This window comes from Sturnus vulgaris, chromosome W, assembly GCF_052056855.1.
Source record: "Sturnus vulgaris isolate bStuVul1 chromosome W, bStuVul1.hap1, whole genome shotgun sequence".
Classification (NCBI taxonomy): domain Eukaryota; kingdom Metazoa; phylum Chordata; class Aves; order Passeriformes; family Sturnidae; genus Sturnus; species Sturnus vulgaris.
Genome location: NC_142282.1, coordinates 67,318,996 through 67,391,084, shown reverse-complemented (window position 1 = coordinate 67,391,084; position 72,089 = coordinate 67,318,996).

Genomic DNA, 72,089 nt, shown 5'->3' with positions numbered 1-72,089 from the left:
GGGGGAGGGGGGGTGGGCCCCTTCCCCGTTTCCATGGTGGTGGGGGCGGGAGGGGGGACCCCAGGTGGGGGGACCACGGTGGGAGGGACCCTGGTGATCAGCACCAGGAAGAGGAAACCAAACCCTCAGCTGCTCCTGTCATATATTCTGGTAGGAGAAATGGAACTAGAAGCTATCAGCCCTTCTCCTACCAAAACAAAAAAGAGATTTTCAAAACTCAAAGGGAGTTAGGCCAAGGCAGTGAGATCTTTAATGGAATGATGAAAACTACCTTAACAACAAATTAATTCTTTTCAGCCTACCTCCAAGATATCTTCCGGAGTCTCCTAATCCCCTGTCACAATCCACTGTTAATACAAGCAAGATTTGTGATGGTTCGTTTTGATCTCAAAGGTGCAAAAGGCAACAACAGGGGACAAGTCAGTTTGCTCAAAATAGAAACGCACTTTTATTGAGTGCCAATAACTCAGTTTTGCAATAGAGGGAGAGTTAAAGGAAATAAAGTAAAGAGAGAGAGAGAGAAGGGGGGGAATAGGGAATAGCTACCAACAGATGAGACGGATGCCCTCGTGGTCTGGTCCAATAGATTCCGGTGCCCTCGTGGTCCCAGCCAATAGACACGTCTTCTGTGGGGAGATCTCAAAGGCTTCTCCAGAGGGTCGCTTTCTTATAGTCCTTTTCCAAAGCGAGTGGGTGTAGCCATGAGGTGGGGAGATTTACGGGCCATTGTGAGGTGCTTGAGACAGAACATACAGCTGTAGGCATAGTACCTGTTTGAAGGCATTGCACCATAGCAGCACAGCAACCACAGCGCACCAGAAAACAGTCACTTGGCCAGCATCCACCTCGGCCAGGCCAGAACTCCTGTCCAGAAGTGGGTGGGGGTCCTTGGGATAGCCTCTATCCTCACGACGGTTATGAAGTATATGAGGGAGACTCCGGACCAACTCTTACACCCCCTCAGAGCTCAGTCTGTGGGAAAGCACTTGGAAGAGATCTCTGAAGGGACGCCTAAAGGAGCTTAAGCAAAGCACCCAGGGTGAAACAGATGCAGATGGAAATTACATCACCTATGAACATCTATGTGGTGAGGGAGAGTGGGCTAACCCCGAGGACCAAGCTTGGGTGTTATCAAAATTCATTCTAGATAAAATCTGTGGAGCTGCAGAAAAGGTTTTTAACCAGTTACCAACAGTTCAAGCTAAGGGTAGTTATGATAATATTACACAGTATGCCTCAGAAAATTTTTTGCAGTTTCTTGACTGCCCTCATGCACAAGTGGAGAGGCAAGTAGATGACCCAGTGGTAGAGGCAGAATTAATTAGGGACATGGCTCAGAGGGATGCCAACAAAGCCTGCCGCAGGGTGACCTAGGACTGCCTATCGATCCTCTGCCTACACTAGCACAGATGAGAGTCATGAGACTTGACGATAAATCACACAGGACTGGACAGTGAGTATTTTGTTACTGGGGACACTGCTCACCCACCCATGGAGATTGACGTGGCTCCCATGACCATCAAGGGAGACATAACTCACCTCATTCTCTTGGCGCGCTGCCCTCAGCCACCCTTCTATTGGGCCAAGGGGCAAATCACTGCCCAGGCCATTCGCGTTCCAGCGGAGGTCCCAGTAGATGAAAAAGAACCTGGCATCTACTGGGCAGAAGTGGTTTGCAAGGACAAACCCATTATGGGATGCAACCTAACCCATGGAACAGACCATCTCCACATGGAAGGGTTGCTTGACATGGGGGCAGATGTGACGATCATACCTGAGAGGGTGTGGCCGTCACACTGGGACTTGCAACTCATGACTGGAAAAATCCAAGGTGTAGGAGGGGTCAGATTGGCAAAGATCTCAAAAAGTATCCTACAAATTGAGAGGCCAGGTGGGAAATTGGCCAGTTTTCGTCCATTTGTCACTGACTACAAGTGCCCCCTGTGGGGGAGAGACATCATGTCCCAGTGGGGGTCAAATTAGTTATCCCTGAGACTCCCCAGGATTTTTAGAGGCGGCCACTGTGGAGCCCCCTACCCACAAATTAATATGGCTGGATGACACTCCAGTTTGGGTAAATCACTGGCCATTAAGTAAGGAAAAGCTTGAGGCGTTCAAGGAGCTCATGGAGGAGCAATTGGCCAAAGGCCGCATAGAAGAGACAACCAGCCCTTGGAATTCCCCGGTCTTTGTAAGAAAGAAACCAGGGAAGGATAAGTAGCAGCTCCTCCATGACCTACAGGAAATAAACAAAGTGATTGAGGACATGGGGTCACTTGAACCCGGGATGCCTTCCCCAACGATGCTTCCCTGAGATTAGCAATTGGCTGTCCTGGACATCAAGGACTGTTTCTTCCACATTCCCCTACACCCAGAAGATGCCCCACAGTTTGCCTTCTCGGTTCCTACCATCAATCGAGAAGCCCCAATGAAGCCCTATCACTGGAAAGTATTGCTGCAAGGCATGAAATGTAGTCCTTCCATCTGCCAGTGGTACGAAGCCTCATTTCTGTCCCCGATGCGTGCCCAAAAAAGGGAGGTCATCATCCTCCACTACATGGATGGCATGCTTGTGTGTGCCACTGATGACTGTATACTCCAACACACACTTGACCTAATGCTTAATGTTTTAACTTCTGCTGGATTCCAACTGCAGGAAGAAAAAGTCCAAAGGATGTCACCTTGGAAGAACCTGGGCTTGCAGATTACTGTGCGAACCGTTGTTCCACAGAAATTGGAAATCGATAGTGATCCCAAAAACCTAGTGGATCTTCATTCCTTGTGCGGTTCTTTGAACTGGGTCAGGTCCTGGTTAGGCCTCACCAATGAGGACATAAACTCCCTCCTCAATTTATTCAAAGGGAAGAGAGACCTGGTTTCTCCCAGGGAACTGACCCCAGAGGCAAAAGCACAGAAGGCTTTGGCCAAGAGACAGGCTCATCATTATCAGCCTGAGCTGCCTTTCAAATTCATTGTCCTGGGAAAGCTGCCACACTTGAATGGTTTGATATTCCAATGGATCAAAGGGCAGAAAGATTCACTCTTAATCATAGAGTGGGTTTTTCTCTCCCACCAACATTCCAAGACCATCACCAAGCCACAAGAGCTAATGGCTCAGCTGATCCGGAAAGCCAGGATATGACTGCGTGATCTGGCTGGTTGTGACTTTGTGTGTATTCACCTCCTGGTAAACTTTCTGAAGAGGGAAAGAAGTCTCCTGAATAGTTGACCAAAGAGATGTTTGAGCACCTGCTCCAGAGCAATGCCAACCTCCAATTATCTCTGGACAGCTACAGTGGACAAATATCAGACCACACCCAGTCACACAAGCTGTTTAATGAGGAATTCCACCTCATTCCTCATGAGAAAAGGAGCCGTAGGCCACTCAAAGCTCTCACGGTGTTCACTGATGCATCCAGGGCATCCCACAAGTCGATGATGACTTGGAGAGATCCCCAGACTCAGCATTGGGAAGCTGATGTTGAGTTTGTGGAGGCGTCGCTCCAGGTTGCCAAACTGTCAGCAGTTGTGAGAGCCTTTGAGAAGTTCTGGGAGCCAATTAATTTGGTAACCGATTTAGCCTACTCTGGACAAAAGGTGTTGTATTGCACTAAATAGTTTGGTTTGTGATTGTTCTATTGCACTAAATGGTTTGTTCTGTACTCTCCCAAGCTATGGTGATGGTTTCATCCTCCCCTCACCCCTCCCCATCGTTTATATCCCATTACTTAGGGTCCTGTTCCTCTCCTCCCCTTCCCCAGAGTTTAAAAACCCCCATCATCTTCTGTTCGCTTCTCTTTTATCCCTTGGAAGTGTTCTTCCATAATATGGGTCTGTGATCCCGGGAAAAAGGAGCCTCCTTGTCTTTTGCCTTTGTCCTTGTCTGTATTTTTCATCTCTCACGGTCCAGAGCTAGCCGAGATGACTCGGAGAGAAGCCAAAACGGACAAAAAGGGTATGTTTAAAAATTGCAACAGTTTAAGCAGTGACTTGTAAGGCATACGTGTGGTCAGGAAAGGCCATTGGTAAGTCATGGGAGATGTCCCACATGCAGCTTGTGCCTCTGTAGTATGCTTGCAAGCCAGATTGGTATCTGATCAGTTGTATTTGGTTGCCATCAGAGAATCCTGTTAAGCTGTTATACCGAGCCGAAAGGGCACAGTCTGTGATTGCTGGCAGAAGGACATTTTGCCATTTGTTATGCTGTAGAGGACTCAGTTTGCTAGCACTTTGGGGCTAGCAGTTGTAAGGGCAAATCCTGGTATATGATTGTTATGCTGTGTGAATGTGTCCTGACTGTGGGAGTGGTTGAGAGACAGCTTGTTGAGACGTGCTATTAGCACAAAGTGAGTGGGAGTTTGCACCCATGGTTCCGTTCTTGGGTGACTGAAATGGCAGGGGAAAAACAAAGCTAGTGAGGCACATGAAACCCTTAATAAAAGCCCCCTTCCCGCTGTGACTTTGGTGTGTGTGTTTTTGGTTACCGAGGATGATATTCACTGTAACTCTCTTTTTGAGGTAACACTGCCTTTTGACTGGTGCCAAAAGTTATAAGGGCAGCACATGCTAAGTGAAAGAGTTTATTAGCTTCTGAGAACTGAGGTGTGAATGTTTTTGAAGTAGATTGAGGACAGACAAAGGACAGGATCAGTTTGGCAAGGAGGAGTAGAAGCCCTTAACAAGAGTTTAGTTGTGATTTTAAGTACGAAGGCTGTGTTTGTAGATTGTTAGAATCAGAATAAGGGTAACTTTGGTCTGAAGATTCAATCTAGCCAGATGAATAGAAGGAATTTCTTTACCTCACTGGTTTGGGCTCGACTGGTGGGAGTTTGTGAATTTAGTAAACTGGTAGATAGACAAGGGAAATGAGAGAATATATTTTAAAAGTTTATATCAGACGTCTGCTGGGGGACTTGTGGCTTTGGATTGGGAACAACAGGTTGTGGAAAATTTAAAAAGTCAAGAAGGAGTGAATGGAATAGCTTGTACTTCTGGGAATTTTCCTGCAGTTTTTTGGTGTGTCTAGGGGTTGGCATTATGCCTGGGTGCTATTGCAGTGTAAAATTTGTGCAGGATATTACTAGTGTTCTTCTGCTAACTGGCACAGTGAATTTGCCCAGTGTAAACAACAGCTTCTTGATCGAGATGATTTAAAGCCAAAAATTCTAAATCTGGTATGTGGAAAGTCATATTTAGTACCCGAGCTGTGGGCTGTGCGAGAAAAAGGCAACAAGGCTAAGTTAAAATGATGTTGTAGTACATACTCCATAAATCAACGCTGCACACACCCTGATAAGGTGTATCCAGCTGACCCACTGGAGCAAGAGTTGGGGGATTTGTTTGAACCACCCCCTAGAAGGCAAGGGGGGTTGAGGGGAGAAGCAAATTTGGGATGGTTATTAACCTCAACTCCCACTTTACCTTCTACTTTTGAAAAAAAGCCAACTCCGGTTACTCCAGCTCCTGCTCCTATTCCATCTCCTCAGATTTCTATCCAAACTTCAGTCTGTGTTCCATCCCCCACTCCAATTAAAGCAATTTCTATTTCAACTCCAGTGTCCGGAATGAAGAAAAGGTGATGCTCAAAGAAGAGATCAAAAAGGCGAGGCAGTGGTTACTTATGTTAAAGAAGACTGACATGGACTGGAGGATCTTACCCTAGGAGACCCTCTGGTTATAATGAAACTAGGGAACAAAGAACAAGAAATGAAGTTTTTAATAGACACAGGGGCAGCATATTGGGTGTTAAATAAAGCCTTAATACCAATAACAGATGATTATGTCATGGTAAAGGGGGCAACTGGCCAATCTGAAAGAGCCTATTTTTGTAGACCATTGAAATATAAACTTGGGAAACAATGGGGAATTCACAGATTTTTATATATGCCCAGTGTTCCATCAGCACATTTGGGTAGGGAACTATTGGAACTATTAGAAGTAAAAATAATATTTAAAAATGGGGAAATTAGTTTGTAGGTAAAGGATCAGAAATATGTGAAATTGTTAAGCTTAATGCTAATTACAAAAATAATTGAAGTTGAAAATGTAGAAAAAAATATTAAGAAAATAACAAATCAGGTGTTCCCTGGGGTGTGGGCCTCTAATATACCAAGGAGAGCAAAGTATGCTCTACTAGTACAAATCCAGCTTAAAGAAGGAAAACAATCAGTAAGGGTCAAACAATATCCCTTGAAAAGGGGAGACGGAGAAGGAATTAGCCCAATCATTGAGAACTTTTTGCAAATAGGACTATTAAAAGAGTGTCAATATGATTTTAATACTCCTATTTTGCCCATTAAAAAGTCTGATGGATCATGCAGTTTAGTTTAAGATTTAAGAGCTGATAATAAGATAAATGAAGATTTATACCCAGTGGTTGCCAACCCCTACACCTTGTTAACTCGTTTAACATCTGAACTAACCTGGTTTACTGTTTTAGATTTAAAGGATGCTTTCTTTTGCCTTCCTCTCCATGAAGCCAGCCAGAAAATGTTTGCATTTGAATGGGAGAATCCCCAAACTGGATGTAAAACTCAGCTCACATGGTGTGTACTACCCCAAGGGTTCAAGAACTCCCCTATCATATTTGGAGAACAGCTGGCAAAAGATCTAGAATCCTGGGAAGCTCCATCAGGAGGACAGCTGTTACAGTATGTAGACGACCTCCTAATAGCTACCAAAACTCAAGAGGCATGTGTGGAGTGGACGGTAAGCCTCCTAAATTTTTTGGGTATACAGGGGTATTGAGTATCCCAGAAGAAAGCCCAGATGGTGAGGCAAACAGTTATCTACTTGGGCTATGAGATTAGTGCTGGACAAAGAACCTTGGGACGGGATTGCAAGGAAGCAATATGCCAGACCCCAAAACCCCAGACAGTAAAGGAACTGAGAACCTTCTTGGGCATGACAGGGTGGTGCAGATTATGGATTTACAATTATGGGCTGTTAGTCAAACCCCTATATGCCTTGATTATGGAAGGAAATAGAGACCTCCAATGGACAAAAGAAGCAACACGAGCCTTTGAACAACTAAAGAAGGCCCTCATGTCAGCTCCAGCCCTGGGACTTCCAGACGTGAGTAAACCACTCTTTCTGTTTTCTCACGAAAAGCAGGGGATTGCTCTGGGAATACAAGCACAAGACCTGGGCCCGTACCGGAGGGCAGTCGCCTACCTCTCCAAACAGCTGGACACAGCAGACAAAGGGTGGCCAGGGTGCCTCAGAGCTGTTGCAGCAGCAGCAGTGAACATCCAAGAAGCACACAAATTCACCCTAGGCCAGAAGATGACCGTGCTAGTATCCCACACAGTGCCTGCAGACCTGGAGGCGAAAGGGGGACATTGGCTTTCCCCACAAAGATTTCCAAGGTACCAGGCCATACTGGTAGAAGAAGATGATGTTGAAATTGTGGTAACTAACATTGTGAACCCAGCTTATTTCCTCAGCGGGAGTATGGGAGAACCAGTGATCCATGACTGCCTGGAGACCACTGAAGCCACTACTCCACTTGCCCGCATCTGAAGGACACTCCTCTTGAGGACGCTGAGACCTGGTTCACTGATGGAAGCAGCTACATCATCAGTGGAAAAAGACATGTTGGGTATGTGGTTACCACAAGCAGAGAGGTAATAGAGTCTGGACCATTGCCAACAAACACCTCTGCACAAAAAGCTGAAATAGTTGCCTTAACTCGGGCCTTAGAGCTGGCAAAGGAAAAGAAATCAACATTTATACAGACTCAAGGTATGCATTTGGAGTGGTTCATGCACATGGAACTATTTGGAAAGAAAGAGGACTGCTGAACTTAAAAGGGAAAAATATTAAACACTCACAAGAAATACTAAAATTATTAGATTCAGTTCAGTTACCTGAAAAGGTAGCTATTATGCACATCAAGCCACACCAAAAAGTGAACTCAAAATTGGAGGAAGGAAATGAGCTGGTGGACAGAGAGGCAAAAGACGCAGCCAAAGGTGAGGTACCCAATGAAACAGTTGAGGCAGTCTTAATTCCAGATGGGTAAATTTCTATTGAAGGTAAGCCAAGGTAGAGTAAAAAGGAGAAAAGACTTATTGAAAAAGAAAACAAAAGTTATAATCAAGAGGGATGGACTATTACAGATGAGGAGAAAGGAAAGCTTGTGATCCCCTCTTACATGTTATGGTCATTAGTGAAAGAGGAACATGAGAAAACACATTGGGCAATAGATGCTCTGTACAATTATTTGAAAGATCAAATCATGGCCAGAAACTTGCAAGGTGCAGTAATTCAGGTGACTTGCCAATGTAGCCGTTGCCTCCAAACTAATCCCAAAAATATTCCTAAACCAAAGTTTGGACAAATTGGGAAAAGCTATAAACCTGGGCAGCAATGGCAAATTGATTTTTCAGAACTACCCAGGAGAGGGGGTACTGATACCTCTTGGTATTAACAGATACCTTTTCAGAGTGGCCAGAAGCTTTCCCTACCAGAACTTCCAGAGCACGAGAGGTAACCAAGGCATTGTTACAAGAAATAATACAGCGTTTTGGAGTCCCAGCCACAATGTCTTCAGATAGGGGGCCACATTTTATTTTAAAAATGAATCATCTGATTAAGCAGCAAATTATAAGATTGGGACAAGAAGCAAAGTTACCTTGGCCCCAAGCTCTCCCATTAGCATTGTTACAAATTCAGACTAAGCCAAGAATAAAAGAAAAACTAAGCCCCTTTGAAATGTTGTATGGGAGGCCATATGGAATTCATAAGGGGACAACACCCACTCAAGTAAGGGGAAGAAATCCTACACAGATATATGATGGCCCTAAACAAACAACTTAGAGAAATTGAGAAACATGTGACTGGGGCTCGAAGCAGAGAACTGGATGGACCAGTATATGATGTACAGTCTGGGGATTATGTATATGTTAAGTCTTTTGCAGAAAAAACTTTGGAACCACAGTGGGAGGAACCATTCCAAGTGCTCCTCACTACCTTTACTGCAATCAAGATCAAGGAACAAAGCACATGGATCCATCACTCCCAAGTGAAGAAAGCTCCTGAGGGACTCTGGAAAGTTATATTGGGTGACAACAAATTGAAATTAAAACTTTCTTGGGAAAAATAAATAAAGTGTGGGTGAAATGATAAATAAAGTATAACAACTCTCCGAAAAATAGAAAGGCTTGTAGTTATAATGGATAATCAAGTAGGCATAGCCTGGAGAGTGGTGGCATTTATGACCATCGCTTTAGCTACAGCTAATGCAGCACCAGTGCATTATAATGTGATTGGCATATATAAGTGCCAAGGGAAAGCTTATGGTTTTGACTCCCGTAAGTCTCTGATTCAGATGTTAAAAGTTACAAATGCAACTGTGTGGGAAGGAAGAAATGATTGGGGATGTGAATATGCATTTGCCCAGGATGGATTCCATGAATCTTATCAAGAACACATGAAACTCATTCAAATTAGTTCTGAATGCTGTGACAAATGGTTAACTAACTGTTACAAGTTTAGGCTCAAAATAGAGGGTTGTGCAATTAAGGATTTTAAGATTGATTTTAATATAACTCAAGTTTGTACTGCTCCCTGAAAAGATGAGATTAAGATAACCACCTCAACTAGCAACAACCCTAAAAGAACCGCAATGGGTTATTCAAACCACTTTAGAACCCATAGCTCCCATAATTACTAAAGCTGGGCCATATGCTGTTAAGAAGTCAGGAATTCAAAAATTGATAGTTAATCCAAAGTGGTCATTAAAACAGGTAGAGATGGCAATGCAAATGAATGCCTCTGATATTGGGCCCTAGTGTGCTCCATTTTTAAGGACCCTTTTTATGGATTGAATTACCTGGCTGCAGAAGCATGTCCATTATACATCCAGACAGAAGAGAGACCTTACTGGGTTATTAGGGACGGGACTAGGAGTACTAAATACCATGGATTCAGAAGTATTAATGAACAAATTGACAGCAATGGGTAGTGATATGGTTAAATTGCAGCAACCTCTACAATCCTCCTTATTGGCATTAGGTACCAGCCAGTGGAAGTTGTCTAAAATATTGCCAGAATGGGAAAATATAGAAGATTGGGATAATCAATTGATAATTAGTACCTTGGGCAAAGCTAGTGGAAATATTTCTTTGGCACTTGGGTTTACACAGGCACAGTTATGGATGTAATCAGTAAAGCCCCCAGTCATTTGGGATGGAGGAGAAGGCATATTCCCTGCTGAAATCCATAAAGTTGTTTGGGATAATGCCTCGGATCTAGAAAAGGAGCTCCAATCCTGGTGGGCACTAGTTAATTTTACTTATAATCCCACGATAAGTATGGTTACAGCTTTCATTTGACTATATATGATTCATCAGTGAGCTTGATACATCCAATTGTTGCTTTAGGGTTAAATCATGAGGACACCATACTATATCCTTCTGAGCACATAATGTGGGCACGGAAAGTTGAAGGAAAGTGGTGAACCATTAACTTAGAACCCTGCTCAGTGAGGGAACAATTAGGGTTTATATGTGAAGGTAATGTAGGTGATGATAAAGATACTTGTTTGGATACAGAGCCAAGCATTTCTCACTTTGAAATGCATCCCATTAATCAAACAACCCTGCTTGTATATATAGGACAAGGTTGTGTCTGCCTTAGGACAGTATGCCCCACTATAATGATGGATGGGATTACTGTGAATGAAACTCAATTTAACTTGTGCATTTGTAACTTTGTCAAAATTGAAGGATGTGATTTTTCCTATCAGGCACTTGTTTTATTGTACCAACGTATAAAGGCGAATTTGACTACTGTCCAAGAAATAGCGCCTGTGCCTATAGGGATGAACTTAACTTTGCACAATTATTGAAACACAATGAATTAAAAGAAATTCTCAAAGAAATTAAAGATGAAGGAAAGAGAACTTTGCTTACAATACATCATGACACAGAGACTATACAGAGAGTATTTAAAAGGTTAGAAGAAGGCCCATCCCATCATTGGTGGGATGTGCTTTTTGGGTGGTCACCAACAGCAACCGGTTTGCTCAATACCCTGGTTCATCCGATTGTTGTACTGCTTATTTTAGCTAGCATAAGTTTGATTTTGTCTGTTATAATACTTGTTTGGAAATGGAGAATGCTGAAGCGAGTAGCAGCTTTAACTTCAATATCAAGAGCATATGGTATGGTTTTGAAGGACCCCTATCGCATAGCTTTGCTAGATGATGAAGAATCTACATATTAGTAAAAGAATTTACTAACTCTGAAGAAGGAGTGGGGAATGAACAATGATTTTAAAGAGTTAAGATTTTGGCTAAGGGTAGAAGCAACGTCCTTGACCAAGATGTAAGCTAGGTAGGCAAATGCTAGGTTAATGATTACTAGATGCTTAAGCTAGAGCTAATTGTTATATTGCTTACTGTTATGAGCTTGTGTATAGAAGAACGTAAAGTGAACCATTGTAAGAACAAGACCGAAACCAGTAAGAACAATGGCCAGAATGGCCAGCACCTGGACTGTATATGAAGCATGGGGCCTTGGATGGTGCCAGACGGTCACCGAGACCTGATGAAGACTCTCCTGACTTCATTCTTCGAGACCACTGACCCATTTCAAGACCATCAAGTCAATTCAAGAGAAGAATTGTGCACGCGTGAAGGATTAACAGCCTCATTTTAATATCAAATGGGGATGGGAGGTTCTGGGGTTATGCATATGTATTGTATGTAAGATCTTGGGAAATAAATACATGGCAAAGAATCTTGTTTGGGGCGGTCATGCCTTTCGGAGGTGACTCCTGTGCTGCCCGCCAGTGAATAAACATACCACTTTCTAACTTTAACTAGTTAGAGGGTCTTTGTCCGTGATCATATAGTGTTTTTTCGATTCAACTCACTACTGGACAGATATCTGTCCAGGGTTATCTCACCAATTCATGTATAGGGAGAAGATGCCCTGAGCTATCACACCAGCAGATAGACATAACAGTAAGCTCTTCTGTGGCAGAGGGGAAGTCCTGCTACATGTCCTCTCCGTGCCCTTTTATCCAATCATCCTGGGCATGCCTCGCTTAGTCTGGCACGATCCAATGGTTTGTTGGGCAGAGAGAAGAATTTACCTTCCTGCCACTGAGGCAGGGGCTGCTGCTGCTCTCTCCCTCCCACTGCAGCCAGCAGGGTACAGTGGGCTCTGGCAGTGGTAGTTGGCTAGGGTTCCAGGCAGGTGCTTGCCATGTATCCTGTGCTGGCAGCATCAATTTCCCCAAGTCACTGTCTTGGTTTGAAAAGACAGGTGTCTGCTAAGGAAGTCAGGAGCATCTCTTGAAATGGAAAATGTAAAGTCCCTCCCTTAAAATTATTATAATTTTAAAATTAAGACACTCTCAGGCAAAGATATGAAATAGGAATAGCAGTTCTTTACTAGGAAAATTTAAAATAAAAATGCAGTAATACAAAAAAAAATACAAACACTGACAGAGTCAGAATACAACCTGACACCCCATCAGTCAGGGTGTTGGTAGCAGTCTGATTAAATGGTGGCTGCAGTCCTCCTGGAGTGACATGTGGTTCTGTAGAAGCAGTGGTCCTGTAGAAGGGTGCAGTTTTCCTCCAAAGGTCCAGTGATGATGTAGAAGGGTCTGGTTTGGCTACTCTGATGTTCCAAATCTCAGATTTTATATAGGTAGGAAATGGTTGGCTCCTCCCCCTGGGTGGAGCATCTCACAATGGAGTGATGTAATTTTATCAGTCATACAGTAGGACTCAATGGCCCATTAACAGAAGATACTTCCCTGGAAGAAGGATGGATTGTGGAAAAGATAAAGAACACTGCCCCACCTGGTTTAAACAGACGGTGATAGAATACATACTTTTGGTTGCATCCTGCATTGCAACCCAAGATATTATCCACCCCTTATTCTATTACCATCTGCATCATACCCAAATCAATACCCTCTTTAAACTCTGCAATGAAACCTTACACACAGTTCTCACTTAAGGTTTCCTTGTGGTACACAATGGGTTTCTCCACCTTTCTGCATTACCCAACAAGTGTAACCAGCTCATTGAGCAAAGACAATCCCACAATTTGTCTTTGCCCGAGGTGGGACTAATCCAAACAGTCTTTCCTAAAATACCTTTCATGTGTTCCACAAGGACTTTATCTCCATCCACTGTGTGCAAGGGTTCAGACTGGGCAGGACCAACTCGATTGATGGATCCCCGGGTGTTGACCATCCAGGTGGCCTTTGCAAAGTCCATTTCCCAATTCTTGAAGGTCCCCCTGCCAAGTGCCTTCAGGGTAGTCTTAAGTAGTCCATTGCACTGTTCAACTTTCCTGGCAGCTGGTGCATGATAAGGGGATATGGTACACCCACTCAATGCCGTGTTCTCTAGCCCAGATGTTTATAAGGCTATTCCTGAAATGGGTCCTGTTTTTCAACTCAATTCTCTCAGGGCTGCCATGTCTCCAATGGACTTGCTTTTCCAGGCCGAAGATGGTGTTCCGAGCAGTGGCATGAGGCACAAGGTAGGTCTCCAACCATCCAGTGGTGGCTTCCACCATGGTCAGCATGTAGCGCTTGCCTTGGCAGGTTTGAAGCAGTGTGATGCAGTCAATCTGCCAGGTCTCTCCATACTTATATTTGGACCACCGCCTCCCATACCAGAGGGGCTTCACGCACTTGGCCTGCTTGATCACAGCACGTCTCACAGTCATGGACAACCTGGGAAATGCTGTCCATGGTTAGATCTACCCCTCGGTCTCATGCCCACTTATAGGTGGCATCTGTACTCTGATGACCTGAGGCATCATTGACCCATCGAGCTAGGAACAATTCTCCCTTGTGTTGCCAATCTAAATCTATCTGTGACACCCCTATTTTCGCAGCTTGATCTACCTGCTCATTGTTTCGGTGCTCCTCATTAACCCTACTCTTGGGGACATGGGCATCTACATGATGGACTTTCACAGGTAGCTTCCCTACCCGAGTGGCAATGTCTTTCCACTTTTCAGCAGCCCAGATTTGTTTTCCCCTACATTGCCAGTTAGCCTTTTTCCACCTTTCCAGCCAACTCCCCAGAGCATTGGCTACCATCCATGAATGGGTGTAGAGGTAGAGCTTTGGTCACTTCTCTCTTTCAGCAATGTCCAGGGCCAGCTGTACAGCTTTGAGTTCAGCAAGTTGACTCGATACACCTTCTCCTTCGGTAGTTTGTGCAACCTGTCATGTGGGGCTCCATATGGCTGCTTTCCACTTCCGGTTCATCCCCACGATGCGATAAGAACCATCAGTGAAAAGAACATAGCGTGTTTCTTCTGCTGGCAGTTGGTTGTTTGGTGGGGCTTCTTCAGCCCGGGTCACTTTTTCCTGCTCCACTTCATCAGTGAGACCAAAATTTTCACCTTCCAGCCAGTTGGTAATTATCTCCAAAATCCCTGGGTGGTTCAGGTTCCCAATATGGGTGCACTGTGTGATGAAGGCAATCCACTTGCTTCATGTGGTGTTGGAGGCATGGTGGGTAGAGGGAACCTTTACTTTAACATGCACTCCAGCACCGTTAGTCGGGGTGCCAGATGGAGTTGTGCTTCAGCGTCAATCACCTCCGAGGCAGCTTGAACTCCTTCATAGGTGGCCAAGATTTCCTTCTCTGTGGGAGTGTAGTTGGCTTCGGACCCTCTGTAACTTCGGCTCCAGAATCCCAGTGGTTGGCCTCGAGTCTCCCCAGGCACCTTCTGCCAAAGGCTCCAGGAAAAACCATGTTCCTGGCTGCAGAGTAAAGCACATTCCTCCCCTCTGGTCCTGTTCTGACTGGACCAAGGGCTACTGCATGAGTGATCTCCTGCTTGTTCTGGGTGAAGGCTTGCTGCTGTTCAGGGCCCCAGTGGAAATCGTTCTTATGGGTGTTCAAGTAGAGAGGGCTCACAATCTGGCTGTACTCAGGAATGTGCATTCTCCAAAAGCCTATGACACCTAGGAAAGCTTGTGTTTCCTTCTTGCTGGTTGGTGGAGACATCGCGGTGATCTTATTGATGACCTCGGTGGGAATATGATGCCGTCTATCTTGCCACTTCACCCCCAGGAACTGGATCTCTCAAGCAGGTCTTTTGACTTTGCTCTTCTTGATCAAAAAGCCAGCTTCCAGCAGAATCTGGATGATCCTCTCTCCTTTCTCAAACACTTCCATTTCCGTGTTCCCCCATACAATGATGTCATCAATGTATTTTAGATGTTCTGGAGCTTCACCCTTTTCCAGTGCAGTCTGGATCAGTCCATGGCAGATGGTGGGGCTGTGTTTCCACCCCTGGGGAAGTCGGTTCCAGGTATACTGCATGCCCCTCCAGGTGAAAGCAAACTGAGGCCTGCATTCTGCTGCCAGAGGAATGGAGAATAATGCATTGGAAATGTCAGTGGTGGCGTGCCACTTTGCTGCCTTTGACTCCAGCTCGTACTGAAGTTCCAGCATGTCCAGCACGGCAGCGCTCAGCAGCAGAATCACCTCATTCAATGCACGATAGTCCACTATCAATCTCCATTCCCCTTCAGACATGTGCACAGGCCAAATTGGGCTGTTGAAGGGTGAGTGGGCCTTACTGACCACTCCTTGGCTCTCCAGCTCATGGATCATCTTGTGGATGGGGATCACAGCATCTCAATTGTCCTATTCTGCTGATGGTGCACTGTCGAGGTGGCCATTGGTACTTGAAGCCCACCTGAGTCCCTTTGGGTCTTTGTAAAAGCTGTTCCAGAGGAAGTCTATGCCCAAAATACTAGGAGCCTCTGGGCCAGTCACAATAGGATGTTTCTGCCACTCCTTCCCAGTCAGGCTCCCCTCAGCTTCCAACAGGGTCAATTGCTGCAATTCCCCTGTCACCCCATCAATTGAAATTGGTTCTGCCCCCACATGTCCCGATGGCATTAGGGTACACTGTGCACCAGTATCAACTAACGACTCATATTTTTGTGGCTCTGATGCCAGGCCATCAGATCCACACTGTCCAAAAGACCTGTTTTTCCCATGCCTCTTCCTGGCTAGAGGCAGGGCCCCTTTGGCCCTGGTTATTATTTCTTTCCTGGGTTTACATACTAGATGTTCCTTCAAGGGAATTCGACAGATCATCCTCCTTTCTGTAATACCCGGCAGCTTAGTCATGGGAGGTTGACATGTTACCAGACACTCCTTTCTTGGGTCATATCTATCCTCTGTCAGAACCTGAGGTGGTGGCCGTGAAGGTTTATAGTGAGGATGGCTTAACCCAGGCTTATATTCACTACTCCAGCCTCCTGTATTTTTTGTAAAGAAGAAGGATGGTGACTTGAGGCCATCTGTGGACTAGTGGGGTTGTGGTGCAAATTCTTAGGGATATATTTTTAAATTGTTGTAATCTACACCACCTCTCAAAATACTATCCCGAGCCTTGAAAAGCATGGTCTGTGGCAGCACACCATCCCAGAAAGAATTGAGTCAGACAATGGGATTCATTTCCTAAACAACCTCATAGACACCTGGGCCAAGGAACATGGTATTGAGTGGGTGTATCACATGCCTTATCACGCACCAGCCTCTGGGAAGACTGAACGATACAATGGACTATTAAAATCTATACTGAGAGCCATGAGTGCTGGGACATTCAAGCATTATGATGCAAATATAGCCGAATCCATGTGTCTAGTTAATACTAGAGGATATGCTAACTGACCTGGCTCTGTGCAAGTGAAACCCCTACCTATTGTGGAAGAAGAAAAGTTCTCCCCAGTGATTTGTGATGTGCATCTCTTTTTGAGCTTTGCCCATTTTTATCAGTGTTTTATTCAGAATTTTGCTCAAAAGGTTGCTCTGTTCACAGCACTGACTCCTAAGTATGTCCCATTTTAGTGGACACCTGAGATTCAAGGAGCCTTTGATGACTTGAAGCAAGCATTTACAAGAGCCCAGGTTTCAGTCCACCCAGATACCAGCTGTTCTTTTGTATTGGAAGCAGATGCTTCTGCCCATGCCATTGGAGTGATACTATCTCAGCATGGTGCATCCGATGGACAGTTTCATCCTTGTGCCTATTTATTTGGACAGTTGACTGCAGCAGAGAGGAATTATGATATCTGGGAGAGTTGTTAGCCATCCATGAGGTGTTTGCTGAGTGGAGGCACCTTCTTGTGGGTCCTGCTGTTGCCCGATACCCCAAATTAAAACACAAACTAACAGAGTGTCAGTTTATGCGGTGCTTTATTCGGGGCCCGGGGACCTGCGGACTCACGTCCAAAGTCAGAATCCCACTGGTTCCCTTTTTCAGAGGGTTTTTATACCCTTTTTTACAAATGGTTTATGTGCAGAAGTACACATTCTTCTAAATAATATAGATACATTCATCTTGTAGATAACATTTTACATCATAGATCCTACATGGTTGCTTATCCTAGGACTATAGTGTCCTCCCCCTTAATCTCCCTCTTACGCCACTACCCACCACCAGTACTTTATTTATGATTATACTCTAACCTTATCACTAACAGTTCTGCATGCTCTGCTAAATCTTTTGAACATTGTTTCCTCAGCACAGCACATTCCTAAGTTAGTTTCCCAGGGCCTACTCTGGGAACTGCAGTCTCGAAGCCTTAGCATTACTACTACTATTATGGTTTATACACTTTATGTTCCAATATTCAGGATTTCTAGTCCATTTGGTAACAACTCCCCCCTTTTGAGCATTCTTCAGAGTCTTCTGCAAGGATGCTCAATTCTTCTAAGTGATAGTCTCTAGATATGATGGTGGAGGGTTGTTTCGAGAAGTTGGTTGAATCACTTCTTTCCGAGTTAGGGCCTTCATGATTTGTCGTGTGTGTGTTCCTTCTTTAGCAATCATTCCTAAAAGACATTTATACATAATCACGATTACTACAATGATTATTACAATCATTATTCCATATTGAATAATTGAGGATAACCAACTAGAGACCTGGATTCCCAAAGAACTGAATAAAGCTCCAACCCAATTATGTTCCGCATCCTTTTGTACTCCATGTATCTTTGATTCAATTTGTTCCAATTGACCTATATCCTTTTCTACTTCCTCCATGACATTTGGGATATGTACACAACAGTGATCATCCCTTCCTTGTAAATATCCACAAACTTCGTGTTCCTTTAATAAGAGCAGATCAAATGCCATTCTATTCTGGATTGTCATCTTGGTTGTAGCTTGTAATTGTAGATTAAGATCTCTAAATCCCTTCTTTGTCACTGCCGCCAATCTTTCCGTCTGCCCTAGCAATTTATATAACATTTCCCGGTTCCTATATGTAGATACAGGTGCAAATAAAGATTCAAGCATCCAACCGAATTTTACACTTCCCCCTGGCTCGTGCCATTCATTCTCCAGATTTACTGTCTCGTCTGTCTCAGGGCTTAATCCCCTTTTCTTCCTTTTCTCTTGGTCTTCCTTGGTTAATTTGGACTGTTTATAAAATGGACATAAGGTTGGTATCCTTAACGTTATTTGAGAAATCGGACCACCTATCGGTAAATGTGTAGTCCATTGGCCATGTCCCATTACTCAGACTGAATTTCCGGGGCTTCGTACTGTGGTTGATTGACAATCTTTCCAAGCTCCTTTTAATTCTCCCGTTATTGTATGGTTGTATCTCTGACATTCACATCCCCATTTTAACAACACCCGGACGGGTACTAATCCAATTTGGGATTCTGGGGTATCACAGGTTATGACTTTACTACAATTCCAACCTGATGTTTGGGCTAGTTTGTCGTGGTGCACTGTTTCAGCTTCGAGGACCCCTGGGTGTTCCTGTTTTCTTGACCCAATCCATTCGATACACCAGTGTATTGATCCGATATAACTATAGGGTTCCAGTAGGCTAGGACCCCAAATTGTTTTCCATTGTTCCCACTCTTCTTTTCCTTCTTGACACACTATTTTATAATAATAATCTACTACAGGTTTTCTCCTTTTCTGATTTACTTCAAATGTGCACCACCCAACATTTTTGTATCGACCTATTTTAGTGAATACAGGATTTGGTAATTTTAAACATTCTGATCTTTGCCCCGGGGTTGACCACTGTCTTCGATAGGTATGAACCTCTTCTATTATTCTAGTGCGATTTCGTAGCTCTTTGTTGCATTTCCTCATTCCATTTGCTATTTTTGGGGGCATTTCTCCTAATGGGATGATTCCCCACGGTATAGGGTCACCTGCTGCCTTTGGCAAGGGCAAACATGCTGTTATCGCTGTTACATTTTGCATCTTCCCAAAATCCCTAACTAATCCCACTACCAAATTCTCTTGCCCCAATTCCTGTTGCACATTTTCCGTTTCTTTTGCTTGGCCGACCGTTCTAGTTTCTCTTATCCTGCAAAGATTCCCTAATTTGAGAGTGCAATTGATTCTCATTGAAGGACCATCCCACATGTCAACTCTCATACTTGTGGGTATTACTTGTATTGGATAAGAATGCCCTTCTGTCTTAAAACCCTCCGCTAAAATTTTTACATCTAAGTTCCCATAATCGAAACTTTCCTTGATCCATACTATGCATGAAAATTGACCAACCTGAGCTTTTTGCAGGTGTGAGATCATTAGGGTAGTATTACCTTTCTGTTGTTTCATATCCCAAATTGTCACAATCCCTTCTGAAAATACCTTATTTGTAGTGATCAATTTCCATCTCGCATTTACTTCATCGAATCTAGCTCCCTGGTCATCAGAAAACAAACAGGTTAGATTTACATTTGCCCCTTGTGGTACAATCACAGTTGGTTCAGGAATAGTAACTTTAACAAAAGCATCTCTGATACGAGCAATGCTTAACATTAACATCGCAATCAAGGCCTTGCCCTGAACACCAGTTTTGTGTCGGTTAAAGGTTGGACTTCCCATCGTGACGGGACTTTCTTGATTCGGGCGTAGTGTATCCAATTGTCGATCCCCTGGACCTTTACGGCTGTGTATGTAGTCATAATCACTTGTCGGGGACCGTCCCATGTTTCTTTTAGCGGTTCCACATTCCAGTTCTTTATGTAGACTTGTTCTCCAGGCTGTATATCGTGGACGGGATTCTTCAGAGGCAAAGGTCGATTCCACTGCAACGCCCCCCATAGTGCTGTAAGAGTCTTATTAAGAGACAAAATATAATTTAACAGTACCTGATCTCCCACCACATTAGGGTCCCCTTTGTAAGTTGCAGCATGATAGGGTTTGCCGTATAAAATTTCATACGGACTTACCCCTACTTTGTCTCTAGGTTTCATCCTGACCCTTAACAGAGCTAAAGGTAATGCTTGAGGCCATTGTATCTTTGCTTCTTGGCAGATTTTCTTAATCTGGCCTTTTAGTGTCTGATTCATCTTTTCTACTTGTCCACTAGACTGAGGTCTCCAAGGTGTATGGAGATTCCATGTTATCCCAAGTACCTTAGCCACTTCTTGCACTATTCCTGCCACAAAATGAGGTCCCCTATCTGAGGACATCCCTAGTGGGATTCCAAACCTAGGGGTGATCTCTCGAAGTAAAGTTTTAATCACTTCTTTTGCTTGGTTTGTTCTACATGGGAATGCCTCTGGCCAGCCTGAGAAGGTACATACATAGACTAAAACATACTTATACCCCTGTGCTTTTGGTAATTCTGAAAAATCTATCTGCCAATAATCTCCTGGCTGTGGGCCTATTTGCAATTTTCCCATTTGCACTTGCCTACGTGTCATTGGGTTGTTCTTAATACAAACTGGACACATTGCATTGATCCTTTTGGCCATTGTTAACATCTGATTGGAGATTATTTCTTGTTTTAGAAATTACACTAAAGCTTCTGCTCCCCAATGGCATTTGTTATGTTCAATTTCTAATATCATTTTCATTATTTTTGTTGCCAATATCACTTGTCCTACGGCAGTTACATACCATCCGACCGCATTCTTCTTAGCTTGTACTAGCCGTGCTAATTTTTCGTCTTCTGGTAGGTATACTGGTACTTTGTCCATAAAAGCTTCCGCAGAGTAGGTACGTGCTGGTAGCAACGCCATTTGGGTCCATACCTCGCGAGCAGCCTGTCTGGCTGCTCTGTCAGCCATACGATTTCCCTGGAATGCTCTTTCTTCTCCCTGCTGGTGTCCTTTTACATGCATTACTGCCACCGCCTGGGGCTTATGTACTGCTTCCAGTAGTTGCACAATTTCTTCTCGGTGTTTAATTGACGAACCCTGTGAATTTAATAGTCCTCTCTCCTTCCATAATGCCCCATGTACATGTATTACTCCAAATGCATATTTAGAATCAGTCCAAATATTTACTCTTTTCCCTTGACTCAATTCCAAGGCTCGCATGAGGGCTTGGATTTCAGCTTTTTGTGCTGATGTTCCGGGAGCCAAGGCTCTGGCTTCTATAACCTGTCTTAGAGTTACCACTGCATACCCGGCGTACCTGGTTCCATTCTCCACGAAACTAGATCCATCGGTATACAGCTCCCATTCAGGTTCGTCTAAGGGCTCATCCTTTAGATCCTTGCGGGTAGCGTATACCTGTTCGATGGTCTCTACACAGTCGTGTACCAGGTTGCCTTCTTCTTGGGTGGCTCTAAGAAATTCGGCTGGATTGAGATGGTTAGTTACCTTCATTTCAACATCATCATGTTCCCTAAGAATTGCCTGGTATTGCAGCATACGGCTGGAGGAGAGCCACTGCCCCCTTTTTTGTTCCAAAACTGCTATTACCATATGTGGGACAAACACTTCCATTTTCTGCCCCATAGTTAGTTTTCTAGTTTCTTGTATTAGAAGCACTGTTGCAGCAACAGCTCTAAGGCAGCCAGGCCATCCAGCGCTTACTGAATCCAGTTGTTTCGAGAGGTATCCCACCGGGCGCTTCCATGTTCCCAATTTTTGTGTCAACACCCCAATCTCCAGTCTTTGCCTCTCATTTACATATAGTTGAAAGGGTTTTGTGAGATCTGGCAACCTTAATGCAGGTGCCTCTTTTAGAGCTTGCTTCAAGTTCTGAAATGCCTTTTCTTGTATTTTATTCCATTTAAATTCAGGATTTTTGACTGCCTCATACAGAGGTTTTGCTTTTAGTCCAAATTCTGGAATCCACAACCGGCACCACCCTGCCATTCCTAAAAAGGACCTTAACTCTTGTGGATTTCGAGGTGTCGGTATAGCACATATTGGCACATATTGCCTGAATCCGGTTCACCCCTAATTTCCGAACTCCTTGTGATATCTCGCATCCCAAATAAATGACTTGTGTTCTTACCAGCTGGGCCTTTTCTTTTGACACTCGGTATCCAGCTTGTCCGAGCATGTTGAGGAGTTCAAGGCTGAGTCTTCGACAGATGTCTTCTTCTGTTGAGGCTAGAAAAATATCATCTACGTACTGTAGAAGAATAAATGAGAAAGGTGACTCCTTTACCTGGGTTAGTTTCCATTCTTCCAGTTCCCGGGCTAGTTGGTTTCCGAAGATGGTTGGAGAATTCTTGAATCCTTGTGGTAAACGTGTCCAGGTGAGCTGTCTTTTTCGTCCTGTAGCAGGGTTTTCCCATTCGAAAGCAAAAATTTTCCTACTTTCAAATGCCAAAGGGATACAGAAGAATGCATCTTTCAAGTCAATTACTGTGAACCATTTAAATTTCTCCGAGACAGCTGTTAGCAACGTATATGGATTTGCTACTACTGGATGAATATCCGTTGTTATACTATTGATTGCCCTCAGATCTTGAACTAACCTGTACTTACCATTGGACTTCTTTACCAGAAATATGGGGGTATTGAATTCTGATTCACATTCCTGTAATACCCCTAAACTAACAAACTGATCTATTAAGGGTGCTACTCCTTTCCGAGCCTCTAGTTTCAGAGGATACTGCCTTATCCGTACGGGTTGTGCTCCTTCCTTCAATTCCACAACTACCGGTTGTGCTGCTTTTGATTTTCCAGGGATCCCTGTTTCCCATACCCATGGTACCACAGCCTGTTCTATTTCTGTGGGGATTTCTGTTGCCTCTACTTCTTCCACCGTAAATAATTTGGCTATATTATCTTCTGGAATTTCTAATTTTACTCTTCCTTTTTCAAAAATTATTTTTGCCTCTAACATTGATAACAAATCCCTCCCCATTAATGATTCCGGGCTATTTGGCATGTATAAAAATTGATGATCAAATTCTTTCCCCCCAAACTTTATATCCAACGGACGTAAAAATGCCCATTCTTCAATCTCCTGTAACCCCTACCACCCGAATGGTAGAATCACTTAGAGGTCCTAATTTGGTGTTAATTGCAGAATACGTAGCCCCCGTATCTACTCTAAATTCCAATGGTTCCCCGTCTACTTCTAAAACTACCTTCAGATCCCGATCTAGTCAGCTTTGATTCTGGTAGCTTCCCATCATAAAGGCTTGGGCGACACCCTGTGGCCCTCCCTGAACTGCACTTGAATTATTTATCAATCCTTCCCCGCTATTTAGCCCGAATCCCATACCTTGATTAAGTGGACATTCGTTTTTCCAGTGTCCTCTGTTCTTGCACAAGGCACACTGATCCAATCCCAATCTCATTTTTCCTTGTCCCATTTGTAATTGGTTTGGGAATCCCCTTCCACCCATCGAAATTCCTCCCCATGCCATTCCTCGCCCCCGTCCGTGCCCCCGGCCACCTCCCCACATACCATTCCCCGTTATCTGCTGTAGTACTGCCAACATACTAGCTTGTTGTTTCTTAGCAGTCTCTTTTTCCCTATTATTATACACCTTCCACACAACTTCTAAAAGTTTATCCAAATTCCGTGTATCTTCCCCTTCTAATTTCTGCAACTTTTTCCGAATATCCTCTTGGGATTGTCCCATAAAAATTAAAGCTAGCTGCAATTTCCCTGATTCCCCTTCAATTTCTAAACTGGTATATTTTCGAGCAGTTTCCTTAAGCCTTTCTAAGAAAGCTGACGGGGACTCATTTTTCTCCTGCCTTACTGAATACAGCTTGGACCAGTTTAACGTCTTAGGTATCCCGCTCCGTATTCCTTCTACCAACAATTCTTGATAAGCCTTAAGTCTATGGTAACCCCCTGTTGAATTAACATTCCACTCTGGATCCTCCCGCGACACTAAATCATTTAATGTACCGTCCGCTATTTGCAACCTAATCATTTCTCGTGTCTTTTCCCTCATAGCTTTAAACACCATTTCTTTCTCAGTAGAGTCCATTATTGTATCCAGTATGACCTGTAAATCATTCCAGTCTGGATTCTGTGTTTTAATCACCATTTTCACTACCCTTGCCGCCCGTTCAGGATCCTCCTGATAAGCCCCCGCAGACTGCTTCCAAATTAACAAATCATTAGGAGAAAAAGGAACTTTCACTATTACTCGCTCCCCGTGGGGTCCAACCGCTTCCCACAACGGAGCCATCAATTGTGCACCCCTTTTTCCTTTCTTCACCTGCCCGCTACGGGTCCTTTCACATAGAGGAGTACGCGGCTTGTCAACGACTTTTCCTTTCTTTAAATCCTTTCCCTTTTCTTCCCCATTCACCTCTTCGTTCGACTCACTCGGTTCACTCTCTTCCGGGGGGGAAAGCACTAGGTGCTACCAACAGAGAAACATCCTCCTCAGGGTCTGACAACTTAACAGAATACTCCTTCCCTTTTTGCCACCCTTTGCAGCCTGCACAACCATCTGTTGCTGTTTTTAAGACCATAATGCCACACTCCTTCTGCCATTCTGGCTTATTTTTCAAATAATAAAACAAATCAAGATAGGGAATTTCTTCCCATTTCTCATTATTTTGTAAGAAGTGCATAAGAGGAGTTATAATATCAGGATTTAGAGTACCATTTCCGGGCCATTGCATACCCTCAGGTTCGTATTGAGGCCACACATGATTACAAAAATCAATCAATTTCTTTTTACTCAGTTCTTGACCAAAATTCCCTACCTTCCAGTGTTGCAACAAACAGCCCAAGGGTGAATCATTCGGAATTTCCATCCCCGAACTAGCCAGAGCTTTAAAGGTTTTAAAAGGCATCATAACACTCACACTCACACACTTTATTATTATTTCCACACTCACACACCCTTTACCACAGTTCTTGCCTTTCTCGTCGCCGCGAGTGGCAAGTGCTGGATCTGCGCAATCACTGTTGCGTCTGACGACCAGCGCCTAGGCTTCCCTTTCCACAACCTCTAAGACGTCTTTTAATCAAAGAATAAAGCACCTTTTCGGGCTTACCTCACACAGTCGTCAGTCAGGCGCGGCGTCGGGCACGGGTTGATGTCTCCCCAGAAATCACCTGGTGCCGGCGTGGAGTAGATCAGCTCGCGAACCGCCCCTGCCGCCTCCGGAGTCCTGCCGCGGTCGCCAGAAAACTGTTGCCCGATACCCCAAATTAAAACACAAACTAACAGAGTGTCAGTTTATGCGGTGCTTTATTCGGGGCCCGGGGACCTGCGGACTCACGTCCAAAGTCAGAATCCCACTGGTTCCCTTTTTCAGAGGGTTTTTATACCCTTTTTTACAAATGGTTTATGTGCAGAAGTACACATTCTTCTAAATAATATAGATACATTCATCTTGTAGATAACATTTTACATCATAGATCCTACATGGTTGCTTATCCTAGGACTATAGTGTCCTCCCCCTTAATCTCCCTCTTACGCCACTACCCACCACCAGTACTTTATTTATGATTATACTCTAACCTTATCACTAACAGTTCTGCATGCTCTGCTAAATCTTTTGAACATTGTTTCCTCAGCACAGCACATTCCTAAGTTAGTTTCCCAGGGCCTACTCTGGGAACTGCAGTCTCGAAGCCTTAGCATTACTACTACTATTATGGTTTATACACTTTATGTTCCAATATTCAGGATTTCTAGTCCATACGGTAACACTGCTGAGCTTGCTTTGGTACTGACTGACTAATTAAATGTGGAATGTTTTAGGAACCCAAAGTGCCTCTCTCCCCAGTTGACTTGTTGGGCAGTTTTTCTCTTAGTTTCCATTTAATATCACCTATAGAGTGGACAAACAGAATGGTAGCTTGGTGTGCTGATTTTGGCTGGGGTGCAGTTAATTTTTTTTCCAGTGGATGATATAGGGCTGAGGTTTGGATTTGTGCTGAACACAGGGTTGATAATGTAGAGATGTTTTTGTTATTGCTGAGCAGTGCTTACACAGAGCCAAGGCCTTTGCTGCTTTTCATATTGCCATGCTAGTAAGGAAGTTGGGGGTGCATAGGAGGTTGGGAGGGGACACAGATGGGACAGGTGACCCCAACTGACCAAAGAGATATTCCAGACCATATGACATCATGCTCAGTATATAAGCAGGGGGAAAAAGAAGAAGGAGGGGGTGTTTGGAGTGATGGCATTTGTCTTCTCAAGTCACCATTACATGTGATGGGGACCTGCTCTCCTGGAGATGGCTGAACATCTGCTTGCCCATGGGAAGCAGTGAATGAATTCCTTGTTTTGCTTTGCCTGTGTGTGTGGCTTTTGCTTTCCTTATTAAACTGCCTTTATCTCAACTCATGAGTTTTCTAGCTTTTACCCTTTTGATTCTCTCCCCAGTCCTGCTGGTGTGGGAGTGAGCGAGCAGTTGTGGGGCTTGGTTGCAGGCTGGGGTGAAACACAACAGGTGGATACCCTGCCATGTTAGTGTAAGACACAGTCCGAAGTTTCCTCATTTGCCTCACGACCATTGCAAGGACAGAGACTAAGACGCTGAGTGAATCATGGTTTTAAAGAGTTAAGACTCTTAACTCTTTAAAACTATGATTCATGAGGACCCCACTTGCTTTGGACAGGAGTTCTGGCCTGGTCGAGGTGGATGCTTGCCAAGTAACTGTTTACAGGTGTGCTGTGCTCGCTGTGCTGTGCTGTGCTGTCATGGTACTAACTGAAAACTGCATGTACTGCACGTTTACACCTGCTTCTCTGAGCAACGAATTTCTTCACAATAGTCCATAAATCTCCCCACCTTTTGGCCAGGTGCCACTCGCTTTGGAAAAAGACTATAAAAAGGTGACTCTCTGGAGAAACCTTTGAGATCTCCCATGGAGGAAGACCCTTCTGTTGCACCTGTTTCTAGCCTTCTGATTGTTGATACATTTTTATATTTTCTCATACTCTTTCTGATAAACAGTGGATTGTTTACATTCCTCTTTGGAGGAAGAGAGGATGGATGGACATTGTGATGAGCCAATGGAGTCAGAAGTCCTTTCATCACTGTCCAATCCACGGTCATTGTTAGATTTCCATAAATAGTCATGTCATGTAAATAAAGTCCTTCTTTCCTGTTCATCCAACTTGGAGTCAGGTGTGTGTCTGTTCTCTCTCTTTCTGCGTGTGTCACCCGTCTATTGGCAGAGGACCACAAGGATGTAGTCTCTTCTGTTGGTAGCTATTACCCCACCCCCTCTTTCTCTCTCTCTCTTTACTTTGTTTCCTTTATCTCTCCCTCTATCACAACTGTGTTGTTAACATTCAATAAAAATGCATTGCTGTGAGTAAACTGTTTGTTGCCTCCTGCTGTGTCTTTTACACTCCAAGATCAAACGAACCATCACGACCCCCACCTGTATTAAGCAGATCATGACACTTAGGAATCCCCAGCAGGAGCTGCTGAGGCAGATCCACTCTCCTCTGTAATATTTTGTCTCTGCCTTTTTAAGTTCTGTGCATTGGGCAATGGTTGGTGACTCTTTGGTCATGCAGTTTCTGACAAGGGATACTTCACAAAATCTGCAGAAGGATGGTTGTCTGTATCATGATGAGCAGCTGTATATTCCTGTTGTCCCACTGTATACACAGTTCCTTCAGCATTGTCATCACATGCTGACAGCAGGGCATGGTGCTCATTACAAGACCGCATTGAGTCATATAGATGTACTGGTGGCCTATTGTGCATGCGGATATCATGAGCTATATTCTTGCTTGCAATGTCGATGTCCAGGCTAAGAAACTGACAGAGAGGCTGCAGTGCCTACTAAATCCCTTACCAAGTCCTTAATGGCTATGGCAAATTATTTCAATGGATTTCTATTGGATCTGGCTGAGCTGGAGTTCATTTTCCCACAACAGTCCTCACAGTGCTGTGCTTTGCACTGGGAGCTGGAAAGGTACTGATAACACACCAGTGTTTTGACTACTGCTGAACAGTGCTGAGACAGCATCAGCACTCTCTCCAACATTCCCCTCATTAAAGGGCTGGGAGTGGGCAAGATCCTGGAAGGGGACACAACTAGGTCAGCTGACCCAAACTGACCAAAGGTGTATTCCATATCATATAGCATCAGCTCAGATATAAAAGCTAAGGGAGGGAGGAGGAAGGGGAGGCATTCATTATTTGGAATGTTTGTCTTCCAAAGCAACCACTATGCGTGCTGAAACCCTGCTTCCCGGGAAGTGGCTGGACATCAGTTTCTGATGGGAAGTAAAGAATATTTTTTTTTCCTCTTTCCTTGTGCACATGCAACCTTTCACTTCTACTTTAGTAAACTGCCTTATCTAAACCTATGAGTTGTTTTCCAACTTGCTTGGTGGGCACCTGGTATCCAGCCAAGGTCAACCTGCCACAGGATTTTAATGTGAACTTGCCTGTGTCTCAGGAGCAGAGGTTCTTGTGGTGGTGGACTTGTTTATGAAGGCTGCTATTTTTGTCCTACTAAAGAAACTGCCCACAGACCCTCAGACTGTGCACTTGTTTTTGCTGGATTTCTTTTGCTGCCATGGCCTGCCAGATAGCATGGTAATGGATCAACGGCCCAGTTAACCACCCAGTTCTGGACACAGTTTATGGGCCTGCTAGGGGTGCAACTCTGTCTTTCCCACCTGTATCACCCACAGTCTAATAGTCAGATGGAGTGGGTGAACAAGATCCTGCAGTAGCATTTCCATTATTATATCAATTGTCATCAGGATGACTGTGTTACCATTGGCAGAATTTCTCTATAACAGCAGTGTCCACTCTTCCACACACCAGACTCCTTTTTATGTGCAATGCAGTTTTCATCCCCATGACTATCCCACTACTCTGAAGGCTGTCCAGGGGGTTTTCCCTGTGAAAGACAAGATGCTTACTGCAATAATTTCCTTAGAAGTACAAGCATTACCTGAGACTATAAGCTTTTACTTCAGAGCTGATGTGATCTGAAAACCCAACCTAAACTGGCTTTCACTGGCTGAGAACACCCCATACCCATGATAAAACAATACAAGTTATACCTTTAAAAAACAAACAAACAAACAAAAAAAAAACAGGTATAAAACCACAGCCAGAACCACAGTTGACCAGAATCCAGTTTAAACCCCCTCCACACACACCTGCATTGGATGTTGATTTAGAACAATGAAAATTAACACAGCACTGATATATATGTGACAGCTACAGTTGGTCTGTAAGCTGTACAGATAAAATTGGTCATAACAGATACCAACTCGACTAGCCTAGTTCAATAAAGATTAGAAGTAAACGAATCCCTAGGTAAGACAATGATAGGTTGGATTTGAACTCAAACAGGGGACCCCAGCCAATCCCATTCAATCCTGAATGCAGACATCTAATTGGCCAGTGAGCTGGGCAGTGTTGAGACCTGGACCAATCAGGGGTTCAAGCACGGTAATTTTGAAACCCCTATAAAAGGGGGCATCCATCAATAAACGTTGGCTGTTATTGTATGAACTCGGTGTGTTCAGTCTTTTGCTTGTCTCCAAAACTGCGACATATATGCATCCACACCACCTGCACAGGATAAGCATGTACTGGTCCTGCATCAGAAAAGTACATACTGATCATGTGAGAAATAGTAACTGATTAACCCACCCCTTATCATGAGTAATTTGATTGGTCTACACAACTGAATTGTAAGATATATAAACCCTGCTTTCCTCTGTATCAGGGTCCTCCATGCATTAAGTTGGGATACCCCTGTGCACATAGCTGAAGTAAGAGAATAAATTATCTTGGTAATTCTATGCTAAGCATCCATGTCTCCCTCCTTGGCCAGTGAAGAACTTTTACATCTCTGAGGACTCCCTTGAGTGATCTCCCTTGAGAAGTTATGGCATATACATTTGCTTCTTCAAGAGCACCTGGGAAAAGCAAAGGCTGCTTACAAAGACTATGCAGATAAAAAATTGGTGACTACCACCAGACTTCGCGGTTGGAGATTATGTTAGACTATCTGGTGAACATGTTTATTTAGTGTGCTTTTTCTTCTAATTTAGACTACCATTATTTTCGCCGATATAAAATTGGGGCCCAGGTTAGTTCGAGTGTGTTTTGTCTTCAGCTTCCATGTGCTCTCAAGATTGAACCTGTTGTTCATGTCTCCCTGTTAAAATCTATTCACCCAGATCCCTTCTAGCAGTAACCATGACCTCTGCCTCCAATTATGGTCCAGAGCCAGAGAGAATATCACATCTGGGATATCTTGGATTCCAGGATATCCTGAGGTACCCTGCAGTATTTGATTGATTGGGCAGGGTATGGCCCAAAGAACCATTCCTGAGAGCCTGCATAGATGTATACCCTAGGTAAGGTTCAGTTTTTTTGTGTCTCTTATCCTGCTAAGTCAGGTCCACTGGAGGGGGGGAGGGTGCGGGCACGTCATTGGGGGGGGTAGGGTTGAAGATGTTAGGTTTATGCTTGTATATGTTCAAAGGAGACGATGTTTTGTACATAGTATGTCTATAACTGCTCTTGTTTTTTTTTTTTTATCAGGAGAGCTAATAAAACTGGCCATCAGGCAGAGCTCAGCCTCTTTGAGCTATTACTTGTCTAGAGCCTTTAATTATAGGTCGTTGTCTCTTCTTTTGAGCTTGCCTGGACAATTATAGATTTTTGGCTCACAGAATAGAGCAAAAGTTGTACTGTACAAATTAGAATTATCTGGAACTTTTTCCTTTCATCCTTGTTCCAAAAGCAGCATTAAATAAGCAGTTCATCTTGCAAAAAGAAAGATTAATTACTTAATATTTCTGAAATCACAGATAACACAACATGAGAAGACTTAAGTGTACAAGAAGTTCACATCTGCAGCTTTAAAATACCAACTTGACAAACAGTCATCCTCACCTTGATTCTACTGACAGCCTCCTGTGCCTGCATCATTCTCACATTCTTGGAGGGAGTTTTGTCAGAAAGGACTTGGGTGGAGCCAAGATAATTGGCAGCAAAAATTATTCCATCAATCAAGTCTTCAGGATCACAAGAGCCAGGAACTATAAATGCAGGGGGGAAAATCACATTAAACTATGGCAAAAAATATTCTGACTACTTCAGGCTGTACCTAAGAGCTGCAAATACTCCTCTGAACTACTTTATTTTAGCATGATTGCATGACAATCATTATTTTTAATCAAGGCATACAAAACCCCTGAGCATGTCTTCTGTCTTCTCACCATCTCTCCAGCAGAAATTTCTAATTCAATTTCTCACAATAGATCATTCTCCTATATGGCAGGGTCCACTTTAGAGAAAAATAAGGTCTTTAGTTTTGCCCTTGCATAGGAACAAGAATACTTCAATTGTTCTCTCAACATTTTGAACACCTAGTGGAATCTCCACAGCTAGTAGAATTTAATAACTGGAATCTCCTCAACAGTGCTTTACCATTATGATACTGTGTTGGTTTTGCAAGGCTTTATTTTTGGTAGTGGAGGGGAGGCCACAGAGGTGGCTTCTGTGAGAAACTTCCACCGTGTCTGGCAGAGACAATCCCTGATGACTCTGAAGATGGACATGTCGCTGGCCAAGGCTGGGCCAATTAGCAATGATGGCAACGCCTCTGTAATAACATATTTAAGAAGAAAATAAAAACAAAGTGGGGGCAGTTTTTCCTAGCCAGAGAAGAGGAGGAGGTGAGAACATGTGAGGGAAACAACATGGAGTCACCAAGGTCAATGAAGAAGTAGGGGGAGGAGGTGCTCCAGGTACTGGAGCTGAGATTCCTCCGCAGGCTGTGGTGAGGACCATGGTGAAATCCACCAGGAATGCAGAAATCCACCTGCAGCCGGTGGGGGAGGTTCCAACGCTGGAGTGGGTGGATCCCTGGAGGAGGCTGTGATCCAGCAGGAGACCCGGTGGAGAGAGGGGGTCCTTGCTTCCAGGCTGGAGTAGCCTGTCCTCGGAGGACTGCACCCCGTGGAAGAGTGACCCACATCGCAGCAGTTTTGTGAGTACTGTTTGCCCATGGGAGGAAGTCACATCGCAGCAGTTTTGGGAGAACTGCTGCTCGTGAGATTGGAACCATGCTGAAGAAGTTCACAGAGAACTGTCTCCCGCGGGAGAGACACCCACAGCATAGCAGGGGAAGGACTTATCTCCCTGAGCAGCAGAAGAAAACCTCGGGTGACGAACTGACCAGAATCCCCACCCCATCTCCCTGCACTGTCACTGAGAAGGAGGGAGGAGTTGGGGGAAGAAAAGGTGTTTTTAAAAGCTTATTTTACTTCTCATTATCCTCCTCTGATGTTGTTAGTAATAAATTCTCTTTGTACCTCTAAGTTGAGCCTGTTTTGCCCTTGGAGTGTTTTCTCCTGGTCCTTAACTCATGAACCCTTTGTTTATTTTTTTTTCTCTCCCCTGCCCTGCTGTAGCAGGGGAGGGCAAGTGAGCGACTTTCATGGTTGCCTGGCATTTGGCCAGTGTCAAAGCATGACAGATACACACCTCCCATACACCCCTCCATAATACAGGAGATCAATGTTATAAAAATCACACTCATTGACAACATGGGCGTTGTATAATGAGGGAGAAGGCATTAAACAAAAATATTTTTATGGTAAATATACAGAACAAGGCCTCTTGTGTTTGGAAAAAGCAACTGTCTTAGTCCTGCAAGGTGCTTAACGACTTCAGCTCTCATCAGCTTCTATGTAAAGTTAAAAGTCAAAGTAAAAATCACCTCACAAGTCAGAACAGAGAAACAGATATAATGTGCAGGGTTTTAGGTGTTTGGAGATTATATCTGCAGAAGACAGGGCTTTTCTCTATGTTAAAATTCTCATGATCTGAGAAAAAGGAAGGTTTATCCAAGAAGTGTCTTGTTTTGCTACAAGTAAGAAAAAAATTTCTGTGTTCAAGGCCAGTAAAAATGTACAGATAATAATAATTTGAGAAAATTGGTATAATTTTCTATATTTTATCAAGAAGTATAAACTGGTTTTGCTCTCTATTTTGCTAGGAACAAAACCTGATCCTATTATAAGTTTCTAGTCAGCTCAAGAGTTAGCCTGAGATTTAATAGGTGCTAAATCCTGAAGTTGAACATAAGACAAAAAAATGCCAATTTCCTTCCAATTCACCAAACACAACATGAACAAGGACCGAGAACTTTAACCCTGAAAAGAATGTGTCATTATGAAGTTAATAAAAAAAAAGTATCTAATCTTAATCACCCTCATAATATACACACAGATATGAGTACGTACACAAACTTTATCATTAACCTTTCCCAATTTATGGCTTCTTTATAGATGAAAGTTTATGACTATTGATTTTGAGGTACCTTGAGTGTGCTCAATCTGTTCAGATACTACATAAATGGACACTCAAAAATTAAAGGGATTATGGACACTAGTAACTTTAAAGAATGAAACACAAAGGAATGGAATTTGTATTGTTAGGTAAATGACTGGGCCACTTATTAGGCTGTGGCCCAAAGTTTAGCTAATTGAACAGGATGTGGAAAACTACTGGCCATGACATGAGAAATTGCCAGATGTGACAGGTAACAGTGAGAAGCCGACAAAACGTACAGGCAGTAACATGAGGGATGGTTGGATTGCACTGGTGGTTAAGGGGGAGCTACATGACACTTCACAGACACCTGACAAGGAGCATAGAGGGCCTTTGGGGGAGTGGAACATTGCAGGGCCAGCAGTTCCTGGGTAACTGTGGCATATGAAGCTGAGAAGCTGAGAGTAGCTAGGGACTGGTATCAAAACTGCTAAAATTGAGTATGGATGTAGCAAAATGGACCAGTGGGAAAAAAGGAATTAGAGCTGGGTTGTTTATTTGTGAAGAGACCAGGGTGGAGAATGGGAGGGATCAAGGTAGATGTGAGGGAGGGGGAGGAATTAAAAGCATGGGAAAATGGAGAAAAGGGGGATAGAAGAGGCTGGTTGCATGTAAGCAGGCTGCTAGTCAGTATACTTGTTTGACTAAGTGGATTGCAATGCAGGATGCAACCAAAAGTATGTATTCTATCACCATCTGTTGAAACCAGGTGGAGCAGTTAGCCTTATCTCCAGGGGACATATCTTCTGTTAATGGGCCATCTGTTAAAACCAGGTGGGGCAGTGTTCCTTATCTTTTCCACAATCCATCCTTCCTCCAGGGAAGTATCTTCTGTTAATGGGCCATTGAGTCCCACTGCATGACTGATGAAATTAAATCATTCCATTGTGAGATGCTCCACTCAGGGGGAGGAGCCAACCATTTCCTACCTAGATAAAATCTGAGATTTGGAAAATCAGAGCAGCCATTTCCCACTGGATTCCCTGAGGAAAACCAAACCCTTCTACATCATCACTGGACCTTTGGAGGAAAACTGCACCCTTCTATAGGACCATTGCTTCAACAGAACCACATCTGTTACTCCAGGAGAACTGCAGTCACCATTTAATCAGACTGCTACCAACACCCTGACTGATGGGGTGTCAGGTTGTATTCTGACTGTCATTGTTTGGGGGTTTTTTTGTATTACTGTATTTTTATTTTAAATTTTCCTAGTAAAGAACTGCTATTCCTATTTCATATCTTTGCCTGAGAGCACCTTAATTTTAAAATTATAATAATTTGGAGGGAGGGACTTGACCTTTTCCATTTCAAGAGAGGCTCTTGCCTTCCTTAGCAGACACCTGTCTTTCAAACCAAGACACTAAGCCTTGTGCCTGATCAGTGCAGTCTGTCCTGTCTTTTTATTAAGTATTTTTTCTTAATTTTTCTTAATTTTTCTGTATTCTCTCACCCTCCATCCTATGTGAGTGCTGCAAGGTTTATGTGCCAGCAACTGGAAGAATCAGGTGTTTTTATATTTTCCTACTGACTTTTAAAACTCTGTGTGCATGTAAGTAGGAGACCTGCATCTGGAAAGACTCAAGGTGTAAGTGAATAGCCCGAGGTCCTGGCATGGAAATTATAAAAGGGGATATAAGGATGACAAAAATAAGGGCCAAGCAGCAGGAAAAAGAATAATAGAATAAACATGTATTTTGTGTTGCATTGTTTAATGTTAATTTTCCTTCTGTGTTGATGGTTCGTCCCAGTTTCATTCCCCTAAGTTAAGTACGTAATGGTTTTTTCCTTTCCCGCCTTTGCCCTAGTCAGTCATCCTAAACCCCTCCCCTTTATCTGGAACCTTCCCTGTCCCTCACCCTAAACCCTGCCCCACTGGATGTCAATCCTTTGTAGCCCCTCCCTTTGTTCTAGAAGTTTCTGTGTCAAGCATTTCCTTTTGTATTCATGATTGGTTATATTGTATGTATCCCCACCCTCGGTTTACCTTATTGGCTCAATGTACCCCTTTCCCCGCCTTCTGTACCTTCCCCCGTTAACCGTTATTGGCCAGAGTTTTGTACCCTCCCCTTGTGCCTCCCCCGTACTTAAGCCTGTGTAGAACTCCTCAAAACACCTTTTGCGGTTCCCTCTCCCAACCTCCTGACCTGTTACCTCTTCCTTCAATAAATCCCTTCCCCCAGAACCGTAGAAGGTCTCTCCTGCGCCTCTTTGTCCCTCCCTGACGACTCGCCCAGGCGTAGCTGTTGCTACACCTCTTCTGCGGCTCCCAGAGTGGTGCCGGGGAGGGGCCACTCACCGACGCAGGCTTCCCAGAGCTAGCCGGTAGCCCAGGTGAGGTGGGCAGTGGGTGGAAGAAACGTCACATGTACCTTTTTGAGCATGTCAAGGGGAGGGCCACTGAGATGATTAGAGGGATAGAACACCTTTCCTATGAGGAAAGGCTGATAAAATTGGGGTTGTTCAGCCTGAAGAAGAGAAAGCTCCAGGAAGATTTTATTGTAGCCTTTCAGTAATTAAAGTGGGCCTCTAAGAAAGATGGGGATAAACTTTTTAGCAGGTCTGTTGTGATATGATAAGGGGTAATGGTTTTAAACTAAAAGAGGGTAGATTTAGATTAGATGTAAAGAATAAATTGTTTTACAATGAGAGTGGTAAAACACTGGAATAGGTTACCCTGAATGAGAGTGGATGCCCCATCCCAGTGAGAGGAATGTTAAATTTGTCTTTACAAATGAGTTGTGGATCAGCCTATAGATAAGGCTAGCACTGAGAGATAAAAGAAACAATGGGATGGATTCCACTGATTGATGAATGGAAAGAGATATTTGCCTTTACAAACAAACTGTAGGGCTGCTGATAAATGAAATTGGATATCGAAAGATGAAAGAAGCAACGGGGGGAAAACTATGAATTCTATAAGAATTAAAAATTAAAAGGGAGGGTTATACATTAGAGGGGAATTTCAGGTATCAGGCGTTCCGGGAAGTCTGTGCCTCTCAAGTACCTAAGCCAATGGGGAAAGAGAGAGGGGAAATGCGGCCGGGAAAATAGGATAAAAAGGAGGCTGCGTCCTCCGAAAATTTGAGAGATCCCAGGGGAATGTCCCATGGCCTCTCCCTTTATTCGAATAAAGCAAAAAGGACTCCTCTGTCTCCTTTTTGGACATAAACCTCTGGTGTTTGTGGATTAATTTTCCTGACAATTTCGGGGCTCGTCCGGGATCTTTCCACCGTCCGGGGCGGCGGGCGGCGAGCGGAGCTGAAGGCGCGCCTCACCCAGTTTCGGTGATCAGCTCCCCTTGGTGCCGGCTGGCACCGGGCGATTGATTGGGTTCCCGAGACTGTCCAGGAGACAGACGAGTGGCGGACCAGGGGGGTCTGTGAAGAGTCCGCAGGGAGGAACCACTGAAAATCTCACCGGTGAGTAAAATGGGATCTTCGGGGAGCAAACCTGGGAGGGCACCCATGGAGGGTAGCACAGGTAAACCTGAGAGGGCACCCATGGAGGGTAGCACAGGTAAAACGGGGCACCCAGAGAGGGTTGGAAAGGTGAAGCCGCGAAGGGGCCCCGGGAAATGGGATGACGATCCCATAATACCCCCGGAGAGTCCCTTGGGGTGAATGCTGAGGTCTTGGGAGAGATTGTATATTCACCCAGAAGTAACTATGGAAATTATGGTAAAATATTATTTTGTGTGGCCAGAGTATAAGTTGGCAAGAGAACTTATATGGCTACTTATGGAACAGATAAAATTCATTTGTGTCGAATTTTGTGAAGGTATTTAGAGGAAAGTGGTGAGGATTGGAATGTTTTTCAGCACCTTCCCCCGTCTTGTCCTCCAGTGTTGCTAGCTGACCCAGGGCCAGCTGCAGGTCGTCTGTATCCTCAACTTTCAGAGCAAGGGGATCAGGGAAATGTTATTCCTACAGCCCCACCTGAGAAGGATGATGGTGTAGGGGGAGGGGAGCAGCATGTTGTATCACCCCCCAGAACTAGAAGAGGAACTCAGTTTAGGGCATCAGAAGCCCCCCAAGAGACAGGGGTACACCAGATGCCACTCCGTCAAGTTCCTTTGGGGGGTCAAGGGGGAGGATTTGGGTTTGTAATTGTACCACTTACTACCCAGGATATAAGAGGGTTGTAAAAAGAATTGCCCCCATATTTGGATGATCCCATAGGGGTGGGGGAAAAGATAGAGGAATATTTGGGAAATGCGGATTATACATGGAAAGACTGGGATTTTCTTTTGGGAATTTTGTTTGGGTCATCAGAGAAACGAATGATTTTGCAGAAAGCTCAGCAGCTGTGGGAGGATGAACACCCACAAGCAGCAGGGGGGGCTGGACCCAATGCACCTACGGTGGGTGATGCCATCCCCCAGGCAGACCCCCAGTGGGACCCAAATAACCAGGCCAGTCTGGCTCGCCTTTTCGATTACCGTGCTTATTTGATCAGGGCAATCAAGTCTGCGGCTCCCAGAACTAACAACATAGCTAAGGCTATGTCGTTAGAACAGGAGAAACAGGAAAGCCCTCATTGGTTGGAGAGGATTAGGGATGCCTTGAGGAAGCACGGGGGGATGGATCCTGAAGGGCCAGCCTTCAACACATTGCTTAAGGTGCAATTTGTTACTAAGGCCTGGCCTGATATAAGGAAAGGGGTACAAAAAGATAAAAAGTGGCAAAATAAGCCTCTAAAGGAATTGGTTAGAAAACCGCAGCAGATATGTGTAAGAAGGGATGAGGAAAAGGCAAAAGCTAAAGCAAAGATGATGGCAGAGTTTTTGCAGCCCCAGAGGAGTAAACCGCAGGGTCCAAGGGGTCCCCAGGGACAGAGGGGACGGGGTCGGCCACAAGGAAGGGGCAGAGGGATTCCCTCCTCGGCAGGGGACAGCCGACCCAAACAGCGGCTGGGGAAGAACCAGTGTGCTATCTGCAGGGCAGAAGGGCATTGGAAAAACGAGTGTCCGCAAAAACAACTGGACCCTCAGGAGGAGGAAGTCCAGAGGATAATGGAAATGGATTGTTAGGGGTGTCAGGGGCTCCTATTATACCAAGGACCCACCACTCAGGAGCCCTTGATAACTTTTAAGGTGGGTCCGGATCGAGAGGAGGTGTGTTTTTTGGTAGACACGGGGACCTCTCGGTCCACCTTAAATTTTATACCTAAGGGGGGGAAATTGTCAAAAAGATCCTTGGTTATTCAAGGAGTAAGCGGGAAGGATGAGCGAGTGCATTTTATTCAACCGCTGTTAATAGATGTGGGGGACAGATTTGAACTGCATGAATTCTTGTTTGTTCCTAATTGTGATTGTAATTTACTGGGAAGAGATTTGATGGCTAGAATGGGAATGTAAATTAGCATTGTAAGAAGTGACACGGTGTCCGAAACTGTGATATCTTTGTGTAAAATGTCTGAAAAGGCTTATGCTAAAATAAATCCAGAAGTATGGGCAGCTCCAGGGAAATATGGGAATCTGGACATAGAGCCTCTCCAAATTACTTTGAAGCAACCAGGACAAGTGGTGTCTAAAAAGCAATACCCTCTTTCAAGGGAGGGAAAGAAGGTGTTACAGCCTGTTATTGAGTCCCTGCTAAAAGCAGGTCTTTTAGAGCCGTGTATGTCTCCCTATAACACTCCTATCCTGCCGGTTAAGAAACCAGATGGAACCTACAGAATGGTGCAGGATTTAAGAATAATAAATGAGATTGTCAAACCAAGGCATCCCACAGTTCCAGATCCATACACAATCCTAAATCAAATCCCTTCTTCACATCAGTATTATTCTGTACTGGATTTGAAGGATGCTTTCTGGGGGTGTCCAATCACAGAAGATAGTAAACAGTATTTTGCTTTTGAGTGGGAACAGGAGGAAGGAGGGAAAATGATAAAACAACAATTGACATGGACAGTACTCCCTCAAGGATATACAGAGTCACCAGTTCTGTTTGGGCAAGCTTTGCAGAAAATATTAAGAGAGTTTACTCCACCCTTAGGAGTCAAGTTGTTGCAGTATGTAGATGATTTGCTCTTATCAGGGGAACAGGAAAAGGTGGTTGAAGAGACTACTGTAAAGCTGCTTAATTTTCTTGCAAAAAAAGGGACTTAGAGTATCCAAAAAGAAAGCACAGTTAGTAGAAAAGAAGGTCAAATATTTGGGACACATTCTGTCCGAAGGGTTACGGTGTATTGATCCAGAAAGGATACAAGGGATTTTACAGGTACCATTACCCCAGACTAAAAAGGAGTTACGGCAGTTTTTAGGGTCGGTGGGGTACTGTAGAGCATGGATCGAGGATTTTTCTGTGGTGGCCAGACCTTTATATAACTTTTTAACTCAAAACAGTCCTAATGTTGTGGTATGGACATCAGAAGGAGAAAAAAGCTTTAAGAAATTAAAAGACAAATTGGTTAAGGCCCCAGTCTTGGCTCTTCCAGACGCAGAAAAAGAATTTCAGCTATATGTGGATGTCAAACAGGGTCATGCTAAAGGAATTTTGGTGTAAGAGCATGGGGGAACACGGAGGCCTGTTGCCTGTTTTTCTAAGTTGTTAGACCCGGTGCCAGAGGCTGGCCCCATTGTCTGCAGTACTTTGCAGCCACAGCTCTGATGGTGGCTGAGGCCCGAAAGCTGACAAGGGGAGGGTATCTCATTGTTAAAGTCCCACATCAGATTAAAGCTTTGTTAACTGAGAGAGCCTCTAAGTGGATGACGAGTGCTCGATTATTACAGTATGAATCTTGTTTAATGGAACAGGAGGATTTAGAATTTAAAGGTGGGGAAATTTTTAATCCAGCCTCTTATTTAAATGGCCCTGGAGAAAAGGGGGGCCAGAAAGAAATCCATGATTGTATCCAGGTTATAGACCTCCAGACACGGGTTAGGGAAGATCTACGGGATATTCCCTGGCCTGAGGGAGAGAATGTGTTCATTGATGGGTCCTCCAAGGTGGTAGAAGGGAAACGATTTACAGGATACTCTATCGTGAATGGGAAGCAATTAAGGGAAGGGGGGAGGTTACCACACACCTGATCAGCTCAGACAGCAGAGCTGTACGGGCTTGTGAGATCCTGTGAATTATACCAGGACAAGACAGTAAATATATTTACTGATTCTAAATATGCATATGGGGTAATACATGCATTTAGAAAACTATGGGAAGAAAGAGTTTTATTAAGCTGCAGAGGAAAGACATTAGCTCACGAGAACTTAATCTCTCGCCTATTGGAGGCAGTGAATTTACCAAAAAAGGTGGCGATAATCCACATTAAGGGGCATCAGGCAGGATGGTCAGAGAAGGCAATAGGAAACCGACTGGCTGATGAAGAAGCTCTCAAAGCTGCATTGTTGCCAGAAGTCTCTAAGATCCTGCCTTTGCTCCCAGTAACTTCACCGCTACCAGAGAAACTCTCTTTTCCACCAGAGGAACTTGAGATAATTAAAAAAAGTGGGGCAGAGAAAAGAGAAAATAATTGGTTTACAAGGGATGGTAAGCAGTGGATACCAAAAGCTCTAGCCTTACAATTGTTAAAACAACTTCATGAAGGGAGTCATTGGGGCTCCCGAGGACTGGCAGAAGCCTTCCTCAAAATGAACACTGCTGTTGGTCTCTTTAGCCTGGCAAAGCGAGCCACTAAAGGCTGTTTGACTTGTGCTAAAACCAACAACAAAGTTACAAAGAAACTGGCCAGGGGAGGGAGGCGTTGGGCAGTACGTCCCTTCCAGAGATGCCGGGTGGATTTTACTGAAATGCCTCGAGTGGCAAGATTTAAATATCTTCTGGTAATAGTATGTCAATTAACCGGGTGGCCAGAAGCATTTCCAACTGTGTCAGCAACTACAGGATCAGTTGTTAAAATATTTTTGGAACAAAAAAAATTCCAAGATAAGGGATGGTGGAAGCGATAGATTCAGATAGGGAAACTCATTTTACAGGAAAAATTCTTCAAGGAGTTATGACTGCTTTAGGAATACGGTGGAACCTCCATACCCCCTGGCACCCACAAAGTTCGGGCCAGGTTGAGAGGATGAATGGAGAAATAAAGAAACATCTCCTGAAGCTGGTAATAGAAACTAAGATGCCGTAGGTACGGCTCCTGCCCCCGGCTTTAGCAAGGATAAGAGCCAGACCCAGGGAAGATATTCAATTATCTCCCTTTGAATTGATCTTTGGAATTCCTTACCCTTGTAATTCTCAGCCGAGTGGGGGGATAAAGATAAGTGATGTGTATTTAAAACAATATATGGCTCGGATACTGTCTCTTGTGAAATCTCTTTGACAGGAAGCTCAGCTGGCACAAACCTTGCCTTTGGACTTTTGCTGTTCACAACATCCAACCGGGAGACTGGGTCCTAGTTAAGGAGTGGGAAGAAGCACCACTGGTGGCGAAGTGGCGTGGACCTTTCCAGGTGTTACTGACCACAGACACAGCCGTCAAGACAGCTAAACACGGCTGGACCCATCACACTCGGGTCAAGGTCTCTGCAGCCCCAGAGATTTGGACATCTCAACTGGAGGAGAAGGACGGGAAGCCGCGACTGACACTCCACAGGAGTGGACTGGAGCAGCAGCCAGTGCGTCGACATCGGGGGAAGCCTCGTGTGCCCACCCACAGAGTGCCTGCTGAAATAGTCTGTGTGGGCATCCCTCCTCTCAGATCTCCAGGCACTGGGGGCCAACCCTTGCTGTCATTGTTTTCTTTATGTTAAGCTGTTTCTGTGCCTTCACTCGCCACAAGTGGTGTGAAAGACAACGTGAAAGTAAAAATTAAGTTAGGAAATTAGATTACACAATCAGAATGTTTCTCTTAATAATGTTACCTTTATATTATCAGTTAGGTTGGAGCCAAAAATGGGAAAATAATTGTTTTGACCTTAGGAGAAAAAGTAGCAAAAACCTTTATGGGAATGGGACATGTTTTCTTGGCTACCTGGTGGACTATAGGTTAAACAATTACTTTTTTCCTCTTATGTGCTGTAGCAACTCTAATCTTTTTACCATGCACGATCCCTTGCTTAGTACAACTTATTCAACATGTGATCAAAGGGATGCAGGTAATAGCCACGCCTACTAATCCAGAAATGGTTACAAAAGGATAGAAATTGATGTCACTCCAAATAATTACAAAACCAAAAAGAACTCAGGAACAAGAAATTAAGTCAATGATAGCTAAAGTTTGTAAAGACAATTATTAAACAAATAAAAGAGGAGGGATTGAGAGGAATGTTAAATTTGTCTTTACAAATGAGTTGTGGATCAGCCTATAGATAAGGCTAGCACTGAGAGATAAAAGAAACAATGGGATGGATTCCACTGATTGATGAATGGAAAGAGATATTTGCCTTTACAAACAAACTGTAGGGCTGCTGATAAATGAAATTGGATATCGAAAGATGAAAGAAGCAACGGGGGGAAAACTATGAATTCTATAAGAATTAAAAATTAAAAGGGAGGGTTATACATTAGAGGGGAATTTCAGGTATCAGGCGTTCCGGGAAGTCTGTGCCTCTCAAGTACCTAAGCCAATGGGGAAAGAGAGAGGGGAAATGCGGCCGGGAAAATAGGATAAAAAGGAGGCTGCGTCCTCCGAAAATTTGAGAGATCCCAGGGGAATGTCCCATGGCCTCTCCCTTTATTCGAATAAAGCAAAAAGGACTCCTCTGTCTCCTTTTTGGACATAAACCTCTGGTGTTTGTGGATTAATTTTCCTGACACCAGGAAACATTCAAGGTCAGGTTGGATGAGGCTCTGGAAAACCTGATCTAGTTGAAGATGTCCCTGCTCATTGCAAGGGGGTTGGAGTAAATGACCTTTACAGATCCTTTCCAACCCAAACTATTCTACAATTAGTATGTAAATCATGTGATCTGTAGTGTTTGTGGGCTCCCCTTGGGAAACCCTGTGCTTGATCAGTCACTGCAGTCTAAATCCAGGCAAACAAAAAAACCTGTTGTTCTGACTATATCATGTTAGAGTGTGTAAAACAGAAGCCTCTGAGTCCCTCAGAGAGAGATCAGAATGCAGGGATTGAATTAAAGCTTTTAGAGAAATTAAAATGTATTAAGCCACACAGACATGAAATAGAGGTGGTAAGCTTTAGTTTTAAGTAAGTAAAAATATTATTAAGTCACATAAACATGAAGTAGAAGTATAAATCTTATTTTTAATATGCTTTAAGTGCCTTAAGAGAGTAAAAAGCCCTAGAAAGTAGTGTAAAGTTTAGGTCTCAGTGAGAGTTCAGAAACATAGCCCCAGACATAATGAAAACATAGTAAGAACATTGCTTACATTTTTTAGATAAAACAGAACCATTTACATGAATAGATAGAGCTATATGCGTAAGTTATGTGTAAGAATTAACACCACTTTTGTACTACAGAACTAGAATTCTAATAGGTTTAGAAGGAATGGTTTAGGTTCGTGTTTTTAGGTCATTGGGTATTTAACAAATAAAAATCCATGTAATGGAGTGAGAGCTCTGTCTCTTCCTCCGCCATCATCATCATCATGACTACCACCACCACCACATGGGAGAAGAAGAACAAGAAGAGAAGAAGAAAAACACCAGGGAGCTCCTGCCTCTTCTTGAGACTCTGTACCAGGGAGCTACTGCCTCTGCTCAGGACTCTGTACCAGAGAACTGCTGCTCCTGCCTCTGCTCGGGACTTTATACTAGGGAGCTGCTTCTATTCGGAACTTTCTGCCAAATAGCTCAGCACACGGACTTTAACATTTCAGACTCTTGCATTTGAGACTGATGTGCCTCTGCAATAAACAACTTTACAGCAACCAACAACTGCTCTTGTCTCTTTGAAGGTCTAAACTCACGCATAGCTTGACAATATCACACATATCAAACCTGCTTCCATAACCAGGACAGCTTGGGGGGTTTGGGGTACTTTCCCTGGCTATCAGGGGAACATCCAGATGGGATAGGGCAAGCATCCTGATATCACTATATTGGTGCTTCTTCCAGGCCTGACAGCATCAGCATCTTACCAACCACATCCAATCAACCACATAGTATCTAGAAGTGCTATATATTGGCATATTATTGCTCAGCCCTGAAACTATACAGTATTCTAATTGCTGATATTTTATACTCTATGCATAAAGGCCTTATCACCACTTCCATTATCAAACTCTTTATAGCATAGTTCTTGATCAAAATACAAAATCTTAACATTAGGTGAAAGAAGTATAGAAAAGACAGGAAGCATATTCAGAATGAAAGATAAACTTTTTTTAAATGAAGTGTGAACACACTTGCAGAACAACAGCACTGTTTTTCACAAGCCACCCATCTGTACATTATGTTAGAGTATGAAATTATATATTGAATAGAAATGTAGTACAGGTGAAAGTTCTTTGCACATTATCAACTACCTGCATAAAAATAGTGTGTTCAGTGTTTTAAGCAACAGTCCACTGGAGTGGTATCTCAGAGAATGCTAAGAGGTTTTTTATTTGCTGTGGGGCAGGGACATACTTTACGATGGTCTGTGACAGATGGCTGTCTACCAGAGACAGATCTTCCACTGGTTTGAATTTCCAAATCTCAGCTAGTTTCAAAGCAATCTATGTAACTTACACCAGTTCATCTGGTCACAGGTTTCTAAAATATAAACATATACTTTTAAAGAATAAACCAATTCTAAAATTTACAGTCTAAAGACAGTACACTGTAAAGCACTTAAGGAATTCCAAATTAAATATGACATCAGCTTCTTTTTTTTTTGTCATTCTATAAAGCATAGGGGTTATTTAATCAGAGGATAAATACCTGAAAATCAGTGCAAGTCTCCTCCTACTTGCCTGCCAATTAAATCTCAGTTTTGTGGAGATTTTGATTGTTTTGTCTAACCTTTATTCCTTATCAGACAACAAACTATTCTCTACACAAACATTCACATACATTATTAATGCCATGGCGTTTTTTTTATCAGTGATTAAAATGATATCCATAGAATCAGTAGAAAGGTGGCAGAAGCCATCAATAAAGTGTTACAAAATAAGAGAGAGATCTACTAAACTTTTAAAAAAGCCTACTAGGGTTTTATTCAAGTTTTGTGTTGGATGCAGTTTAATCTAAAGCAATTAATCCAACCCTGGCAAGTTTTATATTCTGCACATAAAGTTCTACACATTAAAAATATTTGAGTTATTCATATAATGAAAAAACATTGAGTTATGAAATATATCTTACCTTCAACATATGTTGGGAACGAAGCCAAGCTTTTTCTGGACTGTAATCAAGACAAATAGGATTTCAAATGGAATAAAGTATGCTTAATTATACATTAAACTTTTCTCCATAAAAGTGAAATCACAGTTATTAGCAAAAGATGGTGAGGATTTATTGGGAAAATATTTACTTTAAAATTAAAGTTTGAGAAATTATTAGAGGGTTATTATCTGTCAATGTGGTATGTTCAATTAACATGTTCATCAAGTTGGTAATGCATGATATTATTTGAATTAGGTCTTGGTGTTTGCAACATGCTTCCTGGCTACCAATTAGTGCTGTGCTCTCTAGCAAACAGAAATACAGGAAAATAAATCATCTCCTAAAGACATTTTCCAAATAAATACATATGGAGATATTTTTAATGGGCCAATACTATTATTAATCATGACAAAAAACACTGTTAATTATGAACCAAATTTAATTACTTATTAAGATCGTTCTTGACAGGCTATATAGCCAGCCACCTATATCTGCTGGAGTTAATATATTTAATAACAGTCCTATACTGATTATGTTTATGCTGTAACAACCAGAAAAACACATATAAACAGGCATGATTTATACAATGAAAATTGCAAGCAAGGCATTTATTCCTTCTTTGTTTAATCAAGCCCAGGTAGAGGTGGGTTCCAGTCCATCCTGCCCCAAGGAGAGGCAGGGGTACGGGCGGAACACATCGGGGAGTACAAACACCTCAAGGCAGTCCCTTGAGGTAAAAATGGGACACAGAGAGAGTAAGATTCTGAGTCCCAGGGACCCACGAAGAGGTTCAAGTTCATTTGGTCCACAAGGAGACCGGGAAAATAAAGACAAGACAAGTAGGTTGACAGAAATACCACCAGGAAGCCCATTGGGAGTAATATTAAGATGTTGGGACACAGGGGCGGCATATAGAGGAAAAAGTAAAGAAAAATTGATTCAATATTGCATGGTGGAATGGACTAGAGAAATGATCCGTAGAGATAACCTATACTGGCCCATGTTCGGATCATTTGAGGGTTGGATTTGTGGGGCATTAAACACATGTGGCTTGTAAAGAACCATTTAACAGAGAGGAATGTGAGTATGCTGCCCTGTGGGCAAAACAGTCCAAGCCATCCTTGATATATATTTTAAAGGAAAAAGAGGATGAAGATAAAAAAAAGGTTACCTGGGAACCCCTCGATAATCTCCCACCTCCGTATAATACAGAATATACAGGAGACCCCCCCCCCCCCCCACTCACCCATTTCTCCTCCTGGTACTCCCATAGCTCTAAGAACTCACTCCAGTCAAAGAAATACCAGGAGAGATAGTATCACCAGAGAGGAGGGAGATAACAACACAAAGGCTCGCCTTTACCCCCTGAGGGAAGTTCCATTAGCAGGACAACAGGCTGGCTTAATTGGATTTGTAAATGTTCCCTTGAACACAGGGGAAGTGAGAAACTTTAAAAAAGAAATGGGAAAACTATTAGAAGATCCTATAGGGGTATCAGAGTGACTAGATCAATTCCTCGGACCAAGTATGTATACTTGGATGGAATTACAATCTATTTTAAGTATCCTATTCACCATGGAAGAACGGTAAATGATCAGACAGGCTGGAATGAGGGTATGGGACCCCGAGCATCAGATTGGACCTAGGGGAGACCAGAAATGGCCATTAAATAATCCTAACTGGGATAATTAAAATGATGTCCATCGCCAAAATATGATGGACTTAAGATGGATACTCGTTAAAGGTATCCGAGAATCAGTTCCTAAAGGACAAAATATTAATAAAGCCTTTAGTGAACAACAAAAAAAGGATGAATCCCCGACTGACTGGTTGGAGCGGCTGAGGAAAGATCTCCAAATGTACTCTGGGATAGACCCTGACACACAAGTGGGTCAAGCACTCCTCAAAACCCAAATTGTTGCTCGATCATGGGGAGATATTAGAAAGAAATTAGAAAAGTTATATGATTGGCCAGATTGCGGGTTACAAGAATTGCTAAGAGAAGCACAAAAAGTTTATGTCAGGAGGGATGAAGAGAAGCAGAAAGCAAAAGCAAAAATCTTTATAGCTGCAGTTCGTGAAACACAGAAAGAAACCCAGCAGAAAGGGGGTGGGAAACCACAAAAACCTCCACCGAAAGAAGGAAATTAAGCAGGAAATAATTCACCAAGGCGAACCTGCTTTTATTGTTACAAGAAAGGTCATATAAGGAAAAATTGTAAAGAACGGATACAGGATGCAAAAATGTTCCAGGAAGATGAATAGGGGTGTCAGGGGCTGTATGTATTAAAAACCATACCATCCAAAGAGCCAGTGATAAAATTAAAGATTGGTCCCCAGGGAGAGGAGGTGGAATTTTTAGTAGATACAGGAGCCAAAAAATCCACAATTAAACACCTACCAAAAGGGTGTAAACCTAGTAGAGAAACGGCACTCGTGGTTAGAGCAAAAGGTGAACCATTTCGGGTCCCTATTATTAAAAATGTGCAAATTGAGACCCAAACCAAAATTGAATTAAAAGATCTGCTGTTACTGCCAGAGGCAGAAAATAATTTATTGGGGAGGGATTTAATAATAGCATTGGATTTGAAAATTGAAGTATCCCAAGGGCAGCTTAAAATTTTTGCCTTAACCCAAAAGGACAAGGAGCAAATATGTCCTGAGGTGTGGTACACCCCTGGGGAAATAGAGAAGTTCAAAATGAAACCTATCAAAGTGAAAATCACTGATCCCGATTTGCCTATCCGAGTTCGTCAATATCACTGGAAGGGAGACAGGGCCTTAAGCCTCTCATAGAAAACGTTTTGCAGCAAGGGGCTTTAGAACCATGTATGTCCCCACATAATACTCCTATTCTGCCTGTCAAAAAGACAGACTGGAATTGCAGATTGGTACAGGATTTGAGGGCTATAAATCAGCGAACTGTTACCAAATTTCCTGTAGTAGCAAACCCTTACACTCTCTTAAACCAGTTGTCCCCTGACTACACTTGGTATAGTGTAATAGATCTAAAAGATGCCTTCTAGGCATGCCCATTAGAGGAAAGTAGTAAAGATTACTTTGCCTTTGAATGGGAAGATCCTGATAAGGTCAGGAAACAACAACTGCATTGGACAGTATTGCCTCAGGGCTTTACAGAATCCCCCAATCTCTTTGGATAAGCCCTAGAAGAATTAATGCAGTCTTTTGAGTCACCAGAAGGGGTGAAATTGTTACAATATGTAGATGATCTATTAATAGCAGGAAAAGATGAGAAATCTACTAGAAATGGGACTATAAAACTTTTAAACTTTTTGGGACAACAGGGATTGAAGGTATCCAAAGCCAAATTACAGATCACAGAACCAGAAGTAAAATATTTAGGACACTGGCTAAGTAAAGGGAAAAAGAAATTGGATCCTAATAGAATCTCTGGAATATTAAGTCTGGGACCTCCAAAAACCAAAAAAGAAGTGAGAAAAATTTGGGGATTGCTGGGATATTGTCGTCAATGGATAAAGGGATTTAGTGAGAAAGTAAAATTTCTATATGAAAAACTTACCACTAATCGACTAAAATGGACAAAAGAGGATGATAAAAGTTTTGAAAAGGTCAAACATGCTTTAATTCAAGCCCCTGTACTCAGTCTCCCAGACTTGGAGAGACCATTTCAGTTATTTGTAAATACCTCTGATCAAACAGCATATGGGGTACTCACCCAAAAATGGGCAGGCAGTCGAAAGCCAGTGGGATATTATTCTAAACTGATAGAACGTGTCAGTCAGGGTTGGCCCACATGCCTCCAGGCCCTAGCGGCCACAGCACTTTTAATTGAAGAAGCCCAAAAAATTACCTTTGGGGCACCCCTAGCGGTCCACACCCCTCATAACGTAAGGGGAATTCTGAATCAAAAAGCTGAGAAATGGTTAACCGATGCCCGAATATTAAAATAGGAAGCTATTCTAATCACTTCCCCAGATTTGGAGCTAAAAGAAACAACTGCCCAAAGTCCTGCACAATTCCTATATGGGGAATCGGGAGAAAATTTAGAACATGATTGTGTGGATGTTATAGAATTACAAACAAAAATTAGACCTGACTTGGGAGAAGTTGAATTTAAGGATGGAGTAAAATTGTTTATAGATGGATCTTCTCGAGTGGTGGAAGGAAAACGAAAATCGGGATATGCCATAGTAGGAGGAGAAGAATTGAAATTAGTAGAATCCGGACCCTTAAACGCAGCATGGTCCGCTCAGGCTTGTGAACTATTTGCTCTTTATAGGGCATTATCTTATTTAGAAGGTAAAAAAGGAACGATATATACGGATTCTAAGTATGCCTATGGCATAGTCCACACATCTGGTAAAATTTTGGAAGAAAGGGGGTTAATTAACACTCAAGGACAGGGGTTGATATATCAAGAATTAATTGTTAGAGTACTAGAGGCTCTTAGGGGCTCCACTGAAATTGCTGTGGTCCATATAAGAGGGCACCAAAAAGGAACAAGCTACCATAGAAGAGGGAATAATCTGGCTGACAAAGAAGCAAAAAAAGCAGCATTGGAGCAAAAACCAGTTTCTGTATTAAGTACTACAGTTAAAGATCTCAGCCCCAACCAGGAATTACAGAAGCTATTTACTCCTCAGGAAAAAGAAGCGGTAAAAAAATTAAAGGCAGAACAGCATTAGAATAAATGGGTTTTACCAGATGGCAGGGAAATTTTACCTAAGACCCAGGCCAGACAAATTATTGAACAATTACACCAACAAACACATTGGGGAACCCTAGCACTAGCAGACCAATTTTTAAAATTTTTTGGATGCATCGGCATTTTTGATATTGCAAAGCAGAGCGTACAGGGTTGTATAACTTGTCAGAAAATTAATAAAAAAGGTATGAGACAAGGTGTCCTGGGGTACAATGCAAAAATGTGTATTCTATCACCATCTGTTAAAATGTGGGAGGGGTGGTGATCCTTATCTCTGTGGGAGATATCCTCTGCTGATGTGCCATCTGATAAGATGGGGGGATGATCATCGTTATCTATTCACAACCCATCCCTCCTCCAGAAGATATATTCTGTTAATGGGCCATTAAGTCCTATTGTGTGACTGATAAGATTACATCACCCCATTGGGAGATGCCCCAACCAGGGGCAGGAGCCAAGCCTTTCCTACCTAGATAAAAAACTGGGGTTTGGGACCCGAGGGCAGACCTTTCTACTGGATCCCAGAGGAAAGTCGGACCTTTTTCCACATCATTGCTGGATCCTCGGAGGAAAACTGCACCTTCTACAGGAGCACTGCTTCAACAGAACCACATCTGTCATCCAGGAGGACTGCAGCCACCATTTATACGGACTGCTACCAACACCCTGACTGACAGGGTGTCAGGTTGTATTTCTGACTGTGTTGGTGGTTGTTTCTTTTATATTATTGCATGTATTTTATTTTTTTCTCTTTTCTCCTATTAAATTGTATTACTGACTTGGAGTCTCGCACTGGTTTTACTTTCAAACCAACACAATTTGCCATCTCTTCAGAACAGCGAGAGGTTTTATTGTTTCATAGTATTCATTTTTTATGCTTGTGAATACTTTGCTTGTTAAATAAACAGGGTTTTTTCACTTTTCTCCAAGGAAATCTTTTCCCAAACCAGTAGGGGGAGGGGCCTCTTGAATCTGCTTTCTAGAAGGACCCCTTTGGAAGTTTCCTCCCAAATGTTCCCTAAACCAGGACACAAAGTATCTGATAACAATATTGAAAAAGGGGAAAAAAAATTTAATTACATATCCATGAGCAGTAAAAAAATAGGTCATTAATGTTGAATTACTGGTTTTGTCTATTGTCGGAGAAGGGAGACGCGGACACCAATTCGGTCATCAGCAAAGTCTCGTTTATTGATACGCAGAGTGGCGATTAAATACAGTGCTTAATTAGCTCATGCATAGTGCAAAATCTGAGCTCATCATTGGTCTAGCTGTGCGGCTTAGCTAAGCACTTCGGCATTCATGTTTTTCTCAATTCTGCGTGCCTTCCCTATCTCAAGGACACTGTATCCGTGAGACTGAGGCCCACTTTGCTAGCTTTACTAAGTTGATCTGACTATGGCCTTTTTCTTCCAGCTATTCCTGCACCAGGCTCTCTACACTTCCCCCGTTTTCTTTTTGAGCTAGAAGAGTGGCATGTCAAGCTTTGCTGACAGTCTTTTGAATAAAATTTTGTAAGCAAGTTATCAAGCAAGGTAGCAATAAAGCTAAGCACAAGAATATACCCAACACCATAATAGCATACTTAATAACGGTTCGAATCCATCCTCCAAGACCTAGGCTTTTTAACCACTCGTCAATGCCCCAACCATCTTCTTCTTTTAGGTTGTGTAATTTCTGCTGCATGTTTTGTATCTTTTTGTGGATGGACTCAGAGTGGTTAGATAAATTCATGCAGCACATTCCCTTGAACTCCTTGCAACCATACTGGCAACCTTACTAGGCAGGTTTTAAAAGGATTTTGTACTCCCCCTAGACTGAAGCAGATTGATTCTTGTCTTGTTATGTTAGTGAATGTTACCTATACGTTCTCCCGGGGCGCATGCTGCATTGGAAAAGATTTTGTGTGAGCAAAGTTAGCAAGCATAAGCAGTGTAATGATCATCATTTTGATTTCTTTGGCGGCCTATTCTTTTTACGCCCTGTATTGCTCCCTGTTATCTGCAGTTGTTTTACCTCTTCTATACTTTGATTTAACACCTCCTCTGGGTCTGTACCGGGCCTAATTGGTCCTACCTGAGGCCAAGGCAGGTGTGGGACTTTATGTCTGCATCTTGCAGCGATAATGTGTGAATTTGCATAGATGTGCTGCCTTTTAATCCAGTTGGTAAGTTCCCACCGGGCCCAAGCTAACAGGAGCTGTTCTGGTGTCTCGTATAGGTTTTGTACCTGGGCATATGGCACTCCTGCTTCTTTTTCTAGGGCCCGACCCCAATTTGAATCTCTTAGGTCATCACTTTGACACCTCCAGCACCACAAACTAAACACTGTTCTCTGTTCCACCCACGAGCAGTCCCCACAGCCCCCGCACTTTAGGGCTACCCAGGCTTCACACCATGACCCCCCACACGCACAACAAGGACGGCTGCTGAGAGGCTGTTCTTCTTGGTGGGCGTGGCTCTCAATCCAATCAGCCCAATTCGGTGGTGGCTGCCTTAGCGTCTCACGGGCAGCGCTGTTATAGTGTCCCAAAAAGGTGGGGTTATCCATTCTAGTACCCGTGTCTCCCGCGTTTTCTTTTGTAGCTGTGTGAGTGCACCGAGTAGGTGGTTGGCAGTACTCCAGATGGTAAGATTGATGGGCGAGGAGATATCTCGGCGGGAGACAAACCCCTCATCGATGCAGCGTATAATACCCTTGAGGGCTTCATGTTGTTGTGGGGTCACGGTTACGGGTGCGGTTGGGTCAGTTCCTTTAAGTAGTGGCCTGAGGGAGTCTAGCAAGGAGTTGGGTATCCCAACAATCGGCTTGAGCCATTGCAGATCTCCTAGCAGTCGCTGTGCCTCATTTAGAGTGGTGATCTTTGTTGCAAGCTGGAGCTTCTGTGGCCGTACGATTTGGTCTGTGATAGACCACCCCAAGTACCTCCATGGTGTGGATCGCTGTATTTTTTCTTGAGCTATTATGAGGGATGCCTTTGCTAGGGTGCTTTGAATTTCCTGCATCTGAGTGTCTGTAAATGCTGATTCTTGATCAAAGAGGATATCATCCATATAATGATAAATAATTGTGTTGGGCCACTGTATCCTCAATGGTTGTAATGCGGCATCAACATACAGTTGGCACAGGGTAGGCGAGTTTTTCATTCCTTGTGGAAGAACAGTCCATTCATACCGTTTATCAGGTTCTTCTCTGTTTATTGCTGGTAGGGTGAACGCAAATCTTTTAGTATCTTGAGGGTGTAAGGCAATAGTGAAGAAGCAGTCCTTTAGATCAATGATTAGAAGAGGCCAATGCTGTGGGAGCATTGCTGGGTTGGGGAGGCCTGGCTGTAATGCCCCCATCGCCTCCATTTGATTATTTACTGCTCTTAAATCGTGCAGAAGACGATATTTTCCTGACTTCTTTTTGATCACAAAAATTGGCGTGTTCCATGGGCTTGTTGAGAGTTTTAAATGTCCTTGTTGGAATTGTTCTTTTACGAGTTGATGTGCTTGTATTAGACTTTCCCTTTTTAGAGGCCATTGCTTAACCATTACCGGTTCATTGGTAGTCCAGGTGATTGGGATTGGGAAAGTCCAAGCAATGGCAATTACCCCAAAGGGTGCTCGTTGGATAAAACGACCCCTATCTGAGCCAAAATGTCCCTTCCAATTAGGCAATGTACCGATGGTGGTAATGCAACTACGGACAACACAGTCACCAAATCTTGCCCATCTATAGTGACCTTTACTGGAGGTGTTTTTCTAGCAAGGGTGAACCCTCCGACGCCCGTCACGGTATCCGTAGTTTGCATTGATGGCCAGTTGTGGGGCCATTTTTCTGGTGAGACAATGCTGGTATCTGCCCCAGTGTCTAGGAGTCCTATCATTTCTATTGTCTCTCCTGCATAGGTTAGTTTCACCTTCTTTTTGGGTCTGGTATGGAGACCCATTGTGAGCATAGCAATACCTGATGATCCGAATCCTTGGTCTCCACGTGGGGTTTGTCTTTGTGGTTGAACACCCCGGCTCAACTGTGGAAGTGGAATAAATTGAGCAATATGCTGACCTGCCTCAATTGTCAGAGGAGGAAAAGGAGTATAAACCATTATTTGTATTTCTCCCGTGTAGTCTGCATCGATGACACCTGGTAGCACAAACAGTCCTACAATGGAGCTCGACGAGCGTCCCACTATTAGTCTTCCATAAGCTTGTCCTTTGATATTTATCGGGCTATAAACTCCAGTTGGGACTTTGACAGGGCGAGCTGTTATCAAAGATGTTTTTACTGCGGTTGCCAGGTCGAGTCCCAGGCTCCCTGTTGTGGCTGGTTGTAGACAGGAGATGGCGCTGATGTCACGGCGGCTACTTGTGTTCGGGCGCGGCTGCCGGGCGCGCTTCGCTGGGAGTTTTCCGACTTGCGGCGACAAACTGACGTGTTATGCGTGTTGTTCTGGCAGTTTTGGCACCATACTCCTGGGGCACGGCACTCACGTCGGAAGTGGCCTTTTCCTCCGCATCTGTAGCAGCGCGCCGAGGGAGGTCGGTGATCACTTGATGTGGCTGGGGCCGCTGTGGAAGCACGGAGCGGAGCAAGAGCGGCTAACACCTGTGACTGTGTGGACTCGGCTTGTTTCTGCAGTCCTAAGCCTAATTCTTTTAGTGCATTAACCAAGAAAACCTGTGCCCCTGTCGGCTGTAAAGCCATCCTTTCCAATGCCTCTTCTATCGACCAATTGGCTCCTAAAGTTGATAATACCCTTTTTGTTGCTTCATTGCTATTCTGCAACGCACATTGCTTTAGCATCGCCCCTCTCATATACTCTGGGACTCCTGCCTTTTCAATAGCAGCAGCAGCCTTATCTACAAAGTCCCCAAAGGATTCATTTCTTCCCTGTTTTATCCCCATATACATGGGTATGCCTGAGCTATCTTTGACCTGACCGATGGCACTCCTTACTAGACGCATGGCTTCCCTAACCTTGTCGGGTCCCGAAATCATTTGAGCTTCTGTCCTGCGGTATTGACCCAATCCCATCAGTTTGTCTATGGTAATTCCAGCTAACGGATCTCCCGGGCCCCTCTGTGTTGCAACTGACTCCTGAACAAGAGCTTGCCAGTGGGCGTTAAATAGCAACTGCTGATGTTGCGTGAAAATCAGTTTCACTATACTTCTCATATCATTTGGCAACAGCAGGTATGTATCGAACAAGAAATCTAGCATCTGCTTAGCTGGCTCACTCTGGAAACCAAACTGACTCACTGTCTGTCTTAGCTGGGCTAGCAGCTTCCAGTCGGGAGGCGAATATGCTCCCACTTGGACGGCTTGTCCTTGTTGATTTATCCCCTGTGTATACGTGACGGGGAAAACCCAGGTTTTCGCTGCGTCAACAGCGCTTTCGTCCCCAATCTCCAAGCCGTGTCTGGCTAGCATACTCCACGCCTCCCCCCGCCGTCTTGCCATCTCCTCCCACAGGTCGCTTTCCGCCTTAGGGACCAGAGCTGGCTCCACGGTGGGCTTAGGGGCGGTAGGCTCAGACCGGCAAGGGGATTTTTCGCCGCCGGTCTGGGGCCCTTCGCCCTCGGAAGGCGGGGTTACTCCGCCTTCTGCAATTGTCTCCGCCGCGGCGGCGGAATCCTCCTCGAGCTCTTCTAAGGGAGGTGCAGAGGGCCAAGCGCAGCTAGCCATGTTTGTCATTCCTGCCGTCTCCCCAGAGATAGGTATTTCTACTCTGGTCGTGCTGGGTGCTCGGGGCTCATTATCGCCATACTGAGCATTTCTTTTATATGCCTCTACTGCCTCCCGAGCCGCCCTTCTCTCCGCCTGCTGCTTTAGCAGTGCGTTGTGAACTACCCGCCAGATCTTTCCCAGCTTTTTTGCTGTTTTATCATCCTATAATGCCGCCTCCCACAGTGCATCCCCTAACTTACGCCACTCATTCAAATCATGCACGGTGTGAGGATTAGAGAATAAACCTTTAGCATAATCCCAGGCTAACAACCCCGGTATGTCCTTCCTGGGATTAATTTCTTTCAGCCCTAATTTATCTATATGTACTATATAGTATATATATATGTATATATGTAGTGTATGTATATGTACTATAAATAAATCATATGCTGCTTGCCTGTCCATTTTTTGTCGTCAGCGCTGTTGCAACTCTCCGGCTTCGGCAGCACGTATGGCCCAGGACCACCTTTATGGCTCCTGGGGGTGTCTTCCCTACGTCGTTTGACACCGACCCGGTTGCAGCAGGCCCCAACTCTACTTCACCGACCGTGGCGCGTTCTCCCCCGTTTTCTTTTTCAGCGACGGGGGGCACGTTGGGGTTCACCATTTGTCGGAGAAGGGAGACGCGGACACCAATTCGGTCATCAGCAAAGTCTCGTTTATTGATACGCAGAGTGGCGATTAAATACAGTGCTTAATTAGCTCATGCATAGTGCAAAATCTGAGCTCATCATTGGTCTAGCTGTGCGGCTTAGCTAAGCACTTCGGCATTCATGTTTTTCTCAATTCTGCGTGCCTTCCCTATCTCAAGGACACTGTATCCGTGAGACTGAGGCCCACTTTGCTAGCTTTACTAAGTTGATCTGACTATGGCCTTTTTCTTCCAGCTATTCCTGCACCAGGCTCTCTACAGTCTATCAACTAAACATTGTAAAATTTGCATCTTAAATAAAAGCTTGGTTAAGAATTAAGTGTTTCCCAAAATTGATGAAGCTTTGTTGTTGCTACTTTTGTAAGGGAGATACTAAACCATGCAGTGTTCATAGAATCACAGAATATCCTGAGTTGGAAGGTGCAAGGGTCGATCCCAAGTTTCCCTGGTTTTTTGCCTCTCGACTGTCACAAGGAGACTTCGAGGACCCCCACCCAGGTTGACTCCAAACAATGGTTTCCTGGCCTGGCCAGGGTGGATGCTTGTCAAGTGACTGTGTGCTGGTGTATTGTGTTCACTGGACTGTGCTGTTGTGGCACCAACTGGAGATTGTGTTGTACCAACTGGAGACTGCATGTACTGCCCAACCGCACCTGTCTCCCGCAGCACCACACAATGGTCCATAAATCTTCCCACTTGTTGGCCAGAAGCCACTCACTTTGGAAAAGGACTATAAGAAAGCGACCCTCTGGAGAAGCCTTTGAGTACTCCCCATGGATGAAGACTCGTCTATTGGCTGGCCCATGAGGATGTCCATCTCGTCTCGTTGGTAGCTATTTTCCCATCCCCTTCTTTTTTTCTCTCTCTACTTTGTTTCCTATATCTCTCCCCTCTATCGCAACTGAGTTGTTGGCATTTAATAAAAATGCATTGCTGTTGTTGAATAAACTGATTTTATCCCCTGCATTTTTCCTGTTTGCACCTTTGAGATCAAACGAACCATCACGACCCTCGCTCTGTATTAATAGTGGATCGTGACAGAAAGGACCCATCAGAATCATCGAGTCCAGCTCCTGGCCCTGTGCAGGACACCCCAAGAATCCTACCATGTTCCTGAGAGCATTGTTTCTTGAACTCTGTCAGACTTGGTGTTGTGACCACTTCCCTGACAAGCCCATTCCAGTGCTTGACCACTCTCTGGGTGAAAAACTTTTTCCTGATATCCACCCCAAATTTACCCTGACTCAGCTTCATACTGTTTCCTCGAGTCCTGTCACTGGTCACCAATGTGAAGAGATCAGGACTTGCCTCTCTGCTTCCTCTCATGAGGATGTTGAAGACTGCTTCATTCTTATGTTGCTTATTCACATGGAAAAAACCCTAGCATCCCACAACACATCTGATGGAAATTACTCTCAAAGTTTATTACTTTTAACACTGTGTGATCACATATTGAAAACTGAGTAATATCTTGTTCATTTTTTCCTTTGAGTAATATTAATGATATCTAACAACTGTCAACCTTCAGAGTTATCACAAAGCAACTACATCTGTAAACTAAATAAAACCAGACGCTTTAGCAAGCTAAAGAATATTGTAGATGAAATCATAATGACAAAATTCAATATTGCTGAAGGCTTTGGTGCAGGATAAATTAAGGGCAAAATTCCTAAGTCTTCTGAAAGCTTCCACTGCTTTCTAAATGCAAGCACGGTTTTAAAATAATATACATACACAGGCTACAAGATTTTTTTCCCCTTAGAAGATAAAAAAATGGACTGAGTCTTGCTTAAATTTCAACCAATATTTCTCATTACAGCAAATTGGTTTATTCATTTGTAGAATATATCATGCTGTTTATTAGCTGATAGCTAAGCACGTTATCTGTCAGCAACTCTCTACTTGCTTACATATCTGTTAACAAATCTAACATTCAAGTTTGAAGAAAAAATTCTCATAACAGTGAGATGAGAAGCATTTCATATCTCAGTGGAACTACTGCAGAGTAGAAACTTGCCAGCTATAGGCCTTGATTTAAAAAAAAATAAATATATATATATAGCTTACCTTAAAGGAGCCCAGCATCAGGATTACTAGATTCTAGTTACAGTTCTGCCTGTGAATCATTGGCAGACTATTGAGAAATCACTTACTTGTTCCTCTGGGTCAGTTTGTTTATAAATAAGATAGTAGGCAACATTAAATTACTACATTGGAAAGGCTTATTCGCGTGGCTGAGAAAGGTTTTTTTCTTTATGGCAAGGTATTCTGCAGTGACAAGGAAGAGGGTTAGCTCCTCTTGTCCTGAATACAGAGATGACATTGGCAGCTATTCCTCAATAAATCAATACTCTCTAGCCTGTTAAATGTGTTATGGCCAAAGAGTAAGGAATGCAATCACAAATGGTCTTAGATATAGCATGTTATATATTCATTCAGACAGGGAGGCAAGCACAAAGGGGAAATGTCAAACCAGTTTTTTCTTCTTGTTGTTGTTTTGGTACAAGAGAGGAGATTACATATGTACAAAGACATAAAGAAAATAGAAAGGCATAAGCAATACAGACAAGATGCTGTCTTAAAAAGATTGTACTACCTCTTTATTAGTGGAGGTCTGTGCTGTACTGCAGACATCCTGATGATGTTGCCTACTTGGTTCAGCACCCCAGGGTGAAGAGCAATCAGGAGATAGAGACTAGACATGGTAAGAAAATAAAATTACATAATTTGAGTGACCAATGTAGAAATATCTCTGTTTTTGGCAGTGGGAATAAGAAATGAGGAAAACAGCAAAACATGACAAACACTTCCTGAAGTGTTATAGCCCTTTCTTCTTATTGCAATGATCACGTGCAGTCTATTGGGATGTTGAGACTTCTCTAAACAGCTTAATTGTCACAGAAAACCTTTTTTCTTTGTCTATTCAATGAAGCACATTGAAAAATTAATAGCTGCCCTCAGTGGTAGAGAACTGTGGTGTTTTGACCTCCCCAGCTGCCACACACCCACCCAGATGCTCTCTCACTCCCCCACCTCAACAGGGAGAGAAGATGGAAAAGCTCATGTATAAAGACAGGAATACCACTTACCAATTATTGTCATAGGCAAAACAGACTTGACTGGAGGAAAATTCCTTTAATTTTTGCCAATTAAAATAGGTTTTGGTAATTGTGAAACAAATTTAAACAACCCCTTTTTTCCCAGGTTCAACTTTTCTATTTCCCCACACCCCAGTCAACACAGAGGTGATGGGAAATGGGAGATATATGTCAGTCCATAACAGTTCCTGTCTGCCACTCCTTCCTCCTCACACTTTTCCCCTGCTCCAACACAGGTCCTCTCCACAAGCTGCATTTCCTGACAGAAGAAATCTGCTCTAGCATGGATTTTGCACAGGCTCAATTCCTTCAGGAAATATTCACCTGCTACAGTGTGGGGTCCTCCACAGGCCCCACTGTGGATATCTGCTCTGGTGTGGTCTCTTCCACAATCTGCAGGGGAATATCTGCTCTGGTGCCTGGAGAACCTGCTCCTGCTCCATCTTCTCTGACCTTGGTATTTATGCTACTGTTTCTCATATCTTCTTTTTTTCCCCTCACTCCTCTGCTCATCATCTGGCATTTTTGTCATTTCTTAAATGTTTTCACTGAGGTGCCACCAACTTCACTGACTGGCTCAGCTTCAGCCTGCTGTGTGTTCATCAACAAGCTGTCTGGAACCAGCTGTGTCTGGTACAGGGCATTCCTATACCTCTTCCCACAGAGACCAGTGATGTAGACCCCCCCACTATCAAAACCTTAACTAACTCTTAATGGAGAAACCAACTTTCAGACTATTTCTCCCACTTATTCACTATCATAAAGAATGTTTTTCTATGTTCTAACTATAAAACCTCTATGAGATATTGTTTACTTGCAAAAGACATATTAGAAAAATAAAGCAAACAGCAGAGAAAACCAGTATAATGAATTTTCCATCTCTATGTGATCCACCTGCAAATACCTAGGTAAACTGCTAAGAAATACTATCATACTAATAGGAGACTTCTGTGAAATGCTGCCAATATTAAAGAGCTATAACAAGGTATCTAAAGTCAAGAGTAGTAAATACTTTAGAACAAATATGATACAAAAATACATCATGTAAAAGATTGTAAAGCTTGACCTAACAAGTATTTGAAAACCAGTTCTTTAGGAGATGTGGCAATGCAGGTGTCACAGGCTGAACCTTTGGAGGAAGCTTTAGTATTCAGCTATGCACACTGTTGGAGTTTTTTAACCCAGCAGCCCTGGAATTCTATAGTCTCCTTCAACATAGGAATCTTGGTCCTTGCTTTATCAGATCAGTACAGTTTGTTGCTAATAGCAAAACAGTAAAATGCTATCCTTTTAGTTTCATAAGCAACTATTACATCCCTTCTCTAAGCAAGCTAGTGTTATAACACTGTAATATGATTATATTGCTACTTTGAAATGTCAGCAGCAATATCCCAGAAGCAAATTCTTGGCTGCATTCCCACCACAGCTTAAATCTTGTACTATATCAAATATTATGTTATGTAATCTAATTTCTGCTACTTTTTCTTTACAAACACATGACAAAAAAATCCACCCCTCCTTTTCCTAATTTCTTGAAAAGGACTATCTTGTATGCTTAGTAAAAAGAAATTCCAGAATCACATTCAACTAACAGAGGTTACCAAGGAATCAGAAGGCTCATAGGTTTTGTCTACTATCAAGACTTCATCTCTGTTGCTGGATGCTAGATATTAAGGATGGGAGTGAAGTGACATTCTGTTCCCACAAGTCACCAGATACCACAGTGCCACCTTCTTCAACATGCTGTCTGTTCACTGTTAAAGCTCTTTGTCTGGTAGTCCTTGGACGTCAGTGTAATGGGGACTTAGTATTTCTTCTTGCAAAGTCTCAAATAATACTCTATTTCTTGGTCCCCCTCCCTAATGCACCATGGCCTTCTGACTTCCTCCTGCAGCTCCTCCACCTGCTTCCTGAGTGACTCCACCTGAACACACCTTACACAAGTAGAGCTTGCACCCTCCTCTACCCAGGAGGTAGGGGATGCAGTCTTTACAGATCTTCATCTGGACAGCAGCTTCAGTAATAGGAAGCTCTGTCTAGGTGGCTGCCTCCAGTTATTCCAGGCTAGCCTGGCTAGGTAGCAGATAGATACCTGTCTGCTGCAGAGCACAGCCCTTGCCTGGTCTCTACCACCAAGTTTCTGACAACCTCAAAGCACTGCCTAATAAGCTCTTCTAATTCCCTGGAGACCTCAAGCTGCTGGGTAGGCTTGCACAGTCACCAGCTAGCTGAGGTAAACATCAGGGCTGCAGCCTAAGCCAGAAGGTTAGCAGAGAAGGCAGCAGCTTGATAATCGTCAGTGTGCAGCCCTTCCCACCTGTGGCTTTGACCCTTTGAGTCTTCACCCTTTCATCCGGACTAGCTCAGCTGTTAGGGTGAAGCCTCAGGATCCGCCACATGAACGTAAATAAAAGATAACAAAAGAGGCTCTTTCCCCCTGGGGAGGTTGCAGGGTTTATTTCTTGTGGTTCCCCAGGAGCGACAGGAGATAAAAAGAGAAAAAGAGAGAGAAAGAGAGGGTGAAAGAGAGAGGGAAAGAGGGCAAGAGAAAGAGGGAGAGGTCAGGGGGCACAGGTCTTTTCTAGGGTCTGAAGGGGGGGGGGGGCGGGAAGAAATTGGATCTTGGCCAGCTAGGTATGGCCAGGAGGGGAGAGGGACCAGACCACAGGACATTGCAGGGGTCACGGAATCTACCATTTCCGATACATCTAGCGAGATACAACATCTCCCCATTTTTTGTTTAACAAAGTTGAAAGAAGGATATTAGGTTCATCTTGATTCAAATTATGATTTTGCCCACCACTTGCAGTTGATGGGAGGGTTAGATTGTTCTAAGTTTTTCATTTCTATGTGATTGACTACTGAGGTAGAAGGAATGAGACTATTAATAGCCTCGAAAACCAAGTGACATAGGATCCCGAAGGCCATTACTACAAGGAAAAGAATAATAAAAATTAACATAATTGTCTTAACTATAGAAGTCCACTACCCTGTGAGTCCCCAGCCTTTGAACAGTTCATTGAACCAATCTTCAGATTCTTGCTTCACTTGTCCGATCAAGTTGTTCATGTTTTGGAGGGTAGCATGGATGTTAGGAGCTCTCGAGGTCAGGTTCACGCAGCAAAGTCCTTCAAATTCCTGGCACTCATGTCCATGCAGCAGTAGGAGAAAATCTATAGCAGCACGATTTTGGTGTGTGGCCTGCCTGGTAATTTCCTCGTCTTCTAGGAGGGAGCTGATTGCGGTGGATGTTAAGTTTGCCTGTTTGGCTACCCAACACTCTAGGTGGCCCAATTCACCCAGAGCTTTAGCTGCTGCAACCCACGGAAGAAACAGGGACGCAGCAATTCTTTTTGACTTGGCCCAATGGAAAATTTCAGAAGCACAGTTTGGGTCCAAATTGTCTGCACTTCTCTTTTGGATTTTACTACCCGATTTGTTTTTGTGCGTCCAATCGTTAATTAAGGTTTCGTTGGGTACCAACAGGGACAACAGACCGAAGGTGCATGGCATTCCTAAGAGCCAAGAAGGGATCCCTGCCCATGCCCGATCTCCACAAATCAAGAACAATCCCTTTGGGAGGCTTTTGAGGCTTGAATGAGTTGGAGTGTCAGTTGCAATATGGTTTAGAATATTGCACCACCTTTTGGCAGTGAATTCCTCACAATATTGCATTATGTTGTGGAATTCTTTTACACTAGAAGGTTTTGGGAAGATCCTAAAGTGAATGCAATATTGTGCTGGGTTGGAACCTAACAGCTCTAATTCTTGGGGTTCCTGGGCTGCTTTGGGCAAACTTGGCAGCAACACCTCTATGGGGTTCTTACTCATTACAGCTTGCTGCCTACGATTTTTGTGTGATGAAATGGTGTGTGACTAAGGAAGTTCATTGCGCATTTGTGTTTCAAAACTGACTGAATATTCTCCAGCTTTCAATGGGATTCCTACCAGGCAGGTGGACATAGGGTTTGTTTTTGCTGCTGTGGACAGACATATGTTTTCCTGTTGGAGCGTCTGTGCCAGGGTCACCCAGATGTTCTGATGTGGCTGAAGGACGATTCGTGCAGCTGCTAAACTGTTCAGTGTTAACAGGAAGACAACTTGGATGGGGTTCATCACAGGACTGAGAGAAAGGAAGCTTTACTCTAAAAGGAAAGGCAAACATTGTAAAACCTGTTAAAAGTCTCTATCTGCCAGAATGTCATCCTCTATGAGGATTTCCTTTCCTTTTTTTCCGGCGGCGTCTTCTTTTCGAATCCAAAGCTACCTGCTCCTCGTTCTCCTCAGTTGGAGCAGGATGTTTGGGACATACGGTTTCACCCACTTTTGGGGAATCCACCGAGGGCCTGAGGGAGTGGATACGCACACATAGCCACGTCCCCAGGTAACGAGCTCATAGGGACCTTTGATTTCCCAGGTTTCTGGGTCCCTAATCAAAACTGGAGGATGTTGGGATAACTTGAACTGTTTACCACTGTTAAAGCGACATACCACAGGTGGACTCATGTTCTCAATTGAACAATTCAGGAAATTGATAGTAAACATGGCTTTGCAGAGCTTCTGCTGTGGAGACATCCACACCGTTGAACTGCTCTGTTTAGCCATAACCTGCTTGAGCGTCTGATTGGCACACTCAACTACACTTTGGCCTGTGGGGAGTGGGAGGTGCCATTTTTATGTTCCACTCCCCACTACTGGACGAATTCCAGGAACTCCTTGAACTCATAAGCTGGGCCCTCATCAGTTTTGATTTCCTTAGGGATCCCCAATACTGAAAAGGCTTGCACTAGATGCTGTTTGGTGTGCATTGCCCTTTCTTCTGCATGGGCAGAGGCATAGACTGCGCCTGAATATGTCTCAATGCTTACATGCACATATTTGAGGCGACCAAAACTAGGAATGTGTGTGATATCAGTCTGCCATAACTCACAACTGCCAAGACCTCGGGGCTTAACCCCCACGCCCATTGATGGCATGGTCTGGAGCTGACAGTTGGGACAGGTGGCCACAATGGCTCGAGCCTGACTCCGTGTAGCTGGAACTGACGCATCAGACCTGGAACATTCTGATGATACTGCTGGTGGCTCAGCTTTGCCTGTTGGAAGATGTCAGGGAGGCGTGCTTGTTCTGCTGGGGTTGCTTGTGAGTCTGCCTGACGGTTCCCTTCTGCAATTTCACCTGGCAAATCTGTGTGTGACCTCACATGCATCACATAGAACGGGTGTTCTCTATGAGAAAACAAATAAATTAGTTTGGAAAGCAACCTGAAAAGCTGCTCATTTTCGATGTCTCTGAGCACTGCCTGCTCTGCCCTGGATACTACCCCCGCTACATAGGCTGAGTCTGTTACCAAGTTGATTGGCTCTGAGAACTTCTCAAAGGCTCTCAGAACTGCTGCCAGTTCAGCTATCTGGGGTGATCCTCCCACAAACTCAACATCAGCTTCCCAATGCTGAGTCTGGGGATTTTTCCAAGTCATCACCGACTTGTGGGACGCCCCGGATGCATCCGTCAACACTGTGAGAGCTTTGAGTGGTTCCCGACTCCTCTTCTCACGAGGAATGAGGTGGAATTCCTCATTAAACAGCTTGTGAGATGGTGTATGGACTGATATTTGTCCTCTATAGCTGTCCAGGGCTAATTGGAGACTGGCATTGCTCTGGAGAAAGTGCTCAAACACCTCTTTAGTCAATCTTTCAGGAGAGTTCCTCCCCTCCTCAGAAAGTTTGACTGGGCGGTGAATACATGTGAAGTCACAAACAGCTAGTTCATACAGTCTCATCCTTGCTTTCCGAATCAGCTGAGCTATCAGGTCTTGTGGCTTAGTGATGGTTTTGGATCTTTGGTGGGAGAGGAAGACCCACTCTATGATTAAGAGTGACTCTCTCAGCCCCTCGATCAATGGGAATATCAACCCGTGTAAGTGTGGCAGTTTTCCTAGGACAATGAATTTGAAGGGCAGCTCGGACTGGTAATGATGAACTTGCCTCTCTCCTAAAGCCTTCTGTACCTTTTCAATTGCAGCCTTTGCTTCTGGGGTCAGTTCCCTGGGAGAAAGCAGCTTTCTCTCCCCCTTCAATAAATTGAAGAGACGTTCTAGGTCCTCATAAGTGAGGCCTAGCCAGGGCCTAACCCAATTCAATGACCCACACAGGGAATGGAGATCTGCTAAGGTTTTTGGATTACAATTAATTTCCAATTTCTGCGGAACAATGGTCCGTGCAGTAATTTCCAAGTCCAGGTACTTCCAAGGTGGCATCCTTTGGACTTTGTCCTCCTGCAATTGAAATCCAGCAGAGGTTAAAACCTTAACCACTAGGTCAAGTGTGACTTGGAGTATAGAGTTATCGGGGGCACATACAAGTACATCATCCATGTAATGCCAGATGATGGCTTCCCTTCTCTGAGCACGCACCGGGGACAGCAATGAGGTCATGTACCACTGTCAGATGGAGGGACTACATTTCATTCCCTGCGGAAGAACTTCCCAGTGGTAGCGCTTCATTGGGGCTTCTCAATTGATGGTAGGAACCGAGAAGGCAAACTGTGGGGCATCCTCTGGGTGTAGGGGAATGTGGAATAAACAGTCCTTGAGATCTAAAACAGCCAATTGCCAATCTCTGGGAAGCATCGTTGTTGAAGGCATCCCAGGTTGGAGTGACTCCATGTCCTCAATCACTTGGTTTACTTCCCAGAAGTCGTCGAGCAGCCTCCACTTGTCCTTCCTCGGCTTCTTTATTACAAAGACCGGAAAATTCCACGCACTTGTGGTCTCCTCTATGTCGCCTTTAACCAATTGCTTCTCCACAAGCTCTTCAAGCACCTTGATCTTCTCCTTACTCATCGGCCACTGTGCTACCCACTTTGGGGTATCATTTAGCCATTTCAATTTTTGGGTAGGGCACTCTACAGTGGCCACCTCTAAAAATCCCGAGGAGTCTTAGGAATAATCAATTTCACCCCCCACTGGGACATGGTGCCTCTCCCCCATAGAGGGCATTTATAGTCTGTAACAAATGGTAGGATGCTAGCCAGTTTTTCATCCGGCCCTTCAATTTGCACGATGCTTTCTGATATTTTTGCCAATATTACTCCTCCTACACCTTGGATTTTGCCTGTCACAGGCTAAAGTTCCCAATGTGAGGGCCACATCCTCTGGGTATGATAGTCACATCGGCACCTGTGTCCAGTACCCCCTCCACATGGAGGTGGTCTGATCCACAGGTTAGGTTGCATGCCAGAGAAGGTTTGTCCTCACCCACCACTTCTGCCCAGTAGACTTCAGGTGGTTTTCCACCTACTGGGACTTCCGCTGGGACAGGAATGGCCTGGGCGAGAATTTGTCCCTCAACCAGGTAATATGGTGGTAGAGGACATGGTGCCAGGAGAATGAGGCCAGTTATGCTTCCCTTGATGGTCGTGGGAGCTACCTCAATCTCTGGGGGTGTGTGTGCTGTGTCCCCGACAACAAAGTATTCATTGTCCAGTTTCATGTGGTTTAACGTCACGTCCTGTGTGCTGTTAGGTAAGTCCACTGTAATGACTGTCCAATCAGGTGACCTGAAATGAAAACCTTTGGTAGTCACGAGCCTAAAACGGCCTAGTGGCTTCCAAACCTTGTTAATTGAACATTTAATATTTTGATTGCCATGCATCCCCACACCCTCTATCCCATCCTCCCCCTTTTTGTTTATTAAGAGAGAGTCTTTTGTGAGTGTGGAGCCCACAGTATTTATAGCCGAGTGCGCTATTGTGTTAATGGCGGGTACGTGCTGTAAAGCTAGTTTTTTTGTTTGTTGGTCTTCTTCTGTTTCTGGTTGTGTGGACAGTCTCTGGCGAAGTGTCCTGGCTGCTTGCATTGGAAGCAGATGATGTGCTGCATCTGCTCTGGTGACATTGGTTGCTTCTTGGCTTCTGGTGTTACAGTTGCCATGGTCTTTGGGTGTGCCAGTCCTGGATTTCTCTCGTGTCCACTGAGCAGTTCTGCTTTCCTGGCGCAGGCTTCTATCATCTGTGCTAAGCTAGGTGCTGGCTCTAGGGGAAGGCCAAGGATAACCCTACAGCAGGTTTCATTAGCAGTCCTCTGAGCCATCTCTTTAATTAATTCAGCTTGTACCACTGGATCAGACCCCTGTCTTTCCACTTGCGCGCGAAGGCGGTCCACAAACTGTAAGACATTCTCAGAAGCAAACTGTTTAATGTTAGCAACACTGCCTTTAGTATCTACTGTTGGTAATTGATTAAAAGCCTTTTCTGCAACATTGCATATTTTATCCAGGACAGACTTGGATAGTACTCTGGTTTGGCTTTCGGGGCAATGCCAATCCTTTTCCCCACATAGGTGTTCATATGTTATGTCATTATTATCAGCATCTTTTGCATCATCTGAGCTTTTTAAAAGCTCTAGTAAAAGCACTTTCAAAGATCTTTTCCACAGGCTTTCCCATACATCATATTCTGAAGGAGTTAACAGACATCGGAAAAGCTCTTTGATATCATATGGAACCAGTTTGTTTGAGTTAAAGGTGGCCCTCATCATGCCTTTAATGATTTCACTATTTTTACCAAATTCTCTCTGTACTTTACAAATTTCCTTTTTATCTTGATAGGACAAATGTTGATAACTTCTTCTACCATTCCTCTTACCAAGATAAACTACAGGAGCAACTGATGGTATATACTCTTTTTCCTGGTGTTGACTTCCAGGGCTGGGCATCCCCCCCCCCACCCAGCCCGGGAGGCTGCCCACCCCCCCCACACCACGGGGACACCATCCGTTCTGCAGGGGCTGTGAGCTGATCCCTCCCCACCCCCACCCCCACCTGCACTGAACCCAGCAGGGGCTCCATTGCCCTCCCCCACACCGCAGCAGCTTGGAGGGAAGGAATGTGAAACTGGAGCGGGGGAGGGGTGGGTGGATTCAGGGTTGCAACACCTGTGGGCGGGATGGCCGGGTGCCATGCAGGGCGGGGTCTTGGAGGGGAGAGGGGGCAGTGGAGCCAAGGGCAGGGATGGGTTATGGGAGGGGACAGGGTTAGGGGCAAGGACCGGAGGGTGAAGGGGGTTGCGGGATGAAGGAGGAAACACGTGATTGCCAACATATGGGACCCTCCCCAGTCCCTGTACCGCATGGCCAGAGCTATCTGGGACCCCGACCACAACCCCTCCAGGCATAGCCACGTGGCCGTAGCCCAGGGGGGAAGGGAACAAGGAAGGAGTGCTGACAATTTTCGAAATATTATCAGAACGGGGATACCGGGGAGGACTTAGGGACTCAGAGCAGCCACAGCCGTGCTGGGTGCCCTGCATCACCCAGGGAGACCCGTGTGTCCCCTCCAGGTCCGGGTTATAGGGTTTTGGGGAAAGGGAAGGTGAGTCTGAACCGTTTTGCTGCTGCTGTCTGTTGTTTTCTGTCTGAATTAAAAGTTTCTGAATTTGTAAGAATATCGGGAGGAATACAGAAGCTGTTTTATCTCCATTTTCCACTATTAAAGTTAATAAATCCCCTATTTCATCCCAAAATGAAATCGAAATTGTATTTTGCAATTCAAGGTCAGATTTTTCAACAGACAGCCAGCTGGCAAAACGGGCTAACTTTTTCTTAGATATTAAAACATTTCCTGAACTTAATATCTCCCTGAGTTGGTTTCTTATACTCTTTTGTAAGGCAGATTGCTGTAAGCCCATGATGTTTAACAATTTGCCACTATATCTACCCCACTACAGTTGAAAACACAGGAAGAGAGTTAGTTGTTAAAATGTTCCAGGTACACTACGGTTTTCAGGCTTTACTGGATGCGGAGATGATGTTAATGTCGCCGTTTCTGTCGGTATAACCCACGCGTCGCCCGTGCCGCTGTAGGGACCGACCCCGCCGCAAAAACCCACAAAAACAGCAAAAAACCGCAAAAAAACCCTCCAAGCCACCGCTTTGAAACCGATCAAAGCTGCCTGCCTGCCGCTGTGCTTGGGTGACTGCATCCAGCCCCCCCCAGTCTGCGCGCCACACCACGTGGCCGCGGGCACGCCGAGCCACGCACATGCCCGAGCCGTCTCTCTCCCCGAGAGCGGCTCCGCGCCGGAAAAATGCCACTGGTGAGACCCCCCCGCAGAGCTCCGGGAAGCCACCCACCGCGAAAGGAGGCTTCCACTCACCTTTTTTATTGCAGGCAGAGGTGTCTGTGTAACTGTAGTGGGTCTACGTCCAGTACCGACCTGCCTGGGCTTCTGACAGGCTCCCGGTTTGTGCTTAAAAGTCTTCGAACTGCACAAAATGTAGCTAAAAGAAATTTCAGCTAGTTGATCAGCTCCAAGGCTTCTTGAATCCCGAAAATAGGAGTCACAGCGGAACGTGGGGTGCTCTGAAGCGACCATTCACGTTGGGGCGCCAACTGAGGCTTTTTCTCGGCCCTAAAATGGGGTTCTTCACCCTTTCCTCTGGTCTAGCTCAGGTGTTAGGGTGAAGTTTCCCAGGGCCCTTGCCTCATGGATGTAAATAAGATAACAAAAGAGGCTCTTTCCCCTGATGAAGTTACAGGGTTTGTTTCTCATGGGTAGCGAGAAAAAGAGGGAGCAAGAGAAAAAGAGGGAAAAAGAGACAGAGGTCAGGGGGCACAAATCTTTTCTAAAGTCTGAAAAGGGGGGCAGGGAGAAATTGGATCCCAGCCAGCCCTGTATGGGCAGGAGGGGAGAGGGACTAAGCTACAGGGCATAGCGGGGGTCACAGAATGTACCATTTACAATGCATCTAGGAAATGCAACAGTGTACTCCATGCAGCTAGAGCGAAGCGAGAAGGACGCGAGGAAGAAGAAGGTGTTCTTAAAGTAGCCCTCTGTCAAGCAGCCCTGAAAGGGCGCATAACACACGGCGTCTCGCTGCCCTCCATTCTACATACTCACAGCTTCCTTTCTCAACTTCCAAAAGTTTCTTCCAGAGCAGAGGGGGCCAGATTGAAGAGGCAGTGCCTAGGTTCACCTTCTACTTATCACACGTAAGCCACGTCCAGCTCCTCGCTGCACTCTGTATTTCCCTTCTCTGCAGCATTTACCGTGGTGCTCTCTGCAACTCGGAGCCTAGAAGAGAGCGCCAATGTTTCCACAGCGGGGTGCAAGGGAACCAAGGAGCAGCACAAGCAGCAGTGCTTCAGCTTGCTCCTTCAGACTGCTAAGGGCACTTGGGAAGGCAAGCGAGAGGCACCCACCTTCCTCTCCTAGTAGCCTGTAACGTGGTGCACACAAGCACGGTACTTGTGTGGCTTTGTTCACCGCCCTAGCCGCTTTCACTCCTTGGCGGTCAGAAGCCACTGAAGCGGCGCCACACAGCCAGCAGTGTGCCGGCAGCCAAGCGCCCGAATCTGCTGCTAGCTCCACGGTCCTTCTCAGCTGCAAGTAGCAGCGCTCACAATACATAGAGGTTCGCATGGTCCGAAGACCTGGAGGGACATATCGCACACGAAAATGTGCCAGGGCACAGACGTTCTACTCTGAGTAGAGATAGAGACAGACAGAGAGTTCTACACTGCCCTTTCTCGTCGGCCACCTTGTGCTCCTGCTGCCTCTGCTGTGACGAATGGTTCCTTGAATGACAAGCGAGAGTGCCTGTCCAGGCACATTGCACTGAGTGAGAGCACCCTAGGGACTTTTGGATGTAAAACCTTTTCCACCTCCAAAAATACATGGCTAAGTCCTACAAGTTTTGGTTTTATTAAGAATAGTTACGTCCAAGTATTGCTGTTCTAAACACCCTTGGTTTTAGTCTGAAATTAACTGCTTGTTTCTGTCTTTTTGCCTAGTTGCAATCTAATTCTAAGGTAACTAGATGTGTTGGAAATCCATAAATTACATCTCACTTTAGGTGGGATAATTGGCTCGGAAGAAAATGGAATTGAGAATTTGGAAAGAATCCAGAGTGAGCTGATGTCACAATCCGAGATTCCCTTGGGTTCCAAATCCTTTCATTTGTCTATTTGTGGGCTTTTTTGAAGGCGGTGTACAGTTGAAGCCATGATTTAGCTGCAGTGAGACCTGCTCTGCTGTAAAAGCATTGTTTTCTCTGTGAGCATGGACAACAGTTACAGTGTCGTCTTTTAAGATTCCCTGCACTCCACTTATGGTGGCAAAAGCAGTGCCTTGACTGTAATCATAAAAGTGATTACAGCTTCATTGCTTTGACATCCTGTAGGATGCTTCCTCCATCTGCTGTGG